Genomic DNA, 58,936 nt, shown 5'->3' with positions numbered 1-58,936 from the left:
ATCATTCTTGAGGAAGGACATCACAGCCGTCTTAGTATACACCCTGGTATGACTAAGATGTATCAAGATCTCAGGAGCTCATTCTGGTGGCCAGGAATGAAGAGTGATGTCGCTCGTTTTGTGGCATCCTGTTTAACTTGTCAACGTGCCAAAGCCGAATACCAAAGACCGGGTGGCTTACTACAACCTTTGGAGATTCCCGAATGGAAGTGGGACAACATTTCAATGGACTTCGTGACTCACTTGCCTCGCACGGTCAAGAATCACGATTCTATTTGGGTAATAGTGGATCGTTTAACAAAGAGTGCTCACTTCCTAGCGGTCAACTTAAAGATGTCTATGACCAACTTGGCCAAGCTCTACATCAAAGAGATCGTTCGTCTGCATGGAGTGCCGTCCAGCATCATCTCTGACCGAGACACAAGGTTCACCTCTCGGTTTTGGCAGTCGTTGCAAAGCGAGCTGGGCAGCAAACTCCAAATGAGTTCAGCGTACCATCCTCAGACGGACGGTCAATCTGAGAGAACAATCCAGACGCTCGAGGATTTATTAAGGACGTGCGTACTCGATCACATGGGCGTTTGGGATGATGTACTGCCGTTAATAGAGTTCACCTACAACAACAGCTTCCAGTCGAGCATTGGAATGGCTCCTTTCGAAGCACTATACGGACGCAAATGTCGCACGCCACTTTGCTGGTTTCAAGAAGGAGAGAACGTATTAACAGGACCGGAGCTCGTTCAACAAACAACGGATAAGGTGAAATTGATACAAGAGAGATTGAGAACGTCCAGAAGCAGGCAGAAGTCCTACGCCGATAAGAGGAGGCGACCACTAGAGTTCAAAGCTGGCGATCATGTTTTTCTAAGGTTGAATCCAACTACTGGAGTAGGAAGAGCGTTACGATCAAAGAAATTATCTCCCAGGTTCGTGGGGCCGTACCAGATCACAAGGAAGATTGGACCAGTTGCATACGAAATGGCTTTGCCTCCACAATTGTCCAACCTTCATCCAGTGTTTCATGTCTCGCAACTTCGAAAGTACGTAGCTGATCCCTCGCATATATTGGAACTGGAAGATGTTCGTCTTCGTCAAGACCGAACGCTGGAGATGAAGCCAATTCGCATTGAAGATGAACGCACTAGGTTGCATAAAGGGAAGGACGTTCGTTTGGTGAAAGTGGTGTGGGACGACAAAACTGGCGATTCTACTTGGGAAGTTGAGGATGCCATGAAGGACTTATACCCTCATCTATTCCCTGGTAAGTCTTCAATTTTCGAGGACGAAAATTTTTTTTTAGTTAGGGGGATTGTCACGCCCCATTAATTATTCTGCTTAGTCACCTCCCTGCTTCCATTAATACGTGTGACACGTGTTCCGTGCCATTAAAGAAGCACACACCCTCACTCTGCATGCCACCGCCAGGTGTCAAATTGGAAGGTTCTGAGTTTGATAGTGGAAGCCAAGTGGCAGCGCAGGAGAGAGTGTCCGTTTGACTTGGGAAGAAAAATTAATTTTCTGAAACACTCTTCCCTTCTCTGCATGCTCCTTCATCTTCCTCAGAAAACCAAACCTCCATTTTTCTCCTCCATCTCTCTAGAGACCTTTCTTCTTCTCTCTTCTGCAACTCACCCTCCTTTGCTCCGTTCACGTTTCAGCACCGTGAGAAGCGTCCCTACACCGTGAGCTTTCCATCAAACCGATTGGTTTTGGATTCTGAAACGGGTAAGTTTCACGTCCTCAACCACTCTTCATTTTCAACATGCAAGCTTCGTTTTAATCTGCATGCACCTTCTCTGAACCAGTATTGGTTTTTCTGTAATTTTAGTTTGAGGAGTTTTGAGGTTTTAAACGTTAAGGGTAGAGGAGTATACTGGAATCTGTTTTCTCTCTCTCTGAAGAACGAACGCACGTTGCTTAATTCGGGTAAGGGAAGCTTATTGGTTTAATTCATGCAATTTCTGTACTGCATGTGCGTTATGTGATGCTTGAAATATGATTTATGATATTGGACTTTGGAGTTTATGAATATGATTCTGAGATGATATGAGAAAACGATGCATGTATGTACTGGAAATTATATGCTGAGTGTATGAATGTTCTGTAACGTTGTATGTGGATGATTTTGATATTTGAATGTTAGTATATGATGTTGATTAAAAGCATGAGAAACATGGAAAAATACTATGGTATGATTGATTTAATGCATGAAATTGTATACTGGAAAATATGGTTACTGTATGTGGAATGTAAATATGAAAATCCTATGAAAATGAACGTTCGTATCGATACGGTCATTGACCGTTCGGTATTATCAGTAAATTCTTGTAGTAGTCGGACCCTTTCATTTGGAAAGGATTCCCTTTGAGGACGAACGCCCTCTTAAATAGCTTTACGTTTGAGCATTTGGCCAGACGTACACTTCATGAGTGTTGCGTGAGAATTGAGAAACTTGATAACATCCTTTTGAACTCTTAGTCAATTTGTAAGACAAAAATTTTAAGTATCTTATCTTATAGAAATCCCAAACTTCTTTGATTTTGAATCAGTGAAAGTTCCCTACCTAAAAACGTACGTCCTGAAGTGGCGTTCGGTCTTAGACCGAACGCTCGTCCTAAAAAGAGTGAATAATAAGTAGCGCTCGGTCTGATACCGAACGCTCGTCCAAAATGCGTATGCGATAAAGAACGCTCGGTCCTATACCGAACGTTCGTTCCTTCCTAAATTATCAACGAGCGGTAATAGCGTTCGTCCCAAATTTGAAATAGCGTTCGTCCTTAAAATCTAAATAGCGTTCGTCCAATAATCCTAGTAACGTTCGTCCAATATTTCAGTGACGTTCGTCCAAAAGTTTCATTTAGTGCTCGGTCATTGACTGGCGGCTGTCTCTTGAATTAAATCATGTTCGTATTCTTTATCTAAATAAGTTGTGATATATCTACCCATTTGATTCGTTCCAGAGTTATTGAATTTAAATTATTCTAAGTAAATTTCAGATCATTCTAGATTCAGTTCATCTAACTGATTCAAGTTCGTGAACAGGCCTTCTTGGTATTGCATTAACGTTCGTCCTCTATTACAAAGAGGGTTGGACGTTCGTTCTTTTATAGAAGTGAAACTAATAATGAAAGTGTTAATAAGATGAAATATTAAGATGTGCGAACACCATGAGAAATGGAATTGTGATTGTTGGTTTTGAACGAGCGTTCCAGGGAGGAACGACTCTTGGATGGAAATTGAGATTTGTAAGTATGAACGTGGTAAGCTTAGATGGTGGTTCATCCTGATATTCCGTGAGTGCTCGTTCTCAAGTAGAGAGGAGTATGTCATGCGTGGGAATGGCAGGAGGTCTAGTCCATAACTGTAACTTGGACATAAAAGACTAACCTCAGGTGGCTACTGATGAGTATTCCAGTCACTCACCTGGGTGCACGGACGCCTTAGCTACACAGGTTTCATACAGTCCGGACAGTCGGTCTAGTATCAGGATTTTGGTTGAGTTAATGTATGATTTGAATGCATGTGTTACGAATAAATTGATATGTTTGATATGTATGAACTGTATGTTTGACTTGAATTAAATTCAATAAGCTTACCCTTGCGTTTTCCATTGTGTTGTCTCGTCTATGTATACCCGTCTTGTCGAATGCAATGATCATCCGTGTGGATGTGAGTAGATGGTGAGGCGTTACTTGAAGAAACGCTGGAAGAAGAAAATTTGGAGGACGCCAACCTCGTCGAAGTTGAAGTGAAGGCCGAACAGTGAACGTTCGGTTCTAGTTAGTGTATTTAGAGTAGCGAGCGGCTGTGAGCGAGCGCTCTTTTGATTGTAAATAGTTGGACGTGCGGTCATTATTTTGTACACCGTTCGTCCTTGTTTTTTTGTAAACGCTCGTTAATTCTAATATATGAAAGGCCGTTCGGCCATTTGTTTAATCTGTTCCCTTTAATATTAAAACTGTTTTGGGTTATTGATACGTGTAATTATTCTAAGTATATGGTTGATGACTGTATAATTTTGGGATGTTACATTATTGGTATCAGAGCAGTTTTGTTCTCTTAAGAACGCTGTAGGTTATGAGTGCATTGCGTTTTTGCTATCAGCGATTTTACCATGGTCATACTATACAACTTATCACTTTCAGATCATAAAGACGTTCCTCCTTGGAACGTTCGTTCAAAATCCACTTTCAATATTTCACTTAAAATAACGTTCGCACATCTCAATACTTAATCTTATTCACGTTTCTGTTATTTGTTCCATTTCCATGAAATGACGAACGTCCATCCTTTTATAAATAAGGACGAACGTATTACCGTACACTGCATCCTCGTTTCTGAACAAAAGAAACGAACCATTATCCACTGACGGACGTTCGACACTTAAATAATTTGAATGGACTGATTTTAGAAGATCTGAATAATACTTAGAAAAATTTGAGTACAAGGAATTTAGGTTGAATCCAAAGGATAAATACCTTACAAAATAACTTAGATAAATAACCAAAGTATAATTAATTCAGAAGACAACACCGCCAGTCAATGACCGAACGTTAACTCATAATTTGGACGAACGCTATTTACGTTCGCTCAGAAATCAATGATACGGACGAGCGTTCAGTTATAAAACCGAACACTGCTTAGGACGAACGCTAGGTAAATGATCGAGCACTAAATTGAACGAACGCTCATTTAGAACGAACGTTCGGTATTAGACCGAACGCTAACTAGGACGAACGCTCAATCTAAGACCGAGAGCTCATTTGGACGAACGCTCAGTATAAGACTAAGCGCTACCTATGACGAACGCTGGAATATAAAACCGAGCGTTACTAATTTACTTAAATTATTTCAACCGTTGGACACGCTAGGCTGAACCGAACGCTCAAACTTAACCCTTCACACAAAGGACGCTCGTTCTTAATCAGGATCCTTTCCAAATGAAAGAATTCTTATTCTAAGTTATTTTCAAGGGGAAACGAACGGTATAAGACCGTGCGATGACGAGCGTACATTATCAAGCAAGGACTATGATATTTTCCAGATTTTTCATCTACTGTAACTTCACCATTTTCATACGATTCATATCTTATAATTTATCTCCACCATAAATCTCATACATTACAGAATTCATATTATCATCTCATAACATACAGAAATCATTCATTTTCCAAATCATACGTTTCATTCTCAGCATATAGTTCAAACAATATCATTCATAACCATCCATTTCACAGTACTCGTTCATGCATACTTAAATATCATACAGTTCATACATCCAGTACAGTTTCATGCTTTCACACACATCATACAAGTATAAATTAAATTACTAAAGCTTCCCTTACCTGGTTCAGTAGTGCACTTCCAAATGCTATGGTTTCGCTCGTTCTCTCACAGCTTTCTATCCAAGGAGTTACTCAACAACTTTCACTAAATCTAACATACCAAAAATCGTAAATAGATCAGACCTCTAACCCATGCATGCAACCAGAATTTGGTTCGCAGAAACTAAAGGGACGAATATTCAGAGACGAGAACTTACCAGTTCAGATCTCAGTTCTGTTCGGTTCAGAACGATGCTCACGGTGCAGGGAATGTTTCTACGGTATCTGAAATGGGATCGGAGATGATGATGGTGAGTTATCTTAGAGAGAAGATGAAGGAGTTTTAGAGAGAAGTTGGAGAAGAAGAAATCAGGGTTGCAGGGAAGAAGATGAAACACGCAGAAGGAAGAGGAAGAGTTTTCAGAAAATATTTTTCTCTTCCCACGCAGGACACACGCCCATTCTCCGCATGCCACTTGCCTTCCACTAACGTTATTAGAAGGTTCCAGCCGTGACACTTGGCAAACGCATGCAGAGTGGAAGTGAGTGGGTTTTGACGTGGCACAGTGCATTAAATGGGGTTCAGAGTGTGGGATTTGGTGCGTTAAATATCTAGGGTCTCACAATCCCCCTAACTACAAAAATTTTTGTCCTCGAAAATTCTAGGACTTACCAGGGAACAATTGAGGGTATAGCTCCTTCATAGCCTCTTCAATCTCCCATGTTGAGTCGCCAGTCCTTGCATCCCATACTACCTTCACCAGACTAACTTGCTTTCCCTTGTAGAGTTTGGTGCAGCTATCTTCCACACGAACGGGTTGCATCTTCAGCGTTCGGTCTAGGCGAAGCTGGACGTCTTCCAACTCCAGTATGTGTGAGGGATCGGTTATATACTTCCTGAGTTGGGAAACGTGGAAGACTGGATGGAGGTTGGACAGTTGAGGTGGTAAAGCTAACTCATACGCCACTGATCCAATCTTCTTCAGAATTTGATAAGGCCCTACGAACTTGGGTGAAAGCTTCTTTGGACGAAGAACTCTTCCCACTCCTGTGATTGAATTCAGCCTGAGAAACACGTGATCTCCAGCAGCGAACTCTAAGGGTCTTCTTCTCTTATCAGCATAAGATTTCTGCCTGCTTTGAGACGTCTTCAATCGTTCTTGAATCAGTTTCACCTTCTCGGTTGTTTGCTGGATTAATTCTGGTCCTGTTAATACATTCTCTCCTTCTTGAAACCAACACAGCGGTGTTCGACATTTTCTTCTGTAGAGAGCTTCAAACGGTGCCATTCCTATGCTTGCTTGAAAACTGTTGTTATACGTGAATTCTACGAGCGGCAGAACTTCATCCCATACTCCCATATGATCTAGGACGCACGTCCTCAATAAATCCTCGAGCGTCTGGATGGTTCGCTCAGATTGGCCGTCCGTCTGAGGGTGATAAGCAGAACTCATTTGCAACTTGCTTCCCAGTTCTCCTTGCAACGATTGCCAAAAACGAGATGTGAATCTCGTGTCTCGGTCTGAAATAATGCTCGAAGGAACTCCATGCAACTGAACGATCTCTTTAACGTACAATTTGGCCAAGTTTGTCAATGACATCTTCAAGTTGACGGCTAGGAAGTGGGCGCTCTTAGTTAATCTATCCACAATCACCCAGATTGAATCATGGTTTCGGACCGTTCGTGGCAGATGGGTCACGAAATCCATGGAGATGCTATCCCACTTCCATTCTGGAATCTCCAATGGCTGCAGCAATCCACCTGGTCTTTGGTGTTCGGCCTTTGCACGCTGACAAGTTAAATAAGAAGCTACAAAACGTGCAATGTCACTCTTCATTCCCGGCCACCAGAATGATAAACGGAGGTCTTGATACATCTTAGTCATGCCAGGGTGCATGCTAAGACGGCTGTGATGTCCTTCCTCCAGGATGATTCTCTTCAGTTCGCCGTCGTTTGGAACGCACGTTCTATCCATATAGCGCAGTAAATCGTCCGTTCCAATATTGAATCCCTTAGCCTGATCTGTGCCGAGCGTACTCAATATCTTTGCCAATTCTTCATCTTCACGCTGTTTCACTCTAATCCGATCAAACACATCACTGGAAAGTCTAAGGGTACAGCATCTAATAACGTTCGCTCCTAAGTCGAACTGCAACCTTAGATCTCTAAAACTTTCCACCAAGCTCAGCTCTTTCACCATCATTGCCGAGACCCTTACTGTCCTCCTACTCAAAGCGTCCGCCACCACATTAGCTTTTCCAGGATGATACAACAGCTCGAACTCATAGTCTTTCAAGAATTCAAGCCACCTCCTTTGCCTCATATTCAATTCCTTTTGATCAAAGAGGTACTTGAGACTCTTGTGATCACTAAATACTTGAAACGTTGCTCCATACAGATGATGCCTCCAAATCTTAAGTGCAAACACGACTGCTGCCAACTCTAAGTCGTGTGTGGGGTAATTCTTCTCGTGGACCTTCAATTGCCTAGAAGCGTACGCCACTACCTTCCTTTCCTGCATCAATACGCAACCCAAACCTTGATACGACGCATCACAATACACCTCAAAAGGTTTGGCCGTGTCTGGAATGACCAACACTGGGGCGCTCGTCAATTTCTTCTTCAATTCCTGGAAGCTCTCCTCACAACGATCAGTCCAGGCGAACGGCTGATCCTTCCTGGTGAGATAAGTCAGAGGGGCTACTATCTTAGAGAATCCCTCAATGAACCGCCTATAGTAGCCCGCGAGCCCCACGAAGCTTCTAACCTCTGTGACCGAACGTGGGCTCTCCCAATCCAGCACTGCTTTCACCTTGGCTGGATCCACTGCAATACCACCTGCAGAAACGACGTGCCCCAAGAATTGGATTTCCTTCATCCAGAATTCACACTTTGAACGCTTGGCATACAATTCTTTTTCCCTCAACACGCTCAACACGATTCTCAAGTGGTCTTCATGCTCATCAAAGCTCTTGGAATAGATAAGGATGTCATCAATAAACACCACTACAAATTTGTCCAGGTACGGTCTGAAGATCCGGTTCATATAATCCATGAAGATTGCAGGTGCGTTCGTCACCCCAAAGGGCATCACCACGTATTCATAATGACCATAACGAGACCGAAATGCAGTCTTATGAATATCTCTCTCCTTCACTCTAATTTGATGATAGCCCGAACGTAGATCAATCTTTGAAAACACGCACGCACCTTGCAACTGATCCAGTAGGTCGTCTATCCTTGGCAGTGGATACTTGTTCTTGATGGTCAGCTTATTAAGTTGCCTATAATCAATGCAGAGCCGAGAGCTGCCATCCTTCTTCTTGACCAACAACACAGGTGCTCCCCATGGTGAAACGCTCGGCCTGATGAACTTCTTATCCATCAATTCTTCAATCTGCATTTTTAGCTCGGCCAACTCGGCTGGTGCCATCCTATAAGGTTGAACCGAGATGGGTGCAGCAGTTGTCACCAGGTCGATCGTGAATTCGACCTCACGAACGGGAGGTAGACCAGGGACTTCATCCGGAAAGACGTCCGGAAAGTCATCCACTACCGTTCGTCCTCCACTGCTTTCATCATTGGACGAACGCTCCACTTCGTTGTCTTCATACGTCATGATCAGAAAACAGCTCGCTCCTTCCATGATGTCCTCCTTCAACTGACCGCGATCAACAGATAACTCCTCCTCTTCTTCACCTGGGAAGACTAACTCCTTCTTCCCACAATCAATGAGAATCCGATTGGTAGCCAACCAATCCATCCCCAAAATTACTTCTAAGTCTTGAAGGGGTAAACAAATGAGGTTAACCTTAAATCTACGCCCCTCAACTTCTATCGGACATCTTACACAAATTGTAGACGTCTTGATCCCACCAGCCGCTGGGGTTGACACCACCAAGTCGAACTGTAATTCACTCTCCACTAACCCCAGTTTCTCAACGCACTCCTTCGAGATGAAGGAATGAGTTGCCCCCGAATCATACAGCACACCGCAAGGCTTTCCATACAATAAGCAAGTGCTGGTGATGAGTGTACCTGAACGAGCAGCTTCAGCACCCGTGATTGCATAAACTCTTCCTGTAGCTTGCGCACGTCCACCTCTTCCTTGTTGGGCTCTTCCAGCGTTCGGCGGCCTCATTGCCGCACGTCCTCCCATATTGCACTCGTTCTCCAAGTGCCCATTCTGCCTGCAACGAGTACAATATTTTCCTCCTGATAACTGTGGACAAGCCCACCGATAGTGCGGTCCTCCACACTGATAACAAGTCAAGCTCCTTGGCTGTCCAGATTGGCCGACAGTGACTAAGGCTTGTGATCCGCTAGGAGATTGAGCTGGACGAACGTATGGGGACCTTCTCACGTTCGTTGCACCTCTGGATAAAACCGGCCCCCTAATCACTTGCTGTTTCTTCTGTTGCTCGGCCTCAGCAACATTTTTCTCCAGTACCTTTGCTCTTTCAACCATAGCAGGGAACGACCTAATGCACAGGCAGGATATTAACACTTTCAAGTCACTCCTCAGTCCGTTCTCAAACTTCCTGCATTGCCATTCTTCATTTGTTGCCATGGTATTAAAACGGACCAGGTGTTTAAATTTGTTGGTGTACTCCGAGACGGACATACTACCCTGAATCAATTGAAGGAACTCCACCTCCTTTGCAAACCGCACACTGTCCGGGAAATATTCTTCATAGAATTTGGTCCTAAACACTTCCCAAGAGATGGGACTTTGAGCTTCAGTCAACAACATCTTCACACTTGACCACCAATGGCTAGCTTCTCCCGTTAACAAGTATTCGGTAAATGCCAAACGGCTGTCGTCTGGGCACCTTTTGGCATCATAAATTCTCTCCATGTCCCTTAGCCATTGATCCGCTTCATCCGGAAGCCCCTTTCCATGGAACTTGGCAGGGTGATGTTGCAAGAAGCTTTCCAAGCTCCACTCGGCATGATGTGCAGTATTAGAAGAAGAGGCTCCTGGTGTGCCTTTGGTAGCGGCCAGAATATCCATCAATTGTCTCTGCGTCGCTTCAGAGTTGACGCGCGAAGCCTCCAAACTCTGCATGGCTTCCTGATTTTGCCTCATCAAGGCGGCGTTCTGCTCTATTAGGGTCGTATTCTGTTGTTGCAGCCTATCGATGACTGTCTCCAGCAGTCTGGCATTATTAGTAGCGTCAGACTCGTTAGGCTGTGGTGGAGGAGGAAGTCTAGGAGCCATTCGTTCTCTGGTTCATCAGAAAACGAGCGTTAGAATTGTTCAAGAGTTAAATGAACAATAATTCCTTAAACACACAATAAGCACACAACGAAAGCATAGTGTACTCATAACCCTAAGTGTCCTTTAAATAGAACAAAACTGCTCTGATACCACTAAATGTAACATCCCAATAAATAGTAATTACCATTAATTAGAACTAATCACATTTACAGAGTTAAACAGTGCAGTCTTAACTAAAATCAGCTAATAAAAGCCGAACGCTAAACAGATACCAGGTTCAGTAAAAATTTTCCAAAATATACAAGATTCAGGACGAACGGTTTTACAAAATAAATAACCGAACGTCCCCAAAAACTATACAGATAAACCAAAGACTAAAACCTAACGAGCGCACTAAGGCTCGACTTTAACCTCCACTTCCACCAGATTGGCGTCCTCCAAATTTTCTTCTTCCAGCATATCTTCAAGTGGCGCCTCTCCATCTGCTCACATCCACAACGGATGATCATTGCATTGACAAGACGGACATACATAAACAGTAGACAACACAAGGAATTGCAAGGGTAAGCTTAGGTAATTTAATTCATACAACCCACATACTTTAACATATGAAATCAATCATACAATTCATACAGCAATATATATATATATATATCCAAGCGTATAATAACTCGTTCAAACTCTCATAATTAACGACCGTCCGGACTGTATGAATCCATGTAACCGCAGGCGTTCGTGCACCCGGTGATGTAGTAACTGGAACCATCCATCAGCTGCCACCCGAGGTTAACCCTATCAGTCCAAAGTACTCAATAGGACTAGAGTCTCCTGCCATTCCTACGCATGACCTACTCCCCTCTACATGAGGACGAGCACTCATGGAATATCAGGATGAACAGCCATCAGCGATTTTACCATGGTCATACTATACAACTTATCACTTTCAGATCATAAAGACGTTCCTCCTTGGAACGTTCGTTCAAAATCCACTTTCAATATTTCACTTAAAATAACGTTCGCACATCTCAATACTTAATCTTATTCACGTTTCTGTTATTTGTTCCATTTCCATGAAATGACGAACGTCCATCCTTTTATAAATAAGGACGAACGTATTACCGTACACTGCATCCTCGTTTCTGAACAAAAGAAACAAACCATTATCCACTGACGGACGTTCGACACTTAAATAATTTGAATGGACTGATTTTAGAAGATCTGAATAATACTTAGAAAAATTTGAGTACAAGGAATTTAGGTTGAATCCAAAGGATAAATACCTTACAAAATAACTTAGATAAATAACCAAAGTATAATTAATTCAGAAGACAACACCGCCAGTCAATGACCGAACGTTAACTCATAATTTGGACGAACGCTATTTACGTTCGCTCAGAAATCAATGATACGGACGAGCGTTCAGTTATAAAACCGAACACTGCTTAGGACGAACGCTAGGTAAATGACCGAGCACTAAATTGAACGAACGCTCATTTAGAACGAACGTTCGGTAGTAGACCGAACGCTCAATCTAAGACCGAGAGCTCATTTGGACGAACGCTCAGTATAAGACTAAGCGCTACCTATGACGAACGCTGGAATATAAAACCGAGCGTTACTAATTTACTTAAATTATTTCAACCGTTGGACACGCTAGGCTGAACCGAACGCTCAAACCTAACCCTTCACACAAAGGACGCTCGTTCTTAATCAGGATCCTTTCCAAATGAAAGAATTCTTATTCTAAGTTATTTTCAAGGGGAAACGAACGGTATAAGACCGTGCGATGACGAGCGTACATTATCAAGCAAGGACTATGATATTTTCCAGATTTTTCATCTACTGTAACTTCACCATTTTCATACGATTCATATCTTATAATTTATCTCCACCATAAATCTCATACATTACAGAATTCATATTATCATCTCATAACATACAGAAATCATTCATTTTCCAAATCATACGTTTCATTCTCAGCATATAGTTCAAACAATATCATTCATAACCATCCATTTCACAGTACTCGTTCATGCATACTTAAATATCATACAGTTCATACATCCAGTACAGTTTCATGCTTTCACACACATCATACAAGTATAAATTAAATTACTAAAGCTTCCCTTACCTGGTTCAGTAGTGCACTTCCAAATGCTATGGTTTCGCTCGTTCTCTCACAGCTTTCTATCCAAGGAGTTACTCAACAACTTTCACTAAATCTAACATACCAAAAATCGTAAATAGATCAGACCTCTAACCCATGCATGCAACCAGAATTTGGTTCGCAGAAACTAAAGGGACGAATATTCAGAGACGAGAACTTACCAGTTCAGATCTCAGTTCTGTTCGGTTCAGAACGATGCTCACGGTGCAGGGAATGTTTCTACGGTATCTGAAATGGGATCGGAGATGATGATGGTGAGTTATCTTAGAGAGAAGATGAAGGAGTTTTAGAGAGAAGTTGGAGAAGAAGAAATCAGGGTTGCAGGGAAGAAGATGAAACACGCAGAAGGAAGAGGAAGAGTTTTCAGAAAATATTTTTCTCTTCCCACGCAAGACACACGCCCATTCTCCGCATGCCACTTGCCTTCCACTAACGTTATTAGAAGGTTCCAGCCGTGACACTTGGCAAACGCATGCAGAGTGGAAGTGAGTGGGTTTTGACGTGGCACAGTGCATTAAATGGGGTTCAGAGTGTGGGATTTGGTGCGTTAAATATCTAGGGTCTCACATTAGACATCCAAATCCATTCGATTTGAATTAATATTATTTGAAATTAATATTTTTGGATAAATCAATTCAAATTTATTCAATTTAAATTTTCTTATTTAACCGAAATTACCATTTAATTAAAAAAATATTTAAATATCAAATAATACTATTTAATGACTAAAAACATTTGTAATCAACATTTAATTCAATTGAAACAAGCTAACGTTCATGTTAATAATAAAAAAAATCAATATAAACATTAACCAAAACAATAATTATGACTGGCTTAGGTAAAAATAATGTCTAATTCACATATGTCAACAGATAATTTTGCTAGCGTTGGCCGATAAATTTTTAGTATATTGTAACACTCCGATTTTTGAGATGTTACGGTGTAATTTTTCTTTTTCAGAATATAACTTTTCCATAAAATATTCATTAAAGATGATCAAACTTTATTCTATTGAAATGCAGAAGCTAAACATAATTATAAACATCGCTTGAAGTCTTTAGAATATCACTTTTACATAAACAAATACCAAGTTTTAAAACTTTTAAATACAAAATACTAAATTCCCAAAACAACGATTCCAACTCGCGTAAGCTACTTCGATCCGGTCTTATTTGCAAGACCATCTACTCTCGTACAAGTACGATCATCGTAGGTGGAAACCACAATCACAACATGCAAGGGTGAGCAACCAGAAATAACATCATATCATGTAACATAAACAACATGAAACACAAACCATAACTAGTCATGGTAACATATCTCCACTCATAAATAATATCACAATCACTCAATTCATAAACCAATGTCATTTCTTTGTACTTTGTCGTCCCAACCTGTTACGCAAAACAGGACGATTCGAGTCGTCCTCCATCGCAACTTATCTCCCCGACTTTTCAAGCCTTTTAGGCGAGACATTCACCTCCTTGCGCAAAAGGAAGTGACACTCGAATCTTTGTCTCTATACGAGAGTCAACATCCTTATCGTAGCGCAATACAAAAAGCTCACACAAACAACAACAGTATGAGGAAAATGACATAGTTTCATGTTCACATCACAATTCCATACATCATCTCATTATCACACGTTCCTCCACAAATCATAAGATCTATCTTACTATTCTCAAAATATACATAGTCTCAACAATATGCATTACTCACTAATCACAAGACTTATAACACAAGCTCAATACTTTTCAGACATAGTCTCAATACTATACATTAACTCATCAAACACAAGGTTTTACTACACCATATCAAATATTACAACTTCATATACAAGACCACAACATCTTATAAAAAATACTAGGACTTACAAAGACATATAAAATTATTAGGTTTAATCCTTTTCTACATCCCTATTTATGTACGAATGTCTCAATTGGGTCCTCGTTTTTTAAAGTGTATCAAAATGGTCCCTAATTTTGGAAATTGAGATCAATTGAGTCCTTCCCGTTAAGTTGGCTGGACGGCGTTAAAAAAATTGATGAGTGGGATGCTGAGATGACGAAATGTTACTGACGTGGCATTGACCTGGCTTAATGGTGAGTTTAAATATATTTAAAAAACGTGAAATTTGTAAACCAAAACGCAACGTTTTGATTTTTTAACATAAACAACGAACGCTTTATGAGAAGGACGAATCCCTAAATTGAAGAGGGTTTTGTCGAGAGTTGTCTTTTGTGGTTCCAATTTGGCGGACAATAGGTATCGTTTCTAGATTTGCGAGTGATCTATCGGTGGTATTTCGGTAGAATCAGGAAGGTGTTGGCGGTGAAGCACGTGGAAAGCAGTGGCGAAAGTGTTCGAAGTGAACCACGTGTTCAGGTTAGTAAATGTGCTTTTGATTGAATTTTGTGATGAATTTGTCCTTTATGGTTGTCGGAACCTGTTGTATGTTGTATATTGTTTCGTTTTCGATTGCAATGTGGTCCCTCGTTATTAAAGCGTTGTTTGATTGTCTTTTTCAGTGGGTTGTGGTTTGAATATATTGTTAATGCTTTTTTTTTGTGGTCCCCCATTGTTAAAGTCTTTTCTTACTTTATAGGTTAAAATATAATTGTTGTGTTGTACGTAATGGAAGGAAATTTTGAAGTTGTTTTTCACCATGGTGGAAAGTTCATAAATGAAGGAAAACTTAAGTATGAGGGGGAGAGTACAAGTTTATCCTTTGACCCAGACATGTGGAGCTATTTCCTTGTAGTCAGTGTAGTAAAAGGTCTAGGTTATGATGGGTTTAAGGAGTTGTTGTACTGCGTTGGTGGTGGTTCTGTTTTGGAAAATAGGTTGGAACCTTTGTTGGATGACATAGGAGCCATGCACATGATTACCTTAGCCAGGCTTAATGGTGAGGTTCATCTATTTGTTGTTCACAATGTCTCTGAACCTGAGGTGATAAATATGTTAGAATATATTCCTCAAAATACAGATGAAGTAGAAGTTGAACCTGTAGGTATGGTTATGGGTGAAGGTGAAGAGGAAGGCGGGGGTATGGTTGTTGAACCTGTTTTAGAAGAAAGAATTGAGGCTGATGATGTTGTTGAAGGAGAAATTGAAACAGAGGTTGGTGGGGGTGAATGTGAACAACATAGTGAAAGACAATTTGAGGTGGCTGTTAATGAAGGTGAGAGAGGCCAGTGTGATGGAATCAATGAAAGTGTTGTGGTGTCAGAACAAAGAGTTGAGGCTGATGATGTTGTTGAAGGAGTAATTCAAACAGAATGTGAACAACACAGTGAAAGTCAATTTGAGGTGGCTGTTAATGAAGGTGAGAGAGGTGAGGATGATGATGTTGTTGAAGGACAAATTGAAACACATGTTGGTGTGGGTGAGGTTGAAGAGGATGGTTGTGATGTTCGAAGCTGGACCAGTAGTGGTCATGATGATGGCAATGAGGAGGTTAATTACGACTGTATGGAAGGTCTGGTTGATGTTAATGTTGAGTGTGATTTAGAAGAGGAGGTAGGAGACAAAGTGGCAGATTGGTTTGGTAATGTTGAAGTTGATGTGCAATCTGATGATAGTGATGTGGATGATGGAATCAATAGTGATCATCATAGAGGTTTGTCCGATGATGAATGGAAATCTGATGAATTAGACAGTGGAGCAGACAGTGGAGCAGAAGATGATGAAGAGGAGGGTTATGGGAAGTTTGTAACCTTCTGCATGCCTAAGACAATGGTAGATTATAAATGGGATGTGGGAACTTATTTTGCTAAGAAGGAAGACTTTGTGAATGCCATTAAAACATATGGAATAGAAAATGGCAGAAATATTAAATATATTAAAAATGATAAGAAGAGAATGAGGGTAAAATGTATGGGTGCTAAAGGAGAGTGCCCCTGGATGGCATATTGTGCTTATATGGAAGCCATTCATACGTGGCAATTAAGGACTATTGTTGATGACCACAGATGTAGTAGAGAGCACAAATTAAGATTAGTTAATGCAAAATGACTCAGTAAAAGGTTGGAAAAAACTGTTAGAAAAAATCCACAAGTAAAGGGAAAGGAAATTCGTGAGAAGATAAATCGAAAATGGAATGTAGGTGTATCTAGATGTATGGCTTATAGGGCAAAGGCCATTGCTTCAGACAATGTTGATGGGTCTTTCAAAGACCAATATAGAAGGATTTATGATTATGCCAATGAGGTTTTAGCTCGTAATCCAGGATCCACAGTAAAAGTCAAAGTTCAAGAGAATGTGGATGGAATCAGTTTTATGAGGTTTTATACATGTCTAAAGGCCTGCAAGGATAGTTTTGTGTCCTGCAGGCCAATAATTGGGTTGGATGGTGCTTTTCTGAAAGGAAAGTATGGTGGTGAAATGTTAACTGCTGTTGGTAGAGACGCAAATGATCAAATGTTACCTCTTGCGTATGCCGTGGTCGAAGTAGAGAACAAGGATACTTGGAAATGGTTCCTCCAATTTCTGGTTGAAGATCTCGGTGGGGAGGAAGTAAGTTCATCATTTACATTCATGTCGGACCAGCAAAAGGTAATGCACATGACCTATTCCCCGATTATGTTAATTATCTTTGAGGTTGAAATCATATCTCTAACAACACTGTCATAATTTGATTCAACAGGGACTACTACAAGCTGTACAAGAAGTAGTGCCTGGAGTTGATCAACGTTTCTGTGTTAGGCACTTATACGCTAATTTTAGAAAGAAATTCCCTGCAAAACAACTCAAGCGTTTGATGTGGAAGACAGCTACAGCAACCCATCCACAAGCATGGGAAGCAGAAATGAGAAATATTAAACAGCTTAACGATGAGGCTTTCAAATACTTGTTAAAAATCCCTCCCAGGTTTGTATTTAAATTTCTATTCTTAAAAATCTGCCAAATATTCACAGTAACATTGATGAACATATATATGTTGTAGGTACTGGTCAAGATCAAGATTTAGCAGCAAGGCTCAGTGTGATACTTTGGTTAACAACTTGTCGGAGGCTTTCAATAGTGTAATGGTGCATACAAGGTCTAAGCCAATCGTAACCATGATGGAGGAAATCCGGCTTTACTTGATGAAGAGATGGGCAACTAACAGGACAAAAAGTCAATCACTTTCTGGGAACATTTGTCCAAAAATCAAGAGTAGACTAAAGAAGGAGTCTCAGTTAACTAAATATTGGATACCGTGGTAAGAATGAGGTTTGTTCACTTATGATTTGTTTTAAAATGTGTTAGTGGTTTATGATTATAATGTGTTTCTTGTTTTGATTTTACAGCTGGTCAGCAAAAAAGATTTTTGAAGTTCGCCATGTGTCCCAAGCCGGTGACAAATTTGTAGTCAATTTAGATGAAAATTTGTGTACATGCAAGAAGTGGGAAATCACTGCCATACCATGTTGCCACTCGTTAGCTGCTATGAAATTCCTAAATCTTGATGCAGAGGTGTCGCAACCGGAATCGCGACGGGACGACGATCCAAAAAAAGGAAAAAGAAAGTTTGAAAAAGAGATTTGGAGTCGCCACCATAGTTTATTCTGGAAAACTACGGAAAAACCATAAAATGATAAGGCATGGTCTATTAGAACCAGATTCTTAGTTCGGGAGTCGGTTACGTGTAGGGAAGGTATTAGCACCCTACAACGTCTGCCTTAAAGCAGTACCTTTAATTAAATATGCGAATATGATGTGGTTTTCAAAATGTTTAACTTTCCCTTAAAATAAAAATCTAAATAAACAAAACATATTTTTTTAGTTTTTTTTTTTTTGGGCCCGACAAGGATTGACCTTGCTCCTACGTATTCCCATTCAGAATGAGAAATCAGGGTTCCGTAGTTCTTTTAGAAAACTGCTTGAAATTTTGTTTAGGAAATTGTTTGAGAATTTGTTATGGATAATTTTAGATTTTTGGGAGAGTGAACCTGACAAAGACTAGCCTTGCTCCTACGTATCTCCACTTGTGATGGAGAATCAAGGATCACGTAGTTCTGGCTGAGAAAATGTTTGTTGTTTGAAAATGTGGATGTTTTTAGTTTTTGAAGATTTTTATATTTTTTTGGTATTTTTTGATGTAATATTTAGATTTTTTGCGTAATGAGCACTAGGCTGATGCGTACGATCGCACGAGCACTCACACGGCTTTTTCCTCTTATTGTTTTGCGTAATGAGTACTAGGCTGATGCGTACGATAGCACGAGCACCCACACGGCTTTTTCCTCTTATTGTTTTGCGTAATGAGTACTAGGCTGATGCGTACGATCGCACGAGCACTCACACGGCTTTTTATTTATTTTATATTTGGGCAATAAGTACTAGGCTGATGCATACGATCGCACGAGTACTGATACCGATATTTATATCATTAAATGTTTTTTTTTTTTAAGTTTTATATGTTTTTTATTATTATTATTTTTTTGTAATTTTTATGCAAAACGAAACAAAATAATCTAATAAATATAAATAAAACAAAGGGATGGGAGTTACTATACAAAGGGGTTATATGCAATAAAAACATAAAAATAAAAGCTAAAGAGACAAAAGGGTACAGAGATAAAAACCAGAAGTGCGTGCATAATAAAACCGAGGTTCCTCAATTTCGGTCCAAATCCGCTTTTTTCAACTTTGTATCTGTCCAAGTGTAAATATGAAAACGGAAGTGCATCCTAAAATGTGTGTTCGGCCCAATTCTTCTCCTTCTTCATATTTTTTTTTTTTTGGCAGAAAAGACCTAAGCCCAAATTGAAAGGGAGTACAAGTGAGAAACGGGGTGTGTGAAGGAGAAATGATTTTTATTTTATTTTATTTTATTTTTTTTTGTTTTATTAGTGAGAGTTGGGTCAAAAAAAGAAAAGGGTCCAAGGCCGTATTATTCTTCAACTCTTAGGAGACAGGTCTCCCTCATTTCATTCTCATTTTTCATCTCCCCAGACCCAAATCTCGCTTCTCCCTCTACTAGGAATTCGAACCAAAGGGTGCATTCCCTGTGTGCTACCGAACCTGTCACCACGTCCAAACCGGCCACCGCACCATTACCCTCGTTCAGTCTCCGCGCCACCACTTCCTCGAGCCAGCCACCGCGCCACCGCACCACAGCTTTCTTGGTCTTCTCTCTCCGACACCGGCAAACCAGGACGCCACCCGTTGCCGCGCCGAGCTTCTCCCCTCCTTCTCTTCTCCGCTTCACACTGTTATCTTAATCTAGGACTCAAGATGGGTCTGGAGGTGGTTGCGATGAAGGAATGGGTTTCTATGTAGCTGTAGGTGGTGATTTGGGAATGGGTTGGGTTGTCTGTTACATTTCTTGCAGGTTTGATGTGGTTCATGGTGGTTGGAGGCTGAATTGCATGGTAGCTTGCTGGGGAGGAACTGGATTTTGCAGTTAATCGTATGGGTTGTGGATGACAAAGGGGTTCTTAGGGTTGGAGTGTGCTGAAGGAAATGAGATTTTTTGTTGCGCGTGAGAGGGATACGGGTTATTGGTCACGCCGTGGTATAGGGTGTTGAGAATGAAGAAGGTAAGGGATGAAAATGATGGGTTGGTCGTGAGGTGTTTATAGTAGTGTTGGAAATGATGATGCTGGAGGTGATAGAGTTTGAAGTTTGGCAGTGGCCGTGAGGTGTTTGATGAATGAATGAAAGTGAAGAAGAAAAGGTACTGATCGTGAGGCGTAGGGATGAAGAGATGGATCTGGGTTGTGATGGAGAATGGTCGGAGGGATTCTCATGCCCCCCCCAGAGGGAGCCAGTGCCATGCCCTTAAATTGGCAGAAGATTGAGAATTGTCGGCAGCTCTGATTGGAGTTCGTCTGTCGGCAGCTTTAATTGGAGGATGCAAAAATTATTGGGTTGGTGACAGATTCTGGGAATAATTGGTGGGGAATAATGGGAAACAGTAGTGGATGTTTGTTAAGGTGGTGGTGAGTATCATTACTGGGCCCTCGAGCGATGGGTGATCGGGACGAGCGGTAGGGGAAATTAGACGATCGGTAGAAAGGGGAGGTAATTAGGACGAGCGCCAGGATAGCGAGGACGAGCGCTAGAATAACGAGGACGAGCGTTCAAAACCGAACGCAGGAAATACGAACGCTGGAGACCGAACGTTCAAAAGAGAAACCGAGCGCTCAAGTGATGACCGAACGCTCATTAAACAATATAAACCGAACGCTCGAAAAACAATAAAACCGAACGCTCACTAACACATAACACATCAAAACCGAACGTTCACTAACACAAACATGACCGAACGCTATTTGCTGAACACCACAATCGGCCGAACGTCCAAAGCCGAACGCTGAAGACATATATCATTGAGCCCGAACGTTCATCAAAACATTATGACCGAACGGTTGAAGATGAGGACGAACGTCCTAACACACCGAAAAGCCGAACGGTAGAACAAAGCATAGGACGAGCGGATGAGGACGAACGGTTCGAAACGAACGTTCGCATAAAGGCGAGGACGAGCGGTTTGAAACGAACGTTCGCATAAAGGCGAGGACGAGCGTTTTCGAAATTGGAAGATCAGGACGAGCGCTTGGGCTGAGAAAAGACGAACGCTGATTGCTCACGGTTGAACTGTTTGAACGAGCGCCTAATCAAGCTGCTAGGCCGAACGGTTGAGGACGAACGGTTGAACAGTGTAAAGGACGAACGTAAAATTGCTCACGTGTGAATGATGAGTTTGATTGCTGGACTCGACCATTGCCTTGCAGAGGGCCGAGATACCAATAACAAAAAGTAAAATTGGGCTCGACCATTGCCTTGCAGAGGGCGGAGATACCAATAGCTTAAAGTAAAATTGGGCTCGACCATTGCCTTGCAGAGGGCCGAGATACCAATGGCAGAAAGTAAAATTGGGCTCGACCATTGCCTTGCAGAGGGCCGAGATACCAATGGCAGAAAGTAAAATTGGGCTCAACCATTGCCTTGCAGAGGGCCGAGATACCAATGGCGGAAAGTAAAATTGGGCTCGACCATTGCCTTGCAGAGGGCCGAGATACCAATAGCAGAAAGTAAAATTGGGCTCGACCATTGCCTTGCAGAGGGCCGAGATACCAATAGCAGAAAGTAAAATTGGGCTCGAGCATTGCCTTGCAGAGGGCCGAGATACCAATGGCAGAAAGTAAAATTGGGCTCGACCATTGCCTTGCAGAGGGCCGAGATACCAATGGCGGAAAGTAAAATTGGGCTCGACCATTGCCTTGCAGAGGGCCGAGATACCAATATCAGAAAGTAAAATTGGGCTCGACCATTGCCTTGCAGAGGGCCGAGATACCAATCGCAGAAAGTAAAATTGGGCTCGACCATTGCCTTGCAGAGGGCCGAGATACCAATAGCAGAAAGTAAAATTGGGCTCGACCATTGCCTTGCAGAGGGCCGAGATACCAATGGCGGAAAGTAAAATTGGGCTCGACCATTGCCTTGCAGAGGGCCGAGATACCAATAGCAGAAAGTAAAATTGGGCTCGACCATTGCCTTGCAGAGGGCCGAGATACCAATAGCAGAAAGTAAAATTGGGCTCGACCATTGCCTTGCAGAGGGCCGAGATACCAATGGCAGAAAGTAAAATTGGGCTCGACCATTGCCTTGCAGAGGGCCGAGATACCAATGGCGGAAAGTAAAATTTGGCTCGACCATTGCCTTGCAGAGGGCCGAGATACCAATAGCAGAAAGTAAAATTGGGCTCGACCATTGCCTTGTAGAGGGCCGAGATACCAATAGCAGAAAGTAAAATTGGGCTCGACCATTGCCTTGCAGAGGGCCGAGATACCAATAGCAGAAAGTAAAATTGGGCTCGACCATTGCCTTGTAGAGGGCCGAGATACCAATGGCAGAAAGTAAAATTGGGGTCGACCATTGCCTTGGAGAGGGCCGAGATACCAATGCGGAAAGTAAAATTGGGCTCGACCATTGCCTTGCAGAGGGCCGAGATACCAATGGCAGAAAGTAAAATTGGGCTCGACCATTGCCTTGAAGAGGGCCGAGATACCAATAGCAGAAAGTAAAATTGGGCTCGACCATTGCCTTGTAGAGGGCCGAGATACCAATAGCAGAAAGTAAAATTGGGCTCGACCATTGCCTTGTAGAGGGCCGAGATACCAATAGCAGAAAGTAAAATTGGGCTCGACCATTGCCTTGCAGAAGGCCGAGATACCAATAGCAGAAAGTAAAATTTTGCATTTGTTTTGAAATTTTGATTTTTTTTTTGATTGATTTTTTTTTTTTTTTTTTTTTTTTTGAGATAGAAATGAGTGTCCATTTTTACTTTGAGATGAGAAACATGGTTGGAAATTGCAGGGGAAAGCTTTGATGCATGTTGATTTTTTTTTGTCTTTTTGAAGGAAGAAGATTTGATGAACATTCATGAAAATAAATTCCAAGTTTATGAAAATATGTACATGATGTTGACTTGTGATTGATTTTTTTTTTAACTGGAAGATTATGAAACTATGACACTCTTTTTTTTATTGAGTCAATTTGTTTTCTTTGAAATCAACAAATTTATGAAGATTTAGACCTTCATTTTATTTTTTACAATGGATGTCAAATTCTAAAGTCAAATGTTCAAACTTGTGTGCTCAACATTTCTTTCGAAACATTAGTGTATGCATGCCTGATATCAAGGGTTGGGACAAATGTGTGGAAGGATTTGGAAGGGTTATGGCAGGTATAGGGTTGGCTACTTGGGCCTCTTATTCCTTAAAACAGTTACAAATGCCAATGTGAGGTAGTATATACTCAGAAGCTACTCTAGTTTGGGGCATGGTAAAAAGATAGGTATGGACAAATGTATCTGTGAATTGCGAGGGAATAAGTCATGAATCAGGGAGTGAGAATATCATGTGAGATTTACAAATTGCCCTAATTTTGGTGGTGATGGATTTTTGAAGTTTGGGGCGAACCAAGATCATGCGAGGCCCAACAAGGGATGCCCTGAGATTTGAATATTCACATGCTACTCACAGAGTTATCCCTAGTTTTGGGTAAGAGTCAATTAAGCGAGGTTCAAAACAAGGTTGCCCCCCACTTTGGGTTTACGAATGATAAGATGGACTCAAAATCATACAAAGCCCCAAAATGTCTACTCCTGTTTTGAGGGTGGATCTATGAATTTCAGTGCGGACAAATCTGAGAGGCCCAATAAGGGATGCCCTGGTCTTGGTACGAACCGAATATACAGATGAAACAAAATGTGAGATTAACAAAGTTGCCCCATATTTTGAATGGGCCAAAAACACATGAAACTCACAAAATTGCCTTAGTTTTGAAGAATGGGCGGAAAGGTTATGTAACACTTACAATGTTGCCCCTTAGTTTGGGAATCGGGGAAAGAATTTGAACAGGATATGAATTTGTGATGGATATGGAAATGACTGGCTTGAAAGGATTACCCCAATTGGCTTGATTTTCCTTTGTATAATCTCAATCAAAAGGGAGTTCCCTTCATCCGAGGACATTTATTCTTCATCATTATCTTTTTTTTTTTTTACAACTGCATTGTTAGTCATTTTTGTCTTGTCTGAAAATTAAGCTTCATGAAAAATTAAGCAACCATTATTCAATCTGTGTGGACTTTTATTGGGCTTGTAATGTGGCTTGGGCTAAAGGGTGTTGAAAGAAATGATATAAAGGCTCAAATAAATTTTTGTGGGTTATTTGAAACAAGAGTTACCATCTGCACCTTGTATCAGTCATTCGTCAACACTGTTGACTTTCTTTGCTAATTTGCAAATTTCACTCTTTGTTTGTCATCACTTTGTGATTCTTTCCGTTTTTGCTTCACTTTCGAGGAATTCTCTTCATTTGATCACTAAGTGTGTTCCTTTGCAATTTGAGTTGACTTCTACTGTGATGGTAATCCTTGTTTGGGTAAAATTTGAAAAGAAATTTCTTTTTGGCTCGAATTTGGTATCAAAGGATATATTTTTATTTTATGGATGAAGAAAGATGGCCACACATCATTTCAAATTTTTGATTGCTTTATTTTCAAAAGATTAATTAGGAGACAAGACTAAATGATCTCAACAAAAGTCATTCATTTTTTATTATTTATTCATTTTTTCCTTGTTTTTGTTTTGTCCTAACAGATTTAGGAATCTCCCAAATGAAAGCCAGTGGAGGTAATGGAAAATTTGCCCCAGTGTAAAACTTTGTGTTTATTATTTGGGCTCAAGAACATGATTGGGTCAATCTCTGGTTTGGTGGAGGTCGAAGGATGATGTTTTCAAGCAATGCATACACAGATACCTCTTAAGAATATGTGATTTGATCACTTGACTACATGAGATTATGACATCCATTACATTTTTTTTTTTGAAATCTCATAAAATGGATGATTTGCATCGAAAATAATTGACTCAACTTTTGCGTATTTTTTTTTTATGCATGAAGAAAAGTAAAATGAAATGAAAATGATGATACCAGTTGAAAAACAGATTTTTTTTTGTTTTTGTTGTTTTTTTTTTTGTTTTGAAAATTGGGCTTTGCGGACCAGTCTGAAAACTGGACCTTGCGGACCGATGTGGAAAATGGGCTTTGTGAGCCATTGGAAAAATTGGGATTTCTTGGCCAATGGAAACTGGGCCTTGCGGGTCAGCATAGGAACTGGGCTTTGCAGGCCAGTATGGGAAATAGGTTTTGAGAGCTATTGTGGAAATTGGATTTTTTTTTTTTTTTTGCCTTTGTGGAATTTGGGCCTTACGAGCCAGCATGAAAACTGGGCTTTGCAAGCCAGTATGGGAAATGGGCTTTCTGGGCCAATGTGGAATCTGAGATTTTTCGGCCAATGTGGAAACTGGGCCTTGCGAACCAGCATGGAAACTGGGCTTTGCAAGCCAGTATAGGAAATGGGCTTTATGAGCTATTGTAGAAATTGAGATTTTTGGCCTTTGTGGAAACTGGGCCTTGCGGGTCAGCATGGAAGCTGGGCTTTGCAAGCCAGTATGGGAAATGGGCTTTATGAGCTATTGTGGAAACTAGGCCTTGCGGGTCAGCATGGAAGCTGGGCTTTGCAAGCCAGTATGGAAAATGGGCTTTATGAGCTTATTGTGAAAATTGAGATTTTTGGCCTTTGTGGAATCTGAGTAGTGCGGGTCAGTATGGAAACTGAGCTTTGCAGGCCAATATGGGAAATGGGCTTTATGAGCTATAATGGAAACAAGGGGTTGGGAACCAATGCAGAAACTAGGCTTGGTGAGCAATGCAAAAATTGATATGAGAAAACTTGATTTTAGAAAAATGTTTGAAAAATGTTTTTTTTTTGTTCACTTTCTGACACGGGAAAATCCAGATTGAATCGGACCCGAGGAGAAGTAACATAGAAGGAAGTTGGACTTACCAGGCACATTGACCCAATGGATTAGATGACCTGAGCTGTGTGAACTTGTCACAAGAAGATGACAAAGAAAACATTTTTTTTTGCATGTTTCAAAGCTTATGGAACAAGCTAAAAGAAATTCATTTTTTTTAATTTTTTGTAATGAGAGGATCTCACAAGATTGAACTAGAGAAAATTTTGCAACACTACTAGACTCAATGGGCCCAACACTATTCTTTTTACAACCATGACAAAAATCTTCAGACAAAGGTCTGAATTCCTTTATTTTTTTTTTTGCACAAATACTTATCCACACAAATGCAAAGGGAAAATTTGAATTGAAAACACAAAATCTACATTAACATGCATTTTTTATTTTTCAGAAATTCAGATGCACTGGTTCAAGAGAAACCACATATGACAAAGGGGCCTAATGGGCTCAAAAACTGTTCATCTTTCATTCTCAGATTTTTACTACAAATTCAAAGAAAATGACAACTTGGAAGATTGTACTCTAAAGACATTGTTGAAAATTTGCACTTTGATACTTCTTTGAGATTTTTGGATTGACTTTTATTTTACAAGACTACAAAGAAAACTAGGTCAAGCTTGGACCTGAAGAAAAATCGAACCAAATGCGAGGCAGTCTCAGCTTAACGGGCCGGACGGACCAAAATGTGAGTGCGACACAAGGAATTGAAAATATTTTTATTTTTTTGTTTTAAAGAGGAGTTTGACATTATGTGAAAATTATGAAACATGATGAGGGAAATATTTTTTATTTTATTATTATTATTATTTTTTTTTGAGAAAACAAAACTAAGGAAAACATTACACTAAAAATGGGCCCAGATGGGCTCGACGATAACTATTCCTACTATTACACTGAAAAAAATTGAAATCTAACTTGAATTTTTTTTGTTTTTTTTTTTGACAAATCTCAGAATGATACATCATTTAACAGCAAAAATGTGAAACAAAATGTTTTTGACATATTTTCAAAAGAAGTAGACTCGAGAGAAAACCACGAAGGCCATTGGGCCTAATGGGCTCGAGCACTATTCCCTTTTTTCAATATTTTTTTTATTTTTAGATTTATTCAGAATGTAGAAGAAGGAATAAAAATCAAACAAAATGGTGTGATGTGCAATTACAAACATGCCAAAATAATTCTTTACTCAAATTTATATTTCAGAAGAATTGGGTTTAAAGAAGGCTAACATGACAATGAGGCCCAATGAACCTGAAAAATGTCCTTTATCATGAAAATGAAAAACAATTTTGAACACTTCAAATTTTACATCACTCCATTTATTATTTTTGAAAATTTTCTATTTATCATATTTTTTTTATATTTTGTTTTATTATTTTTTGGTGAAATCGGATCATCTAAGAAGTCTTGTATTGGGCCGGATTGACCCAACAAAACCCTACCCGTTTTCAGATTCTCAAAAAATTTTTTTTTCAGAAAGACCGGGACCGACACCAGACGGTTGCAGCGACCGGAACTGTAGCCACAGTGGATTTGCTCGGCTATAAAATGGGTACCCCTTCGGCGTCTGAGCGGCATTTTCCCGATCTCGCTCTCTCTCCATCCTTCTCTCTTCCTCTTCTCTCTCTTCTCTCTCTTCCTTGAGCGTCTGGATTTCTGCGAGGAGCCTCTGCCCCCGTGTGCTTTCGGAGGCGTCCCAGTGCTGCGACGAGCTTCTGTAAGCCCTTCCACTTCCAGGTAAGTCTTCTGAGCTCTTCGATCTTTCTTCCCTCTTTTTCCTGCTCTCCCTTTCTTTCCTTCTTCCCTCTTTCAGCTTTCTGTTCTTCTTTCGATCTTTCCCTCTCTCTCCTTTTTCGTTTTTCTTTTCCCTTATGCTTTCTGTTTATTTTTTACTCTCTAGCTTTCTGCTTCTGCTTTTCTTTTTATGCTTTCGCTTTCCATTTTTGCTTTCCTTTCCCTCTCCCCTTTATGTTTTTCTTTTTTGCTTTCCTTTCCCGCAAGCTCTTCTATTCTTCCTTTTGATTTGTCTGCTTTTATTTCCGTTTCGCCTTTCTCTGCATTTCCTTCTGAATCTTCTTTCTTCCTTTTTTTTAATTTTAAAAACTTAAAACACTTAAAAACACAACTGTCTTAAATTTAAGGGGTATATAGGCTGGAAACCAGACGTTTATCTCCCTTCGTTTGAAGGTATGGCAGAGACAATCGGGTAGAACAACGCCACGTACCCCATAAAAACAGAAAACTTAAAAAGAGAATTTTATTTGTATGAACCGAACATGGACCATATGGACAAAGACAAAAGGACATAGATCCGTTTAGGAACCTCTTGCAAGGACCATGAAACAGATTCGAGACCAGACACTGAAATGACAAAGACTAACCGGATAAAATAAACTTAAAAGGAAACAAAAACAAATAAAGAAAACACCGAACAAATAAACCAAAAAAAAAATTTTTTTGTTATGCTTTTCGTTATGTTTTTGTTCTTTTTACCTTATTTTTTATGTTTTAGAAAACTTAGAGAGGAAGGATGAGCGAGATGGAGATGGAGAGGTACACCAGTCAGCGGTGGCGACCTACTGACGATCAGGTCAAAATGATGACCAATATCTACAATTACGGGGTCACACATCCCAGCAGAGCCCAAGTCGTCAAGATTGCGTCTCGACTAAGGGTTTTCGCAGATGCCAGCGAATACAACGTGCACTGCTGGTTCAACAACCATGGCAATCGGGTCAGGCGCTGGCAAGCGGAGATGGACCCCACTGGCACTCTCTTCTCACAACTGCCGCTATACATGTATGGTAAGCATCCTGATCACCTCCATCTTTCTTCTTTTTTTGTTTCAATTTTTTTTTCTTCTTCTATTATTGATACTTTTTTTTTTGGAAGAATATGGCTGGGTAATTATGAGGGCGCCGAGGCTGCTGGACTTGTTCCCCGTTCCGATCATCATCGACGACGACAGGGACGAACGCCAAATCCCTCTACCCATGCCTCTCGCATTCCGAACCAGAGCTCCCTCGACGGAGCTCTCCCTTAGACCACCACAACCAGCCCGAGAATATTTTCATTGATTTTTTTTTTATTTTAATATTATTTTTATTTTTTTTTGTTTTTTATTTTGGACTGTAAGCTTAACGATCATCAGTGATCGAACCATGAACATCCTTATCTTGTTATTGTTATTTGCTTTATTTTTTGTTTTATGTTTTATTTTGCTTTTTTATTTCTGAATTTGTAACTTTGCACCCTTTTTTGTTATATCTGCTTTTTCTCTTTTTTATGCATTTTTATCTTATTTACCAAATGTTAAGATCGTATGAGTGTATTTAAATTGATGTCCTTGTTCAAAATCAACTCTCCAACCTTACTATAATTCTCTCTTGATGATGAAATAAAATAGATTTTTTTTATTTTTTTTTTTGATTTCAGTCTAAACAAAAATTCCAATCAAATAATCCTTTGAGACAATGAAGAAGAGGACATAAAAAATATTTACAATGAAGGAAAAAAATAACATCGAAAGATGAGAACTAAAACTCAAAATTATTTGCATGAAACAACGAAGAAATGGGCTCAAGATAAGCCTCTGATGGGAAACAAGATGAAATACACGTTGACACGACTGTATGGATGGAAAACATGCCTCGCGAGAAAACAATTAAATTCGGGCAAATCTAACACTGCAACTTTGTTTTTTTATTATCAATTTTGCTATTTTCGAAAAACAGGAGTTTGGCAATTTGCAATAAAGACAAGCGACTCAAGATTTTTCCAATTTCTTCATTTTTTTTTTTGAAACAAATTAAATAAAAAAAATGAAAAGAACAGACAACGCAGTTCAAAATCTCTAGTCAAAAATTATAAAGCTGTGAAAATATTGCCCCGGTATAATTTGGAAATTAACATGAAACAGAGTCAATAAGGCGATTCATCATTCAGAAATCCCCACATAGGAATTCTTGGTCAACCATCGCAGGTTTTAGTCATCACATTCTTCATTTGTCTGATCAGTTTCTCACAGTAATTGAGGAACGTTTCAGTCCCCTTAGGCGGGTCGGAGAGTGGCAATGCAGACTCACCATCATCTTCAACGAGCGTCCACTGAAATCGGGACGAGCATCCTCTTCTCACATCATCTGGACGAGCGTCTTCTTCAAAACGAGCATCCTCTTCTGCCTGGACGATCGTCCTCTCTAAGCGTGTTGGACGAACGTCCTCTTCTCACATCATCTGGACGAGCGTCTTCTTCAGAGAGCGGGACGAACGTTCACTTGGCGTCACTCTGTGACGAGCGTTTCTGCGTGCCTTGTGGTTGGTTCATCTCTATAGTTTGTTGGAGACTCTTCCAAGTTCATTTTTAGCTCCCGCAATGATATATAATTTACGATCTATGCTGCCAAGGGACACACCATTTAACTTGTTCTTCGTTTAAACTTGCACAAAGTTACGCCCATTCATTTACTCTTTTCCCATGTGGTTCACAAGGAACAGCCTAAGACAAGTGCAAAAGTGCCTAAAAGTCACTTCTTTTTCCAATGGTGACCCCTGTTCACCTGACTGAGTACCTGTGATGGACTTTCTGTACAAAATCCAATTTTCTCTCGGGTAATCGTTTACAATGTCCTTGTAATCGATTATATACTGCAATAACTCGTCCATGGGGTACAAGGAATTTAAGGCGTCTCCAGTCTCACGGGAAATGAACCACAAATACAACACTGGTAGACAACATAACATCTTTTCCCCTTTTAAGTTCGTAACAACGATTAAGGGTCCCATAAACTTCAGCCAGGACGGGACATGGGTATATTGCCCGATTTAGTTGTATAGAGCTTTGGCCTCAAGACGTGCATTTAATATTTTCCCAAATTCTTCCCCTCTGACAAACTCACCAAATTCTTATACCCCTTGACTCAAATTCCATGTTAATTTCCATTTTTACCATAAGGATTTAATCACACATTTATAATTTCTCGACTAGAATCCACAAAATGTGACAAGACTATAAAAAAATGAGCTAAGAAAGAAGGAAAAAGCATAAAGAAAAAAAATGTATAAAGAGACATGATGATATATACAAGGTGCGTGATTTTTATTAAGCAAACATGAGGGCTACAGGAATACACATTTCTCCCTTTTGTGCCTTATCAAAGGTTGAATGACAAAAGTTCTAAGGCCAAATATATGCACTCACAAGGATAGCTTCCTAATGCTTAAATCAGGTCACCAGAGCTATGGCTCTTTTCAGTGTTTCTCCACAACAGTCAGAGTAATCAACTAGATGTGGAGACACAAATGAAGAGAACAGACTCTAGCTGTAGTTCTCACGATAGCCAAACAGGAAGTACATCCCAGAGTGACACCGCTACACAACCCCTCTATTTCTAAGTTGCGCTCAGACCCGGGTATAGGGCCTCACTCATGATATGCATATTGTGTGGAGGGAGATTATAATGTAAAACAACAATTGCAGCATAAACACAAATAAGTAGATATATCAGACATAGATAAGGAACAATTACTTCAAAGATAAAGAACAACTAAAAAAAAAACTCACATGCGACTTGATGAGAGTGTCGCACCTCCCACAAAAGTTGTGCATAAAAGAATGCAGTATAGTACTAGGAAGTGACTCCTAGGTCGTCTCTCAAGGACCAATTTTGGTTGAGTCTCAGATCAAACACGTAGTGGGGGGGTTTTTTTGAAAGTGTTTTTGTGATTCAAAATGAACTAAATTAAAATGGAAATTAAATAAAACCAAACATAATTAAAAACATTGAAATAAAAGAAAACATTAAAGTGAATACTACAATAGGTAAATATCCAAACGCAATTGAAGCTATTAAAATGCAACGAGTAAACTAAACATTGAAAATAATTCATCACGGAAATGACACAAAGAGAACAAGTTAAATAGTAAACTAATTTGCTGAATAAGTAGAATTAATTTTAAAACATTTAAATGCATTTAACAATGAAAGTGTTGTAACATGTAGACTATAAAATCCATCCTTGATCAACGCGTGAAGAAAGGAAATAAAACAAACCGTGTGGGCCACTCCAATTTTATCATCGTGCACACTGTTGGAGCTACTTCAAATAAAATCAACTCTTCATTAATCAACGCTTCTGCAGTAGCTCATTAATTTATAGACTAAAAACTTTAATAAAAAAAATGTGTCACGCCCCATTAATTATTCTGCTTAGTCACCTCCCTGCTTCCATTAATACGTGTGACACGTGTTCCGTGCCATTAAAGAAGCACACACCCTCACTCTGCATGCCACCGCCAGGTGTCAAATTGGAAGGTTCTGAGTTTGATAGTGGAAGCCAAGTGGCAGCGCAGGAGAGAGTGTCCGTTTGACTTGGGAAGAAAAATTAATTTTTTTGAAACACTCTTCCCTTCTCTGCGTGCTCCTTCATCTTCCTCAGAAAACCAAACCTCCATTTTTCTCCTCCATCTCTCTAGAGACCTTTCTTCTTCTCTCTTCTGCAACTCACCCTCCTTTGCTCCGTTCACGTTTCAGCACCGTGAGAAGCGTCCCTGCACCGTGAGCTTTCCATCAAACCGATTGGTTTTGGATTCTGAAACGGGTAAGTTTCACGTCCTCAACCACTCTTCATTTTCAACATGCAAGCTTCGTTTTAATCTGCATGCACCTTCTCTGAACCAGTATTGGTTTTTCTGTAATTTTAGTTTGAGGAGTTTTGGGGTTTTAAACGTTAAGGGTAGAGGAGTATACTGGAATCTGTTTTCTCTCTCTCTGAAGAACGAACGCACGTTGCTTAATCCGGGTAAGGGAAGCTTATTGGTTTAATTCATGAAATTTCTGTACTGCATGTGCGTTATGTGATGCTTGAAATATGATTTATGATATTGGACTTTGGAGTTTATGAATATGATTCTGAGATGATATGAGAAAACGATGCATGTATGTACTGGAAATTATATGCTGAGTGTATGAATGTTCTGTAACGTTGTATGTGAATGATTTTGATATTTGAATGTTAGTATATGATGTTGATTAAAAGCATGAGAAGCATGGAAAAATACTATGGTATGATTGATTTAATGCATGAAAGTGTATACTGGAAAATATGGTTACTGTATGTGGAATGTAAATATGAAAATCCTATGAAAATGAACGTTCGTATCGATACGGTCATTGACCGTTCGGTATTATCAGTAAATTCTTGTAGTAGTCGGACCCTTTCATTTGGAAAGGACTCCCTTTGAGGACGAACGCCCTCTTAAATAGCTTACGTTTGAGCATTTGGCCAGACGTACACTTCATGAGTGTTGCGTGAGAATTGAGAAACTTGATAACATCCTTTTGAACTCTTAGTCAATTTGTAAGACAAAAATTTTAAGTATCTTATCTTATAGAAATCCCAAACTTCTTTGATTTTGAATCAGTGAAAGTTCCCTACCTAAAAAACGTACGTCCTGAAGTGGCGTTCGGTCTTAGACCGAACGCTCGTCCCAAAAAGAGTGAATGATAAGTAGCGCTCGGTCTGATACCGAACGCTCGTCCAAAATGCGTATGCGATAAAGAACGCTCGGTCCTATACCGAACGTTCGTTCCTTCCTAAATTATCAACGAGCGGTAATAGCGTTCGTCCCAAATTTGAAATAACGTTCGTCCTTAAAATCTAAATAGCGTTCGTCCAATAATCCTAGTAACGTTCGTCCAATATTTCAGTGACGTTCGTCCAACAGTTTCATTTAGTGCTCGGTCATTGACTGGCGGTTTGTCTTCTGAATTAAATCTTGTTTAGTTTATTTATCCAAACAACTTGTGATTTTATCTATCCATTGGATTTGCTCAAGTGTTACTGAACTTAGATTGTTCTAAGTATTATTTGGATCTTACTAGAATCAGTTCATTTAACTGATTCGAAGGAGTCTTTCTTGGTCTAGCTCTTGACGTTCGTCCTCGTTATGAAGGGGAGTGAACGTTCGTCTTTTTAAGAAAGTGGAACATAGAATGAAAATGTATTTCAGAGGATGAATTAAAATGTGCGAACCATATATGAAATGATATTATGATTTTGGAATTTGAACGAGCGTTCCAGGGTGGAACGACTCTTGACTGGATATTGATATTTGTAGTATGAACGTGGTAAGCTTAGATGGTGATCCATCCTGATATTCCGTGAGTGCTCGTTCTCAAGTAGAGATGAGTATGTCATTCGGGGGAATGGCAGGAGGTCTAGTCCATAACTGTAACTTGGACATAAAAGACTAACCTCAGGTGGCTACTGATGAGTATTCCAGTCACTCACCTGGGTGCACGGACGCCTTAGCTACACAGGTTTCATACAGTCCGGACGGTCGGTCTAGTATCAGGATTTTGGTTGAGTTAATGTCTGATTTGAATGCATGTGTTACGAATAAATTGATATGTTTGATATGTATGAACTGTATGTTTGACTTGAATTAAATTCAATAAGCTTACCCTTGCGTTTTCCATTGTGTTGTCTCGTCTATGTATACCCGTCTTGTCGAATGCAATGATCATCCGTGTGGATGTGAGCAGATGGTGAGGCGTTACTTGAAGAAACGCTGGAAGAAGAAAATTTGGAGGACGCCAACCTCGTCGAAGCTGAAGTGAAGGCCGAACAGTGAACGTTCGGTTCTAGTTAGTGTATTTAGAGTAGCGAGCGGCTGTGAGCGAGCGCTCTTTTGATTGTAAATAGTTGGACGTGCGGTCATTATTTTGTACACCGTTCGTCCTTGTTTTTTTGTAAACGCTCGTTAATTCTAATATATGAAAGGCCGTTCGGCCATTTGTTTAATCTGTTCCCTTTAATATTAAAACTGTTTTGGGTTATTGATACGTGTAATTATTCTAAGTATATGGTTGATGACTGTATAATTTTGGGATGTTACATTATTGGTATCAGAGCAGTTTTGTTCTCTTAAGAACGCTGTAGGTTATGAGTGCATTGCGTTTTTGCTATGTGCTTATTGTGTGTTTAATGAGTTACTGTTTTAACTATTAGACATTACTAACGTTCGTTTTCTCTGGTCCAGAAAACGATGGCACCTAGACTCCCTCCTCCACCCCAACCTAACGAGCCTGATGCGTCCAACAACGCTAGGTTGTTGGAGACAGTGATAGACCGCTTACAGCAGCAGAACACGACACTGATGGAACAAAATGCCACTCTAATGCAGCAGAATCAGAGTGCCATGCAGAGTTTGGAAGCTTCACGTGCCAACTCTGAAACTACACAAAGACAACTAATGGAGATCTTAGCAGCGACTAGGCATCATTCAGGGGCGTCTTCTTCCAACGCTGCCCCGCCTATTGCCGAATGGAGCTTGGAGAGTTTCCTCCAACACCATCCTGCTAAGTTCAGTGGAAAGGGTCTCCCAGACGAAGCGGACCAGTGGTTGAGCGATATAGAGAAGATCTTCAATGCCAAACGATGCCCGGATGAAAACAGATTGGCGTACGCTGAGTATTTACTGACTGGAGAAGCGAGCCATTGGTGGTCGAGCGCTAGAGCTATTCTTACGGACGCGCAACAACCGATCACCTGGGAAGTATTTAGAAACAAATTTTATGAGGAATACTTCCCTGACAGCGTACGGTTTGCAAAGGAGGTAGAATTCCTACAATTGGTTCAAGGAAATATGTCTGTCTCGGAGTACACCAATAAATTCAAACATCTCGTCAGATTCAATACTATGGCCACAAGTGAAGTGTGGCAGTGTAGAAAATTTGAGAACGGATTGAGGAGTGATCTCAAGGTTTTAATTTCCAGTCTATGTATCCGGACGTTCCCAGCCATGGTTGAGAGGGCTAAGGTACTTGAGAAAAATATGGCTGAGGCGGAACAACAGAAGAAACAACAGACGTCGAGAGGACCAGTTATGTCGAGACCCAATGTGTATAGGAACAGGACCCCATACGCTCGTCCAGCCCAGTCGAGTGGTTCACAATCTATGGTAGTTACTGGACAAGCCAATCAACAAGGACCGGTCAGATGTTTTCAGTGCGGAGGACCTCATTTCAGATCTTCATGCCCTCAGTTGGTTGGAGGGAAATATTGCACTCGTTGTAAAAGAAATGGTCACCTGGAGAACGAGTGTAATATGGGCGGACGTGCAGTGATGAGGCCGCCGAACGCTGGAAGGACTCAGCAAGGAAGAGGTGGACGAGCCCAAGCTGTAGGGCGAGTATATGCGATCACTGGTGCAGAAGCAGCGAGTTCAGGTACGCTCGTCACTGGTACCTGCTTAGTTCATGGAATTCCTTGCTGTGTGTTGTATGATTCGGGGGCAACACACTCCTTCATCTCGAAGGCGTGCGTTGATAAGTTGGGATTAACCGAGAGTGAGATGCAGTTCGACTTGGTGGTGTCAACCCCAGCGGCTGGAGAGGTTAGGACGTCTACAATGTGCGTTAGATGTTCTGTTGAAGTAGAGGGGCGTAGATACAAGGTGAACTTAATATGTTTGCCTCTCAAGGACTTAGAAGTGATTCTGGGAATGGATTGGCTGAATACCAATCGCATTCTCATAGATTGTGGGGCTAAGAAACTAATTTTTCCTGAGGAATGTGAAGAAGAGTTGGGAGTGACGCTCAGTCAAATTAAAGAAGATATAATGGAAGGCGCCAGTTGCTTCTTAATCATGACGCATGAAGACCGAGAGCCGGCGGATAAGAGTTTTGAACGTTCGTTCAATAAGTACGCTGAAGGACGAACGGTTGTGGACGAATTCCCGGACGTTTTCCCGGATGAGGTGCCTGGATTGCCTCCCGTTCGTGAAGTTGAATTTACCATAGATTTGGTAACTACTGCGGCTCCTATATCCGTTCAACCGTATAGAATGGCACTCGCTGAATTGGTGGAGCTTAAAAAGCAAATAGAAGAGTTGATGGACAAGAGGTTCATCCGTCCAAGCGTGTCACCTTGGGGAGCGCCCGTGTTATTGGTGAAGAAGAAGGATGGCAGCTCTCGGCTTTGTATTGATTACCGTCAGTTGAATAAGCTGACCATCAAGAATAAATACCCACTGCCTCGCATTGACGATCTACTGGACCAGTTGTATGGAGCGAGCGTTTTCTCTAAGATAGACTTGAGATCAGGCTATCACCAGATTCGGGTCAAGGAAGGAGACATTCAGAAGACAGCCTTCCGTTCACGTTATGGACACTATGAGTACGTGGTCATGCCGTTCGGTGTGACGAACGCTCCAGCAGTCTTCATGGACTACATGAACCGTATATTCAGGCCGTATTTGGACAAATTCGTGGTGGTGTTTATTGATGATATTCTCATCTACTCCAAGAGTTGTGAAGAGCATGAGGAACACTTAAGGGTGGTACTTGGAGTGTTGAGAGAAAAGGAGTTATACGCTAAGTTGTCTAAGTGCGAATTCTGGATGAAAGAAGTGCAATTTTTGGGTCACGTCGTGTCCGCTGGTGGAATTTCAGTTGATCCGGCTAAGGTGCGAGCGGTCTTGGAATGGGAGAGTCCGCGCTCGGTTACAGAAGTTAGAAGTTTTGTAGGGCTCGCGGGCTACTATAGGCGTTTTATAGAAGGATTTTCTAAGATAGTAGCACCGTTAACCCAGCTGACCAGGAAGGATCACCCGTTCGCTTGGACCGATAGGTGTGAATCCAGCTTCCAGGAGTTGAAGCAGAAGCTGACGAGCGCTCCAGTATTAGTAATTCCGGACACCTCCAAACCTTTCGAAGTGTACTGTGACGCATCTCACCAAGGTTTGGGGTGCGTTCTTATGCAAGAGAAACGAGCAGTGGCGTACGCCTCACGGCAGTTGAAAATACATGAGAAGAATTATCCAACACATGACCTAGAGCTGGCAGCGGTCGTCTTTGCTCTAAAGATTTGGAGGCACTATTTGTATGGATCCGTTTTCCAAGTCTTTAGTGATCATAAGAGCCTCAAGTACCTCTTTGATCAAAAGGAGTTGAATATGAGGCAGCGGAGGTGGCTTGAATTCCTAAAGGATTATGAGTTCGAGTTGCTTTATCACCCTGGTAAAGCGAACGTTGTAGCGGACGCACTAAGCAGGAAGTCGGTTCATGTTTCAGCTATGATGGTGAAGGAACTCAATCTAGTGGAGAGCTTTAGAGATCTAAGGTTGCAGTTCGAGTTGGAGCCGAACAGTATCAAATGCTTTACTTGTAGGATCTCCAGTGATGTATTCGACCGAATCAGAGTGAAACAGCGAGAAGATGAAGAGCTGGTGAAGATCTTGAACGCACTCGGTACAGATCAAGCTAAGCATTTCAACACCGGAACGGACGGTCTTTTACGCTACATGAATAGGACGTGCGTTCCAAATAATGGCGAGCTAAAAAGAATCATTCTTGAGGAAGGACATCACAGCCGTCTTAGTATACACCCTGGTATGACTAAGATGTATCAAGATCTCAGGAGCTCATTCTGGTGGCCAGGAATGAAGAGTGATGTCGCTCGTTTTGTGGCATCCTGTTTAACTTGTCAACGTGCCAAAGCCGAATACCAAAGACCGGGTGGCTTATTGCAACCTTTGGAGATTCCCGAATGGAAGTGGGACAGCATTTCAATGGACTTCGTGACTCACTTGCCTCGCACGGTCAAGAATCACGATTCTATTTGGGTAATAGTGGATCGTTTAACAAAGAGTGCTCACTTCCTAGCGGTCAACTTAAAGATGTCTATGACCAACTTGGCCAAGCTCTACATCAAAGAGATCGTTCGTCTGCATGGAGTGCCGTCCAGCATCATCTCTGACCGAGACACAAGATTCACCTCTCGGTTTTGGCAGTCGCTGCAAAGCGAACTGGGCAGCAAACTCCAAATGAGTTCAGCGTACCATCCTCAGACGGACGGTCAATCTGAGAGAACAATCCAGACGCTCGAGGATTTATTAAGAACGTGCGTACTCGATCACATGGGCGTTTGGGATGATATACTGCCGTTAGTGGAGTTCACCTACAACAACAGCTTCCAGTCGAGCATTGGAATGGCTCCTTTCGAAGCACTTTACGGACGCAAATGCCGCACGCCATTTTGTTGGTTTCAAGAAGGAGAAAACATCTTGACGGGACCGGAACTTGTGCAACAAACGACTGACAAGGTGAAATTAATTCAAGAGAGATTGAGAACGTCCAGAAGCAGGCAAAAGTCATACGCCGATAAGAGGAGGCGACCACTAGAGTTCAAAGCTGGCGATCATGTTTTTCTAAGGTTGAATCCAACTACTGGAGTAGGAAGAGCGTTACGATCAAAGAAATTATCTCCCAAGTTCGTGGGGCCGTACCAGATCACAAGGAAGATTGGACCAGTTGCATACGAAATGGCTTTGCCTCCTCAATTGTCCAACCTTCATCCGGTATTTCACGTCTCCCAACTCCGAAAGTACGTGTCTGATCCCTCGCACATATTGGAGCTGGAGGACGTTCGTCTTCGACTAGACCGAACGCTTGAGATGAAGTCGGTTCGCGTTGAAGACGTTCGCACTAAATTACACAAAGGGAAGGACGTTCGTTTGGTGAAAGTGGTGTGGGACGACAAAACTGGCGATTCTACTTGGGAAGTTGAGGATGCCATGAAGGACTTATACCCTCATCTATTCCCTGGTAAGTCTTCAATTTTCGAGGACGAAAATTTTTTTTAGTTAGGGGGATTGTCACGCCCCATTAATTATTCTGCTTAGTCACCTCCCTGCTTCCATTAATACGTGTGACACGTGTTCCGTGCCATTAAAGAAGCACACACCCTCACTCTGCATGCCACCGCCAGGTGTCAAATTGGAAGGTTCTGAGTTTGATAGTGGAAGCCAAGTGGCAGCGCAGGAGAGAGTGTCCGTTTGACTTGGGAAGAAAAATTAATTTTTTTGAAACACTCTTCCCTTCTCTGCGTGCTCCTTCATCTTCCTCAGAAAACCAAACCTCCATTTTTCTCCTCCATCTCTCTAGAGACCTTTCTTCTTCTCTCTTCTGCAACTCACCCTCCTTTGCTCCGTTCACGTTTCAGCACCGTGAGAAGCGTCCCTGCACCGTGAGCTTTCCATCAAACCGATTGGTTTTGGATTCTGAAACGGGTAAGTTTCACGTCCTCAACCACTCTTCATTTTCAACATGCAAGCTTCGTTTTAATCTGCATGCACCTTCTCTGAACCAGTATTGGTTTTTCTGTAATTTTAGTTTGAGGAGTTTTGGGGTTTTAAACGTTAAGGGTAGAGGAGTATACTGGAATCTGTTTTCTCTCTCTCTGAAGAACGAACGCACGTTGCTTAATCCGGGTAAGGGAAGCTTATTGGTTTAATTCATGAAATTTCTGTACTGCATGTGCGTTATGTGATGCTTGAAATATGATTTATGATATTGGACTTTGGAGTTTATGAATATGATTCTGAGATGATATGAGAAAACGATGCATGTATGTACTGGAAATTATATGCTGAGTGTATGAATGTTCTGTAACGTTGTATGTGAATGATTTTGATATTTGAATGTTAGTATATGATGTTGATTAAAAGCATGAGAAGCATGGAAAAATACTATGGTATGATTGATTTAATGCATGAAAGTGTATACTGGAAAATATGGTTACTGTATGTGGAATGTAAATATGAAAATCCTATGAAAATGAACGTTCGTATCGATACGGTCATTGACCGTTCGGTATTATCAATAAATTCTTGTAGTAGTCGGACCCTTTCATTTGGAAAGGACTCCCTTTGAGGACGAACGCCCTCTTAAATAGCTTACGTTTGAGCATTTGGCCAGACATACACTTCATGAGTGTTGCGTGAGAATTGAGAAACTTGATAACATCCTTTTGAACTCTTAGTCAATTTGTAAGACAAAAATTTTAAGTATCTTATCTTATAGAAATCCCAAACTTCTTTGATTTTGAATCAGTGAAAGTTCCCTACCTAAAAAACGTACGTCCTGAAGTGGCGTTCGGTCTTAGACCGAACGCTCGTCCCAAAAAGAGTGAATGATAAGTAGCGCTCGGTCTGATACCGAACGCTCGTCCAAAATGCGTATGCGATAAAGAACGCTCGGTCCTATACCGAACGTTCGTTCCTTCCTAAATTATCAACGAGCGGTAATAGCGTTCGTCCCAAATTTGAAATAACGTTCGTCCTTAAAATCTAAATAGCGTTCGTCCAGTAATCCTAGTAACGTTCGTCTAATATTTCAGTGACGTTCGTCCAACAGTTTCATTTAGTGCTCGGTCATTGACTGGCGGTTTGTCTTCTGAATTAAATCTTGTTTAGTTTATTTATCCAAACAACTTGTGATTTTATCTATCCATTGGATTTTCTCAAGTGTTACTGAACTTAGATTGTTCTAAGTATTATTTGGATCTTACTAGAATAAGTTCATTTAACTGATTCGAAGGAGTCTTTCTTGGTCTAGCTCTTGACGTTCGTCCTCGTTATGAAGGGGAGTGAACGTTCGTCTTTTTAAGAAAGTGGAACATAGAATGAAAATGTATTTCAGAGGATGAATTAAAATGTGCGAACCATATATGAAATGATATTATGATTTTGGAATTTGAACGAGCGTTCCAGGGTGGAACGACTCTTGACTGGATATTGATATTTGTAGTATGAACGTGGTAAGCTTAGATGGTGATCCATCCTGATATTCCGTGAGTGCTCGTTCTCAAGTAGAGATGAGTATGTCATTCGGGGGAATGGCAGGAGGTCTAGTCCATAACTGTAACTTGGACATAAAAGACTAACCTCAGGTGGCTACTGATGAGTATTCCAGTCACTCACCTGGGTGCACGGACGCCTTAGCTACACAGGTTTCATACAGTCCGGACGGTCGGTCTAGTATCAGGATTTTGGTTGAGTTAATGTCTGATTTGAATGCATGTGTTACGAATAAATTGATATGTTTGATATGTATGAACTGTATGTTTGACTTGAATTAAATTCAATAAGCTTACCCTTGCGTTTTCCATTGTGTTGTCTCGTCTATGTATACCCGTCTTGTCGAATGCAATGATCATCCGTGTGGATGTGAGCAGATGGTGAGGCGTTACTTGAAGAAACGCTGGAAGAAGAAAATTTGGAGGACGCCAACCTCGTCGAAGCTGAAGTGAAGGCCGAACAGTGAACGTTCGGTTCTAGTTAGTGTATTTAGAGTAGCGAGCGGCTGTGAGCGAGCGCTCTTTTGATTGTAAATAGTTGGACGTGCGGTCATTATTTTGTACACCGTTCGTCCTTGTTTTTTTGTAAACGCTCGTTAATTCTAATATATGAAAGGCCGTTCGGCCATTTGTTTAATCTGTTCCCTTTAATATTAAAACTGTTTTGGGTTATTGATACGTGTAATTATTCTAAGTATATGGTTGATGACTGTATAATTTTGGGATGTTACAAAATGCATGAACCAAACAAAATGAAAATGACAATCGGTATTCAACAACATCAAATTAAAGTGCATCAAATTAAAGTGAAGCTTCTTCATTCCACCGTAACAACATTCACACTTTTAATTTCTTTCTTCCAAAATGAAAATGTTCCCAGCCAAAAAGACAACTAAGCAAGTGTGGCGGCTGGAGCTGTTTCTCTATCACTGTGTTTCATTCCAGCACCTATTCTCTAAGAAAAGAAAAAAATGAAAACTGAGAGCTGTTGGAAGAGAGAACCGAGAGAGACCCCCCGTGGGTGGCTGCTCACTCCCACTTAATCCCCCCTCTGCGTTGTCACTTGCTTCTTTTTAAACTAAAATGAACTTCCCCCCTCTAGGTTGCGGCTGGAGCTTGTCTTCACGCTGGACCGTAGAAGCTTCTTGCTTGTGCACCTCCCATTCTCTCCAAGCACACACCTGCTTCTGCTGGACGCAACCCCTGGACCGTGAAAGCTGCTGTTTCTTCAAAAGCTGCTGGACTTCAAAGCTGCTGGACAACTTCTTCTTTTTGCCACCACCTTCTTGATGGGCGTTAATGTGCTGGGTGCACCTCTTCACTTTGCTGCCAACGTGGGTCGTGTTTTGAAGCTAGAGTGTAACGTTGCTGGTGGATGCTTCCACTTTGGGCCGTGTGCTTTGCTGGAAAATGAAGCCGTGTGGTGTTGCTGCTGGATGATGACGTGCAAAGTTGATTCCCATGGGTTCTTGATGCCAGCGCATTCTCCAAGCATACCTCCTAGACGTTGCAGCCGTGGCAGCACCACTTGGACGTGAGCACTCTTCTTTACTGGACGTCAACCCCTTCATTCCATCCAGCACACCCTCTCCAAGCCCAAATGAATCCTGCTGTCCGCGTGAATGTGTTGGGAATGTGAAGTGTAACATCCCAAAATTATACAGTCATCAACCATATACTTAGAATAATTACACGTATCAATAACCCAAAACAGTTTTAATATTAAAGGGAACAGATTAAACAAATGGCCGAACGGCCTTTCATATATTAGAATTAACGAGCGTTTACAAAAAAACAAGGACGAATGGTGTACAAAATAATGACCGCACGTCCAACTATTTACAATCAAAAGAGCGCTCGCTCACAGCCGCTCGCTACTCTAAATACACTAACTAGAACCGAACGTTCACTGTTCGGCCTTCACTTCAGCTTCGACGAGGTTGGCGTCCTCCAAATTTTCTTCTTCCAGCGTTTCTTCAAGTAACGCCTCACCATCTGCTCACATCCACACGGATGATCATTGCATTCGACAAGACGGGTATACATAGACGAGACAACACAATGGAAAACGCAAGGGTAAGCTTATTGAATTTAATTCAAGTCAAACATACAGTTCATACATATCAAACATATCAATTTATTCGTAACACATGCATTCAAATCAGACATTAACTCAACCAAAATCCTGATACTAGACCGACCGTCCGGACTGTATGAAACCTGTGTAGCTAAGGCGTCCGTGCACCCAGGTGAGTGACTGGAATACTCATCAGTAGCCACCTGAGGTTAGTCTTTTATGTCCAAGTTACAGTTATGGACTAGACCTCCTGCCATTCCCCCGAATGACATACTCATCTCTACTTGAGAACGAGCACTCACGGAATATCAGGATGGATCACCATCTAAGCTTACCACGTTCATACTACAAATATCAATATCCAGTCAAGAGTCGTTCCACCCTGGAACGCTCGTTCAAATTCCAAAATCATAATATCATTTCATATATGGTTCGCACATTTTAATTCATCCTCTGAAATACATTTTCATTCTATGTTCCACTTTCTTAAAAAGACGAACGTTCACTCCCCTTCATAACGAGGACGAACGTCAAGAGCTAGACCAAGAAAGACTCCTTCGAATCAGTTAAATGAACTGATTCTAGTAAGATCCAAACAATACTTAGAACAATCTAAGTTCAGTAACACTTGAGCAAATCCAATGGATAGATAAAATCACAAGTTGTTTGGATAAATAAACTAAACAAGATTTAATTCAGAAGACAAACCGCCAGTCAATGACCGAGCACTAAATGAAACTGTTGGACGAACGTCACTGAAATATTGGACGAACGTTACTAGGATTATTGGACGAACGCTATTTAGATTTTAAGGACGAACGTTATTTCAAATTTGGGACGAACGCTATTACCGCTCGTTGATAATTTAGGAAGGAACGAACGTTCGGTATAGGACCGAGCGTTCTTTATCGCATACGCATTTTGGACGAGCGTTCGGTATCAGACCGAGCGCTACTTATCATTCACTCTTTTTGGGACGAGCGTTCGGTCTAAGACCGAACGCCACTTCAGGACGTACGTTTTTTTAGGTAGGGAACTTTCACTGATTCAAAATCAAAGAAGTTTGGGATTTCTATAAGATAAGATACTTAAAATTTTTGTCTTACAAATTGACTAAGAGTTCAAAAGGATGTTATCAAGTTTCTCAATTCTCACGCAACACTCATGAAGTGTACGTCTGGCCAAATGCTCAAACGTAAGCTATTTAAGAGGGCGTTCGTCCTCAAAGGGAGTCCTTTCCAAATGAAAGGGTCCGACTACTACAAGAATTTACTGATAATACCGAACGGTCAATGACCGTATCGATACGAACGTTCATTTTCATAGGATTTTCATATTTACATTCCACATACAGTAACCATATTTTCCAGTATACACTTTCATGCATTAAATCAATCATACCATAGTATTTTTCCATGCTTCTCATGCTTTTAATCAACATCATATACTAACATTCAAATATCAAAATCATTCACATACAACGTTACAGAACATTCATACACTCAGCATATAATTTCCAGTACATACATGCATCGTTTTCTCATATCATCTCAGAATCATATTCATAAACTCCAAAGTCCAATATCATAAATCATATTTCAAGCATCACATAACGCACATGCAGTACAGAAATTTCATGAATTAAACCAATAAGCTTCCCTTACCCGGATTAAGCAACGTGCGTTCGTTCTTCAGAGAGAGAGAAAACAGATTCCAGTATACTCCTCTACCCTTAACGTTTAAAACCCCAAAACTCCTCAAACTAAAATTACAGAAAAACCAATACTGGTTCAGAGAAGGTGCATGCAGATTAAAACGAAGCTTGCATGTTGAAAATGAAGAGTGGTTGAGGACGTGAAACTTACCCGTTTCAGAATCCAAAACCAATCGGTTTGATGGAAAGCTCACGGTGCAGGGACGCTTCTCACGGTGCTGAAACGTGAACGGAGCAAAGGAGGGTGAGTTGCAGAAGAGAGAAGAAGAAAGGTCTCTAGAGAGATGGAGGAGAAAAATGGAGGTTTGGTTTTCTGAGGAAGATGAAGGAGCACGCAGAGAAGGGAAGAGTGTTTCAAAAAAATTAATTTTTCTTCCCAAGTCAAACGGACACTCTCTCCTGCGCTGCCACTTGGCTTCCACTATCAAACTCAGAACCTTCCAATTTGACACCTGGCGGTGGCATGCAGAGTGAGGGTGTGTGCTTCTTTAATGGCACGGAACACGTGTCACACGTATTAATGGAAGCAGGGAGGTGACTAAGCAGAATAATTAATGGGGCGTGACATGAAGCCCATCATGTGAATGTGTTGCACGTTCCAGCCAAGAAAAAGTGTGGTGGCTCCCACTTCCTTCCAAAAAGAATAAAAGATTTCTCCATTTTGTCTTAGGAGGCCGTGAGATAACCAAGAGCTTTGCTTCCTTATGAATGCTACTGGACAATTTACGTGAAAGGCATGTATTTATGTGGATGTTTCCAAATGCATTTCTACCATGAGGTGCACTTTCTTGTAGCCAATCAAGAAGCTTAAAACCCTTTTAAGCTGTGGCCATGAGATGCTCCTAATTAATTACTTCCCAACAAAATTTAATTCCCAATAATTTCCCTATAATTAAAAAATGCAAATAATTAGTCATAGATAATTCAAATTAATCAAAATAAGAATTTCTAGTCAATTTAAGCACAATTAGCAAAAATGGGAAAATACTGGACATTTAAGCACAATTCCTTGATTAAATTCGATACAATAAGCTAAGTGAAATTGAGAAAATATTGACTCATCACGACTATTTCAAATATCAATCATAGATAAGGAAAAAGGGAAAAAAACATAAAGTAAAAACCACATCGAATTCGCTTATCTAATTAAATGGCCTGACTCTCTGACGTCCCCAATGGAGTCGCCATCTGTCGCAACCGGAATCGCGACGGGACGACGATCCAAAAAAAGGAAAAAGAAAGTTTGAAAAAGAGATTTGGAGTCGCCACCATAGTTTATTCTGGAAAACTACGGAAAAATCATAAAATGATAAGGCATGGTCTATTAGAACCAGATTCTTAGTTCGGGAGTCGGTTACGTGTAGGGAAGGTATTAGCACCCTACAACGTCTGCCTTAAAGCAGTACCTTTAATTAAATATGCGAATATGATGTGGTTTTCAAAATGTTTAACTTTCCCTTAAAATAAAAATCTAAATAAACAAAACATATTTTTTTAGTTTTTTTTTTTTTGGGCCCGACAAGGATTGACCTTGCTCCTACGTATTCCCATTCAGAATGAGAAATCAGGGTTCCGTAGTTCTTTTAGAAAACTGCTTGAAATTTTGTTTAGGAAATTGTTTGAGAATTTGTTATGGATAATTTTAGATTTTTGGGAGAGTGAACCTGACAAGGACTAGCCTTGCTCCTACGTATCTCCACTTGTGATGGAGAATCAAGGATCACGTAGTTCTGGCTGAGAAAATGTTTGTTGTTTGAAAATGTGGATGTTTTTAGTTTTTGAAGATTTTTATATTTTTTTGGTATTTTTTGATGTAATATTTAGATTTTTTGCGTAATGAGCACTAGGCTGATGTGTACGATCGCACGAGCACTCACACGACTTTTTCCTCTTATTGTTTTGCGTAATGAGTACTAGGCTGATGCGTACGATAGCACGAGCACCCACACGGCTTTTTCCTTTTATTGTTTTGCGTAATGAGTACTAGGCTGATGCGTACGATCGCACGAGCACTCACACGGCTTTTTATTTATTTTATATTTGGGCAATAAGTACTAGGCTGATGCATACGATCGCACGAGTACTGATACCGATATTTATATCATTAAATGTTTTTTTTTTTTTTAAGTTTTATATGTTTTTTATTATTATTATTTTTTTGTAATTTTTATGCAAAACGAAACAAAATAATCTAATAAATATAAATAAAACAAAGGGATGGGAGTTACTATACAAAGGGGTTATATGCAATAAAAACATAAAAATAAAAGCTAAAGAGACAAAAGGGTACAGAGATAAAAACCAGAAGTGCGTGCATAATAAAACCGAGGTTCCTCAATTTCGGTCCAAATCCGCTTTTTTCAACTTTGTATCTGTCCAAGTGTAAATATGAAAACGGAAGTGCATCCTGAAATGTGTGTTCGGCCCAATTCTTCTCCTTCTTCATTTTTTTTTTGGCAGAAAAGACCTAAGCCCAAATTGAAAGGGAGTACAAGTGAGAAACGGGGTGTGTGAAGGAGAAATGATTTTTATTTTATTTTATTTTTTTTTTTTTTTTGTTTTATTAGTGAGAGTTGGGTCAAAAAAAGAAAAGGGTCCAAGGCCGTATTATTCTTCAACTCTTAGGAGACAGGTCTCCCTCATTTCATTCTCATGTTTCATCTCCCCAGACCCAAATCTCGCTTCTCCCTCTACTAGGAATTCGAACCAAAGGGTGCATTCCCTGTGTGCTACCGAACCTGCCACCACGTCCAAACCGGCCACCGCACCATTACCCTCGTTCAGTCTCCGCGCCACCACTTCCTCGAGCCAGCCACCGCGCCACCGCACCACAGCTTTCTTGGTCTTCTCTCTCCGACACCGGCAAACCAGGACGCCACCCGTTGCCGCGCCGAGCTTCTCCCCTCCTTCTCTTCTCCGCTTCACACTGTTATCTTAATCTAGGACTCAAGATGGGTCTGGAGGTGGTTGCGATGAAGGAATGGGTTTCTATGTAGCTGTAGGTGGTGATTTGGGAATGGGTTGGGTTGTCTGTTACATTTCTTGCAGGTTTGATGTGGTTCATGGTGGTCGGAGGCTGAATTGCATGGTAGCTTGCTGGGGAGGAACTGGATTTTACAGTTAATCGTATGGGTTGTGGATGACAAAGGGGTTCTTAGGGTTGGAGTGTGCTGAAGGAAATGAGATTTTTTGTTGCGCGTGAGAGGGATACGGGTTATTGGTCACGCCGTGGTATAGGGTGTTGAGAATGAAGAAGGTAAGGGATGAAAATGATGGGTTGGTCGTGAGGTGTTTATAGTAGTGTTGGAAATGATGATGCTGGAGGTGATAGAGTTTGAAGTTTGGCAGTGGCCGTGAGGTGTTTGATGAATGAATGAAAGTGAAGAAGAAAAGGTACTGATCGTGAGGCGTAGGGATGAAGAGATGGATCTGGGTTGTGATGGAGAATGGTCGGAGGGATTCTCATGCTCCCCCCAGAGGGAGCCAGTGCCATGCCCTTAAATTGGCAGAAGATTGAGAATTGTCGGCAGCTCTGATTGGAGTTCGTCTGTCGGCAGCTTTAATTGGAGGATGCAAAAATTATTGGGTTGGTGACAGGGAATAATTGGTGGGGAATAATGGGAAACAGTAGTGGATGTTTGTTAAGGTGGTGGTGAGTATCATTACTGGGCCCTCGAGCGATGGGTGATCGGGACGAGCGGTAGGGGAAATTAGACGATCGGTAGAAAGGGGAGGTGATTAGGACGAGCGCCAGGATAGCGAGGACGAGCGGTAGAATAACGAGGACGAGCGTTCAAAACCGAACGCAGGAAATACGAACGCTGGAGACCGAACGTTCAAAAGAGAAACCGAGCGTTCAAGTGATGACCGAACGCTCATTAAACAATATAAACCGAACGCTCGAAAAACAATAAAACCGAACGCTCACTAACACATAACACATCAAAACCGAACGTTCACTAACACAAACATGACCGAACGCTATTTGCTGAACACCACAATCGGCCGAACGTCCAAGCCGAACGCTGAAGACATATATCATTGAGCCCGAACGTTCATCAAAACATTATGACCGAACGGTTGAAGATGAGGACGAACGTCCAAACACACCGAAAAGCCGAACGGTAGAACAATGCAAAGGACGAGCGGATGAGGACGAACGGTTCGAAACGAACGTTCGCATAAAGGCGATGACGAGCGGTTTGAAACCAACGTTCGCATAAAGGCTAGGACGAGCGCTTGGGCTGAGAAAAGACGAACGCTGATTGCTCACGGTTGAACTGTTTGGACGAGCGCCTAATCAAGCTGCTAGGCCGAACGGTTGAGGACGAACGGTTGAACAGTGTAAAGGACGAACGTCCTAAAGGACCAGGACGAACGTCTGTGATATTATTCAATAACGACCGAACGTTTGCATGCAGAGGGAAAGAACCGATCGTCAAAAAGATTTGGAGCAGAGAAACGAACGCGTACCAATGTCAGAGGACGAACGGTCGCATAAGGGCGAGGACGAACGTTCTAAAAGTATGAATGGGCGAATGCTCGAGCAGTCGCTTGTGGACGAGCGGTCGCATAAGGCGAGGACGAACGGTTGAACATTGCAAAAAACGAACGTTCTAAAAGTATGAATGGGCGAACGCTCGAGCAGTCGCTTGTGGACGAGCGATCGCATAAGGGCGAGGACGAACGTTCGCACTAGGCATAGGACGAGCGCTCATGGTCACGCATGGGAGAGGACGGAGCCGAACCTTAGAGGACGAACGTTTTTTTTTTAATTTTTTTTTTATTTTTTTTTTTATTTTTTTATTTTTTATTATTCTTATTTTTTTACTCTCTTCTCTTTTTTTTTTATTTGACACTCATGATGAAAATAAAATAAATCTACTAGTCAATCCGGACGAAATTGGGTGTTGACAAGAGGAATTCATTCCATGTTGCTTTAGGAAGTCAACATATGAAGAAACATACTCTTCAATTATCTATCCAATAAATGGTAACAATACGTGGGAGATTACCACATATGAAGATGTTCTCCCTCCACCAAAAAGAACTTTGCCTGGAAGACCGAAGAAGAAGCGAAGGTTGGAGCAATGGGAGTTGGTGAAGGATGACAAAAGAATGAGGAAGGGTGGTTTTAAGAAAAGATGTGGCATTTGTAAGGAACTCGGCCACAACAGGACTTCTTGCACCAAAGCACAACAAACACAACAAAGTACCCCATCAACTCAACCAAACATCCCATCATCAAATGAAGAACAAGCTGCAGTTTAAGGGGATAAATGAATAACTTTAATGTATTTTTTAATGTCTCTTTGTATTAGACAGCAACTTCGTGCTCTTTTGTTGTATTAGACAGTACTTTGGTTATCTTATGTTAATTACACAGCTGATAATGCTAATTTTGATGTTAAATCCTCTTTTTTTGTCTTCTTTTGTAAATAATTTTTATGTCTTGTTTTGTAAATAAGAGCACGCTCGTCCACTGTGCACGCTCGTCCACTGTGGACGCTCGTCCCCTGTGTACGCATTAGAGAACGCTCCCTCAGCGACAAAAAAGACGCTCGTCCACTATGGACACTCGAGAGGACGCTAGCCAAGCGATAAGAGCACGCTCGTCCACTGTGCACGCTCGTCCACTGTGGACGCTCGTCCCCTGTGTACGCATTAGAGAACGCTCCCTCAGCGACAAAAAAGACGCTCGTCCACTATGGACACTCGAGAGGACGCTGGCCAAGCGATAAGAGCACGCTCGTCCACTGTGGACGCTCGTCCCCTCTGTACGCATTAGAGAACGCTCCCTCAGCGACAAAAAAGACGCTAGTCCACTATGGACACTCGAGAGGACGCTGGCCAAGCGATAAGAGCACGCTCGTCCACTGTGGACGCTCGTCCCCTGTGTACGCATTAGAGAACGCTCCCTCAGCGACAAAAAAGACGCTCGTCCACTATGGACACTCGAGAGAACGCTCCCTCAGCGATAAAAAAGACGCTCGTCCACAGACTCCTAAAAACACCTCAGATATGCAAACATTTTTTTAGACTCATCACATTTCATAACAAAAATAAAGTTTTAACTAGTAAGAAGTCTGACTTTCATTGAAATGGAAGAAAAGTACAACACGGTTACAACCCATCAGCCCATTCTCATCAACATTGATACACAAATTGTATTTATTACACATAAAAGAAAAATCAAAAATATCAACACCTTCATCCACTTCTGAACAACCAACAAAGATTTCTCAAACTTAACTAAAATTTTCCTATAACTATCCATTTCTTCACTGTGCACCGAACTTTCTTTGTTTCCTTCACACTTCAAGCATTTCCCCCTTTCCTCTTCCACAACATCATTGAACCATTTGAAGTAGTTGCAACCACCCTCTTCAGCACCACTCTGTATAAACAACAATCGATTCTCAAAAACACTTCCACATAATACAAACGTCAAATAAATCATAGCTTATACTTCGAGCATCCCCAAAATTGCTTGCCAGGATTCTTCAGAGTTTTAGCAGTTCTCAGCGCGCATCTCAGTCCACAGTGGCAAATCGGTGAACACAAATTACGGTTTTCCTTCCGCCACACACTGCATGTCGACGAACAACAAGAATGCTCCTTCGACATCGTCTTCGAACAACTACGTTCTTAAACCCACCCACCTGCGACGAACAACCACGTTCTTAAACCCACCTACCTGCGTCGAACAACGACGTTCTTAAACCCACCCACCTGCGACGAACAACCACGTTCTTAAACCCACCTACCTGCGTTGAACAACTACGTTCTTAAACCCACCCACCTGCGTCAACCGATTTGGGGATTTCTTCAATTTAGGGATTCCTCCTTCTCATAAAGCTTTCGTTGTTTATGTTAAAAATCAAAACGTTGCGTTTTGATTTACAAATTTCACGTTTTTTAAATCTAAAAAACTCACCATTAAGCCAGGTCAATGCCACGTCAGTAACATTTCGTCATCTCAGCATCCCACTCATCAATTTTTTTAACGCCGTCCAGCCAACTTAACAGGAAGGACTCAATTGATCTCAATTTCCAAAATTAGGGACCATTTTGATACACTTTAAAAAACGAGGACCCAATTGAGACATTCGTACATAAATAGGGATGTAGAAAAGGATTAAACCAAATTATTACGACTTTTATAAAATATCACTACAACACAAAAATATTCAACTTTTATTATTTTATTTATACATAATAATTCCTCATATTAAATTATGAAAATCATTTGTGTCATCTCTTAACTTATAAATACTCGCTAACAAAACAGCAAACTACTTTTAGGAAAATGATACTTGAACAACTTCATTTGACAACATTTAGACACGGGACACGTGTCTAAATGTGAGCGGTCCACGTTTTTAATGAAAAAGCTGTTCAAATCTGACGTGGCAAGGGCCGGCCAGGAGTTAGAAGTTGCGTTTGAAATTTGAAATTCATTTCCAACATTGTACAGAGAGAAGCGGCGCGAACATTCAGAGGGAGGCTGTGTCCTAGAGAGAGAGCCCGAGAGAGTTGGAGAAAGGGAGTTCGAGCGAGAGAGGTCCGACGGATTGCTTGCCGGAGTGTCGCCGGACAACGTTGAAGGCCGTCGGAGGTCCTCAAGCCCTCCAGCCGGTTCCGATTCACGGTCGCCGCAGCTCCGACGTTGGCGAACGAACCGAAGACGGCGTCGTCTTCCCTCCGGCCCAGCGAACTAGGTGCGCGTTCTGAGTCTCGCTTCGTCCCACCTGCTTCCCTCCCTGTGCCGGACCTTTGCATTCACCGCCGGAGTGCCGCCGGAGTGGCGACTGTACGGTGGACGAAAAAGAGGGGTTTTCCGGGTTGTTAGTCCCACCCACACATTTTTCTTCTTGTGTGTTCCAACCGGCACACGTTGTGTTCACTGAAGGTTCGTTTGTTTTATTTCAGTGGAATGAAGCTTTAATCTATGTATGATGTTGTTTGTGGATGATTTTGGTTATGTATGATATGTTGTTTGTAAGCTGTAAAAATATGACTTGTTAGATGACGGTGGAATGTTGTTTATGTATGATGGAGGTGGTTTGTTAATAGTATTTGTTGGATGAATTAAATGTGTGGTGATTGATACTATGGACATGACACATGGGTTATCACATGGAATCATTAAAAGTGTAGAACTGTAGCACACTGATTCACATTTTATTCGAATTGTTGGAGAAACAAAAGTGCATTATTACATTCAAACTGTAGCAGACTGGAAAGAAACACACGCAGCTGCCACGGTTCACATTGGACAATTGGGCTTTGGCAATTTAAGGAAGCAGCTACTAATTCACTTGAGCTGGGAGGGTGCACTCGGTCCAAACAGCTGATGCTTGTCCAGCTTAGTGAAGCCACGGTCCAACACAAGATCACACATCCCGCACCAAGGCAATGAGGCCCACAGAAGAAGGGAATGTAGCACTCCAGCCGAAGAGAAAACAGAAGAAAGCAAGAAGTGGTGTACACGTGATGTAGAGCTGGACACGGTGCATTCCATTTTCGAACAAGAAGCACACTACACGTTGGAGGCAGCAGAGCATACAAGAAGCGTGGGAGATATTATTTTCTTTGGTTCAACTGGAAGACGCATGGCCTGCACACTGACGCCCCAAGAGAATAACAAACACATCCAACATGGTCCGGAGGAAGAAAATAGAAAAGAAAGAGGCTGCACTCATTCACTCTCGGGGACTGATAACTGCCACCTCCAGAAATGCAGAAAGAATAGCTGCACGCTTGCTGCCACTTTGGTTCAGGAATTCTCTGAAAAGAGGAGTGGAGAAATTATTTTTGTAAGAGAGGTGGAGAACAAGAGAAGGTGGACGGCCAGGAGCAGGGAGATTCTCCAACAACAACTCTAGGTTCTCATCTTTTTTCCAGGGGCTCTGGAAGAAAGGGGGACGACATTCAGCATGCAGATGGGGACGGGAGAACTCTCTCATATTGTTTTTGTTTCTTGGAGAACGTTGCCTTGAGAGAGGAGAACTGCACCCAACCCACACCTCAGTACACATCCAGCTGCCATATACTTCTCAGACGGACTCTCTCACCTTTGGCTCTTGGTCTTTGGAACGTTGCTTTTGGAGATAGGAGGACTGCATCCAGCTGCCAACTTGGAGGCGCACGTTCACTAGCCAACGCGTACGTACACATCCAGCTGCAAATGGTTTCGCTTGGAACGTCTTTGGAGAGCTTGGAATGAGAGATTGAAGCAGCACTGCATCCAGCTTGGAACGTTCTCTAATATTAATTTTATATTTTCAGGTATAGAAAGTTGAAGCAGCACTGTATCAAATCCAATTTTTAAACAATTTAAGATAGGATATTTTAAATCTATTTAAACTGATACTTGTCAACACCCAATTTTGTCCGGATTGACTAATAGATTTGTTTTATTCATGAGTGTAAAATAAAAATAAAAAAATAAAATAAAAATAAAATTAAAACATAACAATAAAGAAAAGAGCGTTCGTCCTCGACCGTTCGTCCTTTGCCTTATTCGACCGTTCGTCCATTAATTCCTTTACGACGTTCGGCAATTCTCAGCTTCAACCGTTCGATCATAGTGTTTTAGTGAACGTTCGGTCTTCATTTGAACGTTCGGTCTTGGTGAATTCTCATTTCAACGCTCGGTTTCCATGATGTTTCTCTTCAGCGTTCGGTTTTGAGCGTTCGGTCCAGTATGGTTTGATCAGCAAACAGTGCTCAGCAAAATAGCGTTCAGTCACATTATGTGAACGCTCGTTCGGTATGCTTACTCTCAGTTGAACTTTCGATCTTGATGGGCGTACTTCCAAACAGTATTTAATAGGTGTTAATCTGGTACCGTTCGGTCAGGCTTTGATTTGATACTGTTCGGTTAGGTGCTGATGTGATACCGATCGGTCATGTGTTGTGATCTTTCGGCCAGGGTGCAAAACGTTCGTCCCAGTGGTATCCGGTTTAATGTTTGATCATATTTGTTTTTAGGTGGCGAGCGTTCGGTTTTGGCATTTTGACATGCTAGTGATTTTAACGCTCGGTAACTCTTAAGCGTTCGACCTGGATCAGAGGTTTGTGTATGGTCGTTCGTCATACAGCGTTCGGTAGCAGATCCCGTATTGCCCGAGCGTCCAAAAGTAGTGGAGGCTGCGTTTTTAAATTTGTTTTTAAATTTGTCTGAGCATTACAGTGTAGAGGACGAACGGTCACGAAAGATAGAAAGTGAACGAACGGTCGTGCAGTGGGAGGAGCCGAACGGTTGTATAGTGTGCAGGACGAACGACATAAAGATATGGAGAATAGGAATGATCAGGACGAGCGGTAGATGATAGAGAGTAACCGGGACGAGCGGTAGAGTCCGAAAAGCCGAACGTCTATGCAGAAACGCTCATCGCCAGGAGAACGAACGCTCGCCCTCTGGACGCAAAAGAGCACGCTCGTCCAGCGAACAGGAGTTGACGCTCGTCCTTCAAGCAGAAATGGACGCTTGTCCAGCGAGGACGCTCGTCCGGATCAGTGGACGCCCCCCCCCCCACCCCCCTTTTTTTATTTTTTTTATTTTACACTCATGATGAAAATAAATAAATCTATTTGTCATTCCGGACGAAATTGGGTGTTGATACATAGGCTAAATAAGTGGGTATTTAGGTTAAACTTTTTCCACACAAATGCGAACTTGGTACACCACACTCATTCTGGGGTGCCTAATGTGTTCTCCCTCATTCGTTGTCTTTGTGATTAATTTCGAAACAATTATTTGTCAATTTATTAACAAATTTGTCCCAATCCAACCTCAATTGGTAACGCTCCAGGTGTAGGACCAGAACTGGTACCAAAGGCTAAATAAGTGGGTACTTTGGTATAACTCTTTGCACAGACAGGCCAAGTAGGTACTTGGATAAAACGTTTTGCACATGAAAGTCAATTAAGTACAACAAACTGAATTTTAACTACCAAATATATTTGTCAACAATTTCTGAAATCAGATTGGATGTGCAACCAATACATAAATATGAAATGTAACAACAACTATTCTTTCATCAATAATCCCCAACATTCTACAAAAGGCCTAAATCTTCCAACACTTGATTCCTCTGCATGTTGTCCACATCCAAAATCCATTGACAAACATATTGCTCCCTAAATTGTTGTAGTTCTTCCTGTAAAGACAATAATGCACAAAACATGAATCCAATGCAACATTTGTATGAAAGATGCACAACATAGAAATTTTGACAGCTTACAGTTGTGTAACTGGGCATTGTGTTTCTTTCATATTTGTCAATGCCATCCCACAACTCCATAATTTTCAAAACAATTACTCCACAATCAAATCTACAACAACACAAGTCCAACAACGCAAGTATCATATTTAACATATCATTTATACAAGAAAATATTATATTTACAAAAATCAACATTACAAACATACTTGTTTGGTTGGATTGGAGTATGCAACTGTTGTCCCTCAAATGATGGTTTCTTGTCTTCCGAACAATTCAACAAATGTCCAAAAAGCAATGCAAGATTATGTGCTTGGAAACAACATACTTCCCTTATAAATTTGTAATTACAAAGTAAACATCAATTACTATACATAAAATGACATTGTCAATCTTTTGTCGTTCTTTTCTTTTGTGCCCTAAAGAGTCCAGTGCAAACAGTCAAACAACAAATCTATGGAAGTCAAATACAATCCTGCGTACCTTCTTCCTTCTATCACGCCCTTTACTTTGTTCACCAAGTTCCTCCATGACACTACACCAACACAAAAAGTTAAATTACATTACACCAACACAATCAAGTAAAAGAACAAAATGGAAATGATAACAAACATTGTCAGCATTTGTTAAAAGACAACCAAAAAGAGAACAAAAAAATAATACTAATTTATTAATTCATATCATTCGTGCCACATAAAAATACATTTTGTAAGACTCGTGGTACAGGAACAGAACTGGTACCTAAGGCAAATTAACTGGGTACCTGGGTTCAAGTTTTAGCACACCGAGGCCAACAACGACCACCACACTAATTTTGGGGTGCCTTCTTTATTTTCCCTCATTTGATTTACTTCTACGTTATCTGGGAACAATTTCTTAACAATTTTTTAACAAATTCGTGCCACATAAAAATACATTTTCTAACACTCATGGAACAGGAACATAACTGGTACCTTAGGCAGAATATGTGGGTACCTGGGTTCCAATTTTTGCACACCAAGGCCAACTAAGTCCACCACTCTTATTTTGGGGTGCCTTGTTTGTTTTCCCTTGTTTCAGCTACTTCTAAGTAATCTGGGAACAATTTCTTAACATTTTTTTAACAAATTCGTGTCACATAAAAATACATTTTCTAGGACCCTGGGTTCACCAACATAACTCGTACCAAAGTCGAATGAACTGGGTAATTGGGTTCAAGTTTTTTCACAGCAAGGCCAACTAGGTTCACCACTCTCATTTTGAGGTGGCTTGTTTTTTTTCACAGCAAGGCCAACGCGGTCCATGACTATCAATCGAAAAAAATTACAACAACAATGTAAGATTAAGCAAACAACAAGTATACAAATCAGTAACACAACAAAATCCACTTGGGAGACATTTCATACATAAGCAAAACCATCCACAAACAACATCATGCATGTATGAAACCTTCATTCCACTGAAATCAAAAAAAAAAAACGAACCTTCACTCAACACGAGGTGCGGCGATTGGAACACAGACGAAGATAAAGGTGTGGGTGGGACTGACAACTCGGAAAACCCCTCTTTTTGGTCCACCGAACAGTCCACACTCCGGCGACACTCCGGCGATGCTCCGACGGCACTCCGCCGGCACTCCGGGACAGGGACGGAAGCAGCTGGGACGACGCGAGACCTTCAACGCGCCCCTAGTTCGCTGGGCCGGACCGGACGGAAGACGATGGCGTCTTCCCTTCCTTCGCCAACGTCGAACCTGTGGCGACCGTGAATCGGAATCGCCTGGAGGGGTTCGATAGCTCCCAGACAGCCTTCAACGTTGTCCGGCGACACTCCGGCAAGCACTCCGTCGGACGTCTCTCTCTCCAACTCCCTTTCTCCAAGTCGTTCGGCCTCTCTAGGTTACACTCTCTATCTCTGAACCTTCGCGCTTCTCTCTCTTAAATTGTTCCAAAATCAATTTCAAATTTGAAACGCGGACCTGCAAACCCTGACCACTCCCTTTCCACGTCATATTTCATTTTCATTTAATTTTTCCAACTGGACCACTCAAATTTAGACACGTGTGACGTGTCTAAATGTTGTCAAAAGTGGTTGTTCAAGTATCATTTTCCTTTGGAAATTTATGATAAAAACAATTACTAATTAATTTTTATACAATTCTTAAATAATTTTATCACCCAATGACACATCATAAATAAGTATTTATTTCTAAAAGGTATTAAAATAAAAATAAAAGTTATTTTTATTTTATCCAGGTTTTA

General features: G+C 41.2%; 2 protein-coding genes and 4 long non-coding RNA genes across 6 annotated transcripts; 3 read left to right on the top strand and 3 right to left on the bottom strand.

Annotated features, from left to right (window-relative positions):
* Positions 1 to 7,040: 7,040 nt before the first annotated feature.
* LOC108324453 (uncharacterized) lies at positions 7,041 to 10,546 on the bottom strand. Its single transcript, XM_052878153.1, has 3 exons — positions 7,722 to 10,546; positions 7,231 to 7,637; positions 7,041 to 7,114 (listed from the first exon to the last, which is right to left on the bottom strand). Exons 1-3 carry the CDS (start codon positions 10,544 to 10,546, stop codon positions 7,041 to 7,043), a joined length of 3,306 nt encoding a protein of 1,101 aa, XP_052734113.1.
* A 6,260-nt stretch (positions 10,547 to 16,806) lies between these two features.
* Positions 16,807 to 19,979, top strand: LOC128196659 (uncharacterized). The gene is made up of 5 exons (XM_052878152.1): positions 16,807 to 17,267; positions 17,359 to 17,582; positions 17,659 to 17,916; positions 18,005 to 18,170; positions 19,653 to 19,979. The coding sequence occupies exons 1-5, from the start codon at positions 16,833 to 16,835 to the stop codon at positions 19,977 to 19,979; spliced, it is 1,410 nt and encodes a 469-aa protein (XP_052734112.1). The 5' UTR covers positions 16,807 to 16,832.
* Positions 19,980 to 32,526: 12,547 nt separating this feature from the next.
* On the top strand, positions 32,527 to 34,719 carry LOC128196757 (uncharacterized). The gene is made up of 3 exons (XR_008249121.1): positions 32,527 to 32,632; positions 32,736 to 32,833; positions 34,579 to 34,719. It is a non-coding gene; the product is annotated as an uncharacterized LOC128196757 (long non-coding RNA).
* A 5,273-nt stretch (positions 34,720 to 39,992) lies between these two features.
* On the top strand, positions 39,993 to 42,193 carry LOC128196760 (uncharacterized). Its single transcript, XR_008249123.1, has 3 exons — positions 39,993 to 40,106; positions 40,210 to 40,307; positions 42,053 to 42,193. It is a non-coding gene; the product is annotated as an uncharacterized LOC128196760 (long non-coding RNA).
* A 1,335-nt stretch (positions 42,194 to 43,528) lies between these two features.
* Positions 43,529 to 45,722, bottom strand: LOC128196761 (uncharacterized). Its single transcript, XR_008249124.1, has 3 exons — positions 45,617 to 45,722; positions 45,416 to 45,513; positions 43,529 to 43,669 (listed from the first exon to the last, which is right to left on the bottom strand). It is a non-coding gene; the product is annotated as an uncharacterized LOC128196761 (long non-coding RNA).
* A 10,691-nt stretch (positions 45,723 to 56,413) lies between these two features.
* Positions 56,414 to 56,993, bottom strand: LOC128196822 (uncharacterized). Its single transcript, XR_008249229.1, has 3 exons — positions 56,906 to 56,993; positions 56,718 to 56,808; positions 56,414 to 56,633 (listed from the first exon to the last, which is right to left on the bottom strand). It is a non-coding gene; the product is annotated as an uncharacterized LOC128196822 (long non-coding RNA).
* Between the last annotated feature and the right edge of the window lie 1,943 nt (positions 56,994 to 58,936).

The sequence above is a fragment of the Vigna angularis genome, chromosome 5, assembly GCF_016808095.1.
Source record: "Vigna angularis cultivar LongXiaoDou No.4 chromosome 5, ASM1680809v1, whole genome shotgun sequence".
Lineage (NCBI taxonomy): Eukaryota > Viridiplantae > Streptophyta > Magnoliopsida > Fabales > Fabaceae > Vigna > Vigna angularis.
The sequence above is the reverse complement of the archived record's forward strand: the minus strand, read 5'-3'. Positions and strand labels throughout refer to the sequence as shown.

Bases quoted from the DNA above. Each gene is read 5' to 3' on its own strand.
- LOC108324453 (XM_052878153.1), bottom strand. From the start codon at position 10,546: ATGGCTCCTAGACTTCCTCCTCCACCACAGCCTAACGAGTCTGACGCT. The intron at 7,638-7,721 runs GTATGGAGCAAC...TATGAGGCAAAG, and splicing joins AAGATTTGGAGGCATCATCT to GAGGTGGCTTGAATTCTTGA. The intron at 7,115-7,230 runs GTCTTAGCATGC...TTAACTTGTCAG, and splicing joins GGAGGAAGGACATCACAGCC to CGTGCAAAGGCCGAACACCA.
- LOC128196659 (XM_052878152.1), top strand. From the start codon at position 16,833: ATGGCTTATAGGGCAAAGGCCATTGCTTCAGACAATGTTGATGGGTCT. The intron at 17,917-18,004 runs GTAAGAATGAGG...TTGATTTTACAG, and splicing joins ACTAAATATTGGATACCGTG to CTGGTCAGCAAAAAAGATTT. The intron at 18,171-19,652 runs GTGTCGCAACCG...TCATCTCCCCAG, and splicing joins TCCTAAATCTTGATGCAGAG to ACCCAAATCTCGCTTCTCCC.